The sequence below is a fragment of the Thamnophis elegans genome, chromosome 4 (assembly GCF_009769535.1).
Source record: "Thamnophis elegans isolate rThaEle1 chromosome 4, rThaEle1.pri, whole genome shotgun sequence".
NCBI classification, from domain to species: Eukaryota; Metazoa; Chordata; class Lepidosauria; order Squamata; family Colubridae; genus Thamnophis; species Thamnophis elegans.
The window spans coordinates 85694952-85767040 of record NC_045544.1 but is presented as its reverse complement, the minus strand read 5'-3'; the positions used below and the strand labels follow the sequence as shown (position 1 = coordinate 85767040).

General features: G+C 39.5%; 2 protein-coding genes across 2 annotated transcripts; both read left to right on the top strand.

The window, feature by feature from the left end:
* The first annotated feature begins 25200 nt into the window (after positions 1-25200).
* SRP9 (signal recognition particle 9) lies at positions 25201-31641 on the top strand. The gene is given in 5 exon segments (XM_032216942.1): positions 25201-25338; positions 25340-25369; positions 26161-26229; positions 30998-31026; positions 31028-31641. Coding segments are annotated over 5 exon segments (273 nt in total). The 5' UTR covers positions 25201-25296; the 3' UTR covers positions 31131-31641.
* Positions 31642-35571: 3930 nt separating this feature from the next.
* Positions 35572-70706, top strand: EPHX1 (epoxide hydrolase 1). Its single transcript, XM_032214882.1, is given in 16 exon segments — positions 35572-35750; positions 54778-54859; positions 54861-54960; positions 56705-56799; positions 56801-56883; positions 57839-58010; positions 58012-58070; positions 58925-58962; positions 58964-59018; positions 59021-59054; positions 61575-61662; positions 61664-61777; positions 61779-61788; positions 62965-63073; positions 66125-66250; positions 68053-70706. Coding segments are annotated over 16 exon segments (1413 nt in total). The 5' UTR covers positions 35572-35716; the 3' UTR covers positions 68267-70706.
* Positions 70707-72089: the final 1383 nt, after the last annotated feature.

Genomic DNA, 72089 nt, shown 5'->3' with positions numbered 1-72089 from the left:
GAGAGATGGTTGTCTGGACTTTTTTTTAGCCCTGAGATTGGAAGCCCACTTTAGATTCCGCCCCTAAAAGATCAGGATTTTCATTTTCCATGTTCAAAACCTAGTAGCCCTGTCATCTTTCTTAAACTAATAAAACCAAACTTTAAAACTTCAGTGCAGTCTTAAACTACTGTACCTCTGCAGAGTTGAAAGTCAATGAAGTTAGCAATAGCAATAGCAGTTAGACTTATATACCGCTTCATAGGGCTTTCAGCCCTCTCTAAGCGGTTTACAGAGTCGGCAAATCGCCCCCACAATCTGGGTCCTCATTTCACCCACCTCAGAAGGATGGAAGGCTGAATCAACCTTTGAGCCAGTGAGATTTGAACCGCCGAACTGCAACTAGCAGTCAGCTGAAATGGCTGCAGTACTGCGCTCTAACCACTGCGCCACCTTGGCTCTTGATATGTTCATTAACGGAGATGCAATAATTCCAAAGAAAACTTAATGTTACACAATTTTTCTGTCTTCTAATGCTAGGATTGAACCATACCCTAAGCCAGTGGTCACCAACTGGTGGTCCGTGGACCACTGGTGGTTTGTGAGAAAATTTTGGTGGTCCGCAGAAAAAATATTTGCATTTTTTATATTGCACTAAATCAGGGGTCCTCAAACTATGGCCCCTGGGACGGATATGTGCAATGAACGTTGGTGTTGCTGCAGAGAGTCTCCCCCCTCATGGTCTTTTTGTGTGGGTTGGAGGGGGGCAGGAATTCCAACTTGGCATCTGCTTCGGTCTCCTGGTGTGGGGCTTTGGGTGAGGGCTGGAGGGAAGTGTTGCTGGTGGCGAAGAGCTGGAGGGCCTTGTTCCAGTGGGACTGTATCATGGCCTGTAACTGGCTGACCATCTCAGCTCCCTGAGCCTCCAGGCGCTGGCACCTGGCCTTGCAGGTCTTTCCTCTGCTTGGAAAGCCTATGCTCATAGTCCTCAGTGTGGTGCTTCTACTGAGCTTCCTTCTTGGTTAGATCCAATTTGAACTGAGCTGTTTGTCAACTCTTTCTCGTGGTGGCTGCTTAGCTCCAACAACTGCTTTCTGTTGGGGCCCTAGGGAGCCCAGGTGGGGAGTAGCAGCTGGAAGGGGAGGGGCAAGAAGAGTCTGGCAAGGCACCCCTCAACTTGAGTGACATTGAGTTGGCCATGCCCATCCAGTCACATGACCACCTAGCCATGCCTATCCAGACAGTCATTAGGCAGATCATATTAGTGGTCCGTGGGATTTAAAATTATGAATTTAGTGGTCCCTGAGGTCCAAAAGGTTGGTGACCCCTGCCCTAAGCCATAATGGTTTGTGTAATGTTGACTCATAATGTTTGAACTGGGCATTGGGAATCATAAACCAGAGTTTTAAACTTAGTGTATTGTGCACGACCACCTACAATTACATACTCAACAAATCATAATTACCATATTTTTCAGAGTATAAGACGCACCAGAGTATGAGACGCACCAATGTTTTGAAGAGGCAAATTAAAAAAAAAGTTTTTGCACTCTGCAAACCTCCCAAAAGTGACCTGTTTTTCTCAAAAACGGGGACGGTTTTTTTCCAAAAAAGGCATGAATAGCCTTTAGGGGGCTTGCAGAGTGTTCCTGGGGGGGTGGGAGAGAAAACAATGTCACATTTTTCACTCATTTCTGCCTTTCAGGAGCTCTCTGAAAGCCTTCTACAGGCTCTGCACAGCCATTTTTAAGAAGGGGGTGGGGTTTGGGAAGGCAAAAAACGGCTGCATTCAGTGTATAAGACGCACCCAGATTTTCAGCCTCTTTTCTGAGGGAAAAAGGTGCATCTTATACTCCGAAAAATATGGTAAACTCAGTTGTAATGTATTGCATTGCCCTAACTACAAAGATGGCCTCATTTCAGCAATGTTTTCTCTTTTTAAAAATAAATAAAATTTCAGGAAACTCAAAATATGAGATCACATAAAGGAGAAGGGGATAAAAATTATATGAGAGAAAATAGTCAGAGGTACCATATTCTATACACTTCAAGTGTTATCAGAAAACAACAAAATTGTTGACTCATAATAGGGTATAACGCAAAAGCCAATAGAAAGAATTTATATGAAAGAATAAAACATCACCATCAAATTATAAATATGATTGAAAAACATTAAATGTTTAGCTGCCTAACATTAGATGTCCAGGTTCACAGTGGACCTAAAATATCAAAGCTGCTTAGCTTTTATAATCCATTTAAGACTAGGACTTAAGCCTTAGAATGCTTCTATTCATATCTTTTCTATAGTGGAATTGAAAGACGTACAGCAAAGTTATCATTTACCATAATATCTTCTTCCACCCAGATTCCTGTCTTCAAAACTATGAAATAACACTTTCTTTCCTAAGTCGTGCCTGTGTGTCTGCAAATGAAACTTACATCTGCGACAATCATGATGGGCTCTTAAAATCCCACCTCAAATTAAAAACATGCTTTTGATTTTAGTATGTTGAAATTATATACTAGCTTAAAATCTCACAGAATTCCTTTCCTACCCACCCAGTAATAATGTCTAATCTCCAAATTTCTCTTCCCAAAAACACCATACTGCCTTTCAGCTAGGAGACTGATGATCTCAGATGTATATTATTTAAATCAATATTCCCAGCTATATAATCTCAGACTTTAGTCAGTATATATCAGAATGTGACTATCTGATTTTAAGGGTTTCTTAATATTCCCCAGAAAGTACAGTATCTATAATCCTTTCCATTGGTATTTCATCCAAAAAGCTTATACTTACATTATATTTAGAGGTTATAGTGCTTCTGCCATTCAAATTGTATCCATCCTTACCTAGCACTGTACAGGTTTACAATTTAGGTATTTGAAGCAGTTATGTTGAATAAGACTGACAGACTTTTTTTTCAGATGAGTTTTCCAGCTGCCAGATATTTCTAGCCATGGGAGCTTTACCACAAATGGGAGGAAATACAGCCAAGGAGAACAGTAACCTGTTTACCATACTGACAAAAGCTTCATTGTGGTCGGCATGGGAAAACATGAGCGGTCACATTCTGGTTTTGTAGGAAAGAAGATTTACCCCAGATTTTTAAAGTACATTCAAACAACTTCACTTTGGGAGATGAAGCATGCTCCAATTGCAGTTTCTATTTTCAGTGCTGAAAAAATACTGTAAAAGAATCTGTTTTATATCCAGGCAAACTATTAATCAAAATACGGTAGTCTTTGTCTAGACTAAAATGTGGATGACTTCTTTGGGGCTGAGAGTGTTGTATGAACTTAACCTCTGAAGATAGCTGCCTATCCCCGCTTTACCATCTACAGTATTAAGAAGAGCATCTGGTCATACTATTTTTACCACTAGGTGGCACTTTGTCAAAGGCAAAAAGAAAGTCAGGAGGCAGGTATTTTCAAGGTATAATTGCCACATGTGTAACACACATAAAGATTCATTGTGTCAAGCTTTGATTACACTGTTAGAGTCACTATCTTGACATTTTTACCTTACCCTGAAACCACTCCTGCCAAGAGAACAGAGCTGTCCATGTGGGTGGGATGACACAAAAAAGTGAAAATGGCAGTCATAACGATGTAACTGAAATCCCACTCATGTTGACTTCTGGGGAGGTTTGGAGAACTGTTGCAGAGCTGATGACCATGGCAAAGATCAAGGAACTATTGAAGAGACCAGTTCCCTGGAGTTTCTCTGGATAAAGAAAAGACAGGGGATTACCCCCATGTGCTCTGGACAGCTGCTTTTCAAGAGGAGATTGCAGAACAGCTGATTTGCATGGATTTGAACTCAAAGAGATTAGCCATTTTGCTTGCAACCATAGCAGTCTTTTTAAGGACACTAAGTTCACAAACCTCACTTTCTAATCTCTTACAGAAATTGCCTATTAACCATTTTAAAGCTACTGGAGACCTTCAAAATGACAAGTTTTTAAAAAGCTTCAGCAAATTAATTTCTTCAACTCTGAACAAAAGAAAACTTAATTATAAGCCTAAGAATTAAAGCATATGAAAGAAATAGCAAAAAGCCAACTATTTTTTTAATCTTAGGAAGTTATAAACAAACTAAGGATCCAGATAAATTTGGAATATCGAAAATTTTACAATAAACCTTTTTTATTAATTATAAAGAACAGCTTATAGTGGGGAATAGAACTGTTTTGAGTTTTGGAAAACATAACAGAGATAAGTAATTTCATGATTTAAAAACTGGACACTAGAGATGACTAAAGATTTTAGATAGAGGAAATATTTATAAGCTGTAAAATACTACAAAATGTTCCCTTTCTTGGTTTCAGGCTGTCCTATTTGGACCATTGTTACCATAGGCAGTAGAACTGACTTGTGTATTCTTCTGGTGCTTGACCCAAATGACCAGGACCAGGAAAGCAAGAAGCAAATCTTATCTTTCTCATGGCAGATCTTTGAGGACATGTGGTTTCACCTAATAGATCTTCATCAGTGCTCCTTGGTTGACACTTTTGCATTCCTTCCCTTCTGATGCATCTACTGATAGATCAGTTAGAGAAGGGAACAGTGGTGGTGGGTTGCTAATTTTTTTACTAGTGGTTCAAGTATGCTCCTGCATGCGCACAGAAGCATCAGGGCAGGTGGTGGAGCCTCCCACCACCATTACTACCGGTTTGCTTGATCCAGGCCGAACTGGGAGCAACCCACCTCTGGAAGGGAAGGGACACTTGGTTTACCAATCTTCCTGTCACTTGAGCTAGGAAGGAAAACAGACAGCACTCTGTTTAATTCTACCTGTTTTTTTTTAAAAAAATAGTCCATTGTTTACCACTCCATAAGTGAATTTGTTAAGAAAAAAAAAATAAGCCCAGTCTTTCATCATTCCAGCAGCCCAAATCACTCTCTCCGTCTTTGGCTCCTTTTCCACCCAAACTCATAATTAATCACTGGGGATGCAAACTTACTGCAAGCAGATGGCTGAATGGAGCAGAAGTGAGGGGGAGAGAAGGCAGGCATAGAAAAAAAAAAGCTGAAAGGCTCACCATCTCACTGGTGAAACGAAGATTTTTTTTAAAAAAAATCCATCAGGTTTGGTGATCAAGGTCCCTTTGGAAAGGGGCAGAAAGCCTAGCAACACCCCAGGAGAGAACAAGCATGGAGGACAATGACAATGATTGGGATAAGGGGCTTTTCTACCACAGTAATCAATTTGAGTGGAAATGTTTGGTTTCCAATGAAATGAAGCATTGTAGATGACCAAACAATACCATTTATACGGGCAAAATCATTTAATGTTCAGCAGAAAAAAATGGGTAGAGGTGGCATTGCATGTAGGCTAGGAATGTGGAGAGACAATGTTCCTCTGTTCTTGGAAAATGGTTAATGGCCTGGGATTGCACTGGCACAACCAGATAAAACAAACACGCCTTAAAGCCTTTCCTGTCTTTTCACACAGAAAAGGGAAGGAAAGCTAGAAGATGTGGAAAGCAGGTGGCCATGATCCTCGGGGAAGCTACCACTCTCTCTAAGGGCTCAGCTTTCAGTGAATGTTGCTGCTGCTAACAAGAATGGCAGCAGAAGAGGTGCTACCAGCCACAGTGACAGCAACTATTGTCTTGCTTGCTCATTCCTTCCTTTTGCACTGCTTTTTAGTTATGGCTCCTCTTGCCCACTACATAAATGTATCTAAGCTGCAAAAAAAAAAAAAAAAAAAAAAAAAAAAAAAAACCCACCACTTTTTAGCTTCAAACACAGAAATCTTATGCTGCTTGCTTCCTTCCTGTGGTTATAGGAACATCTGCAGCCCAGGTGTAAAAGCTCATTTGGCGTGATCAGGTATGTTGAAAGCATACATAAGGAGTGGGCAGTAAGAGGGACTAAACATGATCCCTGTGTCTGCAAAACCCAAAGCAGTTGCCTTTATATCACTGGGCTTCATCTATAGTGCAAATATGGCCTTTACTTTAAAAAATTGTATGGTGGAAATAATACATCCTAGCTTTCCCGTATTGTATGGTATCTAGAGGCTCTCCATATTTTCATTGTTCAAATGTGATTCTTCTATCTTATTCCTTGATTTGGTGTTCAGGTAAGTATCATTTTGGAGATTTGGCCTGAAGTTCAGTTGTCGTGATTCCACAAACAATTCCCAATACTACTTCCAGTAATACCTGCTCTTGCTGTTACCAAAAACAGCTCAGCCTTGTCAGGGAAATCAAGGAAACTGTGTTGTCAGCCATTTGTTACTAAAAAAAAATCTATTTGTGGTGAGAATTCATTAAAGGAAATACAGACGGTTTCTAGGCCCCTGCCTCTTAATCTGGCAGCAAAAGCTCTTCGTTTCAACAGCACAGTCCACTAGGGCCTCTTCATGAATACCACCATCAATGGTTTTCTGATTGGGGGTAATCCTAGGATTATACTCCTTGCCAGAATCCTCTAGCAAAGAAGCAAATAAATCTACAGGGAAATAAGTGATTCTCACGATATTTTTCTGATTATGTACAGAATACATAATAAGCTTGATGTAGTACGAATTAAGCTTGTTCTGGGAAAAAGAAATCTTATAGTCTCTTTTAGATTTGAGAATTAACAGTGGCTGTTCCCATGCCTCTAAGTCCAACATGGTTTGTCCTGTTTCCATGTAGGCAAAAGCTTGCTGCCATCTGGTAAAAGTTTGATTTTATCGGGTTGCATGGAGTCTGCTACAACTAATATGCTAATCTGGTGCTATCCAAATGTCCAAGAACATAACTTCCTGCACATCTGGATACCTGCTTTTTTCTGTAGACTACATTTTCATTAATGTCTACAGTTACATTGGTTCATCTTTATCAGCATTTAATTCCCATAATAAAATGAATTTTTCAATCCTGACTGGAACTAGTTTGAAATAAACAACCAGCCATATATCTTTCATTCTCTTTAAAGCTACATAAGCTACTAGCTACCATCAGAATGAAACTGGCAAGTTCTAGAGAGACATAGCATTGGCCTGTTTACGAGGCAAGAATCAATTTGCTTATACAATAGGCTGCCCTCCATGGAAGACCTTACCTATTATTTCACTTTAGGTATTCAAGTCTTTTCCACTCTAGGGCAGACCCCACTTTTTAAGCCAAATGAGGCAACCATCTTAAGCAGTAAATGCAGGGAGATTAAAGAAAACAATGATGCAGCTCTCTCCTTATTTCCCATGCACTGGACTGGAGGCAGTATAGCACATTCTGGGCAGTCTGCTTTGCATCCCTGCCACTCTCAAGCATGATGAATGAAGCTGTTCGATTGCCAGAGCCGAAGTTAGACTCAATGGGTAGACAACTAGTGAAAACAACACTTTTTCAATAAGCTTTCCGTGATTAATCACACTCCCTAATTTTAGGATTCATATTTATTGCAATACACATATTTGGGTGTCACTCTCCCAAACTTGTTGCGTTTTATTTTACTTTTTGTATTTTTAGGGTAGGGATCCTCGTGCTTTTAGAAATGGAAAGATGATTCAGAAATACATTAAATAATACACTTGAGTCAGCATTATTCATATTAAATGCATATTGCATATAGGAATGGCTGTGAGTTTGCAGTGGAAAACAATTTTATGAATGGTTTAGTCATTGTTTTCGAGCTTCCTAGAGAGGGGAACATGTCAGGCATTCAGCAGTAGGCACCCCAGCAAAGTAAATAAACATTCCTTTTTCAGGTGGAGCTTCAAATTAATGTTTTGGCAGAATAGAAAAGGAACAAGGAAAAGGAACATTATGATCAGAAGGAATCTTTCAAAAAAACAAAAAACTTGTGTTCCCGGAAAGCTGTTGATGAGAAGCTGCAGTCTTCAAAGATATGACTGTCTAGTAATCCTTCACACCTCAGCAGGGAGTTTAGGTCATAAAAATTGTGCCCACATATGTTGTGGCAAGCACTAGAAGACTAGCTTTCACTCCAAAACAGATGTAAAAGGGTCAGAAGAAGAGCTGGCATGAACTATGTAGGGAAACAGAAAACAAATGGTTTTGAGAAACAAGAAAAGTTTTTAAGGAAAATGTGCTGGAACTCACAAGAAGACAGCAACTATAGGGTAGACTAGAGATAATAGACTTCTACGCTTTCTAGATCAGCTCCAGTCACCCTGTCCAATAGCAGGGCTGTAAGATGTTGTCTTCAAACTTGGAAGACTGCTCAGAACATTGATATTAAGAAGTTTACAATAGTAAAAAACAGACGTGAATAATATAGACCGGTTATCTCAAGAATTGCTGGAAAATTGCTCCATCGGCCTAAAGCAGCTTATTCCAGCTCCTCCAAGCAGAGGTGGTTTTAATTCAGATAGCAAGACACTGAACCACAAACTAGCCAATCACATGTAAATAGGGCTGTCATGTCTATATCTCAAAACTCCCAGCAACTAGTAAATAAAGCAAAGTTTATTTTATGTTCTATTCCTAAAGGTAATTTTACTAAATCTGGAACCAGAAGCCTTGAAAAGATTGCTTCAGCCTAAAACTCAAAGGAGGTAAAATACCTTTCAGAGGCTGTAATGGAATGTATGGATGACCTGGACGAATGAGTGGAAGAGAAACTGCCTAGGTCTAGGAAACCATCAGACAAAAGAGGCAAGATCCCCCAGTAGTTTAACAGACAGAGAAAGAAACTTAGACCTAATTGCTGTTAATTGCCATGTGACTGGGGTATTATGGGAATTGAAGTCCACCCATCTTAAAGTTGCCAAGTTTAAAAAACACTAGACTAAAAGCTGCAGCTGGTCTTATATAATACAATAGCAGAGTTGGAAGGGACCTTGGAGGTCTTCTAGTCCAACCCTCTGCCTAGGCAGGAAACCCTATACCATTTCAGACAAATGGCTATCCAACATCTTCTTAAAGACTTCCAGTGTTGGGGCATTCACAGCTTCTGGACGCAAGCTGTTTTGGAGGAACATCCCAGAAGTTGGCTCCAATCTAACAGAGAGTGGCACAGGGAAACAACCAATAACTCTATTAAATGGAATAAATAATATTCCTTCTGTCAGACTGAATGGCAATTTTGGAGGAACCTTGGAACCATAATGCAGCACAGCATCTGCTCCAAAGACCCCATTGGTCTTGTTTTTTTAAAAAACACATTTTGATTGAGTTGTTTCTCGTGAGATTTGACACTTCAGACAGAATATTCATTTTTTTCCATCTGATTATAGTGTAATTAAAAATTATAAAGGATTATGGTGACCTGAGATTGTCCGGATTCTGGTAGCCTAGATATATTAGCTCTAGATTCATATGACATGTTACATCTAAAATTAACTGAATAAGCCATGCAAATTTGTCTACTGGGTTTTTTTTTGCAATCCCTTGCAGAAATGTACAGATTGAATAATTTCTTCTAAACTGCACAGTGGCTTTATTAAAACAATAGATTTAACTTGGTTTGCTAAATTAAACTCTTTTCTGGGTTTGCATAATAAGCAAAATTCCCGTCAAGTCTTGCTATTGCATAGATCTATCTACATGGTTATCTTAATATAATCAGAACAGGTTTGCTATTTTATTCAACTTTCCAGATGAGCCTACAGTACTGGACTTCTCAAAATGCCCCATCCGAGTATTAATCAAGGTTGACCCTGCTTAGCTTTCCAGATTAGCCAGGTTTGGCTAGTGTTGTAGAATAACAATTCCCTGATCAATGAGTAAAGGCAAAAGCTAAAACAAAAAATGCATTCAACAATCATTGTCAGATCTGATCCACAGTGGCAGATAGAATGCTTACAGTGCTTTTAATCATACATAACATGATGTGTTCATTTCTCATTGATTTAATGTATGCTTTTTACCTTTTTATGATTAAACTTTACATTTTTGCATTTACAAAGGTACTTTGTTCTCTGTACGATCTTTTAAAATACTGATTGGTCCCTTCTCCCAGACTGTCCTTACATATCCATTGATGTTATGACCTTCATTTCCTTGTCTGTGACCTGTCATTCAGAGGTAATGGAGAAGAACCTTTTTTGTTGTTGTTGTTATGACACAAAATGCTGTTCCTAATTAGGCCCTAAACTCAACAAATGGCTGGATTCACACAGCACAATAACTCTTCCAAGAGGTAATTATAGTTAAGAGTAACCAGCATGTGAAAATAAGCCATTATGCTATTGTGTATAATTATTAAGTGCTTCTGTGAACAAAACCAAGTCAAATACAGGAAAGATTGTAGCCCCTTTTAGCTATTATTAATCTTTGCATTGGTCAGCCCTTTTTTCCAGCCACAGAACATATGAAATGGCTGCTTCTAAATTTGCTGTTTCCTATAAACATCCAGGATACCAGAAAACCAATCCTATTTCTGTAAAGGTCACTGGTGTCTTAGTGGAGTCCTTTGTATCTTTTGAAAAGAAGGTTTTTAAAAAAAACTAATATGGGAAAAAAGGTTTTACTTAGCAATTGGTCAGTAGCTTTTCATCATCGTTTTGTTTAGTTAATTTTCCTGCAGTAACAAGTTCAGAAGAGAATTTTTAAAGGAACAAAATCTGGTAAACAGTTACTGACTTGCAGCAGGATGAGCTGTTCTGTTTATGCAATTATAACTGCGCCTCTATAAAGAGAGCAATTCTATCTTCTGTCAAGAGAGCTCAAAATAAATAAGATTATGCCCAGGTTCTTCTATTTTCGCACAGCTTCAGTTTCCAGATTGCCTCGGCTGCACCCTGTGCTCAAGCAAACTTCAAAGGCTATATGGAGATGCAATCCTATACATGCACTTGCACTTCTCCTAGAAAATAAGTCCCCTTGAACAATGCAACCACAAAACATTCCTTTTTTAGTAAATATAGAAAGAGTTCCACTTGATGAAGTTGATCAGCAACATAATTTACTTCAATATAAGGCATTTAAGGCATTATTTCTATTAATATACAGTAGAACTGTGTCCCACTTCTCCGTTTTAAATGAAGAATTGTAGCGAAAAAAATTAAAATGTAGATATTACACCTTGATTTGTATATTGGTTCAAAAGCTAAACATTAGACAGATTTGTATTAAAATGATAAGAAAACTAACTTTCCTCCCCATTTCTACTAATCGTCCCACTTTCCCCCCAAGAAAAAAATACTAGTGATACTAGATTATTCTAGCTTCACTACACTATAGGTAATACTTGACACAGCTATTCATTTTGTGACCAAAGTTATAATGGCACTGAAAAAAGGGACCTATGACTGGTTCTCACACAACAAACACAACATTCCCGGTCACATGTACAAAATTCAGGTACTTGGTAACCAGCATGTTACTGTATGAAGAATAATACTATATGATACTGTATGAAGAAGAACATATGCAGAAACGGTTGCAGGAATTGGGCATGTCTAGTCTAGAGAAAAGAAGGACTAGAGGAGACATGATAGTAATGTTCCAATATCTAAGAGGCTGCTTAGAAGAAGATGGGGAGACAAACTATTTTCCAAAGCACCAGAAGGCAAGGCATGAAACAATGTATGGAAACTAATCAAGGAGAGAAGCAACCTGGAATTAAGAAGAAACTTCCTAACAATGAGAACAATTACAGTAACTGGTGGGATGACTTACCTTCAGAAGTTGTTCAGTCACTGAAGGTTTTTAAGAAGAGACTAGACAGCCACTTGTCTGGAATGGTATAGGGCTGTGATGGCGAACCTTTGGCACACATGCCAGATGTGGCACGCAGAGCCCTCTCTGCTGGCACGTGTGCTGTTGCCTCAGGTCTCCAGGGAATTTCTTTTGTGAGCTTCTGTTTCCCTGCAAATGATGAAACAGAAGCTCACAAAAGAAAAAGATCTCACCTCTTGCCGCGCTGTCGGTGTTGGGATGCCCCGCCTCCCACCAGCCAGCTGGTTTTCGGGTCTCTGCTGTGCAGATGCACATGTTCGTGGATGTGCACATTCGCGCATGTCTGTGCATCCACACGTTTGCACACACACGCACACCTTTCAGTTTGGGCATGCACATGTGGAGTTTGGGCACTTGGTCTAAAAGGTTCGCCATCACGGGTATAGGGTCTCCTGTTTGAGCAGGGGCTTGGACTAGATGCCTCCAAGGTACCTTCCAATTCTGTTATTCTGTATGTTTGTGTTGGGAGGGAGGTTTAAAAAGTCAAGAGAGTCTCCATGACCACATGACAGAACCCTCACCTCTTTTTGTTTAGTGAAAAGCAAAAAATGTTAAAGGGTGGCTTTCTGTGTTTGCAAATATCATCTTAATTTTTTGATCCTCCTATGGATGCCCTTGCTGCACACTACACTAAAATGTACATGACATTCATATTTCTCATAACCCTGTGGTAATTTTCCTCATCTTGAAATTATTCTGCGTCAAAACACTTGACCACAGAGATTAATTGAAAGGCAAAAAGAAATCTGATTTTTTATTCATGGTTGCAGTTCTATTACAAAAGCTATAGGATTACAATTAGTTACCCATATAGAGACTATAGGATGAGTCTCAATATGAGTAACTAATTGTAATTAATCTAATTGGACATAACAAGATCCTCAGCAGTGTAGTGGCTAGATAAACTTCGTGCCTCTATTAAATTGGATTACTGTTTTATAAAATCCAGCCAGCATGGGCAATAATCCAAAATATTTGCTGAGCCTCAGAATTCTTGTTTCTTAGAGTTTCAGCTTTGCATTGTGCAAAAGCTTATCAAATGACCTTGTTCCTGTTTGCTACTTTTCAGTCAGAGCAACATCTTGAGGTTCGTGTAAGATTAAGATGGGAGGGAATTCACATGTACACTTTAAGCTTCTAGGAGAAGGAGGAGGAAGAGATGGAGGAAGAGATGGAGGAAGAGATGGAGGAGGAGGAGGAGGAGGAGGAGGAGGAGGAGGAGGAGGAGGAGGAGGAGGAGGAGGAGGAGGAGGAGGAGGAGGAGGAGAGAAATATAATGGAGATAAATATTCAATGACTGGATTGGCTCAGCAGTATCTTTAGGATCTTATCACTATTGTCAAAATAATGAAAGTGGTGTAGCAATGTTGTGCTGCAAAATCTACACTTTTGAGTGGATGTTATATGTAGAAAAGGGTGGAACTTGTGTTGTAACACTATTATCACATCTCTATGAACACTCGTGTGCGTCCCCCAGACATCACCGGACTGGCTTTTACTAATAGTGTAATCAGTAGGCAGCAGCAACATAAACATGTGGTAGGAGCAATCATAATACAAATGGCAGGAATTATGCAACACATGCCATGTGCATGATGAGACTATGATGCACATGACATCATTTGTTATGCCCAGCTGCATCTTCCTCCACTGTTTTCTTTTCTCCTTCTCCCATTAACGTCTGGCAAAGAAACGGGTGACTTGCACTTTTTAAAATTTTGTTTCTTGCTAGAGTCCAAAGCTGCTGCTCTGCATAATCCAACTTCTCATTTGCCGACCAATTCTGTAGGTTGCTTTGCTACTTGTTTACACAGCCATATGGTTTGTTCATTTCAGCTAATATGAAACAGAAGCTTCCATTGGGATTCAGATCAGGAACTTCTGGGTTGGCAGTACATCTTCCAAGATGGATAATAGGAGTGGATTTTTTGCTAGTTATATCATAGCAATTGTATAATAATTTTAAAAAAAATCTGGGCAGGGAGAATCTTAGTAGCAATCATGGAACAAAAATCAAATGTCTAGATTTTGTTTTCTTTAAAAATATTTTCATTACTTCTGTCTGAATTTAGGGAATGTAGTATGTCTATAATGGTTTGAGCTCCAGCCTCTTGGTGATATAAACAGCTTTCATGTCAGCTTCAGACAAAGAACTCGTCCTTATGTATGCATGTATGTATATTCCTGCAGTTCTTAATTAGCAAAAAAAACCCTCCACATGCTGATGTATATTGTGCTTTTCTGATGGCTAAGCCCTACTCTATCAAAATGATGGGGCAGGAGGCTGATGCTGTCCTTAGTTCAATGCAAGCCAATTTATGGGCAACAACTGATGGATTTCCGCGGCTGCATCATATCCCTTCCTGCCCATCATCACTTGCCTATGGAGAAAACGATTGTTAATTGCTATCTTTATGTTGAGTGAATGTGGTTGGGTGTCTAAGATGGAAGCTTTCAAGTTACTTCAACACTAAGTCACTTATCTGCTAACTTATCAGTTGGACTTTTTTTTTTTAAAGAGACCTATCATTCTTCAAAAGCAGAGGTGTCAAATTCACATTATCACGGTGGCTTCACACGACGTATCAGGATTTCCCCCCCCTTTGCTAAACCAGGCATGGGTGTGGCCTGAGCATGACACATCTGGCCTGCGGGCCGGGAGTTTGACAGCCCTGTTCTAAAGGATTGGCAACCCTGCTAAACAAGAGCTTGGTGGACAAATGATGGAGAAGAGAAAGAGATGACTGTAGAAAAAATAGAGCTTACTGAACACATCTGGTAATGTTCCCCCCAACACACACACACACACACACACACACACACACACACACACACACACACATCATTTCATTTCCAGGGAAATAGATAGAACTCTTATTAATTTCACTGAAGCAAAATATAACTAAAATTGATAAGTACTTAAGGGAATCCCAAAAGTGCTTTTACCTGGATGACTGAGAATCTCCATAGACCCTTAAGGAAATGGTGGTGGTGACAAGGGATCACTTTGGGTAGAGCACCCAGTATGCTTCTTAAAAATGAAGGCTAGCAAAAGTTTAAAAATTTTAAAAATTTAGAGCCAAATCAGGTTCTTGACCCAAGATGCCTAATCCCCTATAGCTTTTGCAGGAGAGAAATATATCTCTTAATTATAATTAAAGTTAATCTGTAGCTAGCCTCAGTCTTGGGATATAAAAAGAAAGTACATGTCCAACGTACATGTTCTGAATTTTAAATTGGCATTGTATGTTAATTAAAACAGAGCTCACCAAGGTGACCCATATTAGTGGATTTAATTGCTGGGATAGTCCAGCTTTGAAAACCCTTTTAAAATATTTTAAAATATTTAATTGGTAGTTTAAAATATTTAATCTGATATCACAACCATGATTCCTGAATACAAATAACATAAAATTTACAACAACAAAAATAACATTGTCCATATTTCTATCCAAGAACTATCCTGCCATATCCAGATCAAGAAGGATAAAACAGTTCTGGAAAGGGTTTGTTTATTTGTTTGTTGCATTTTTAAATTACTCTTTTACAGAGGCAGAAAACAGTTAACAGGAAGGAGAAAATCCTAAACCTGGCCTGGTATTGTTTTATGAATAGGATTTAAATCTGTCCTGAAGATTAAAAGGACCAATATCCCTAGCTAGCTAGTTTGGGAGATTTGCCTCCTTCTAGGTAAGAGACTCATTGTTCAGGGGGTTATTGCCCTAAATATATAATTCTGGTAAGATTGTGTACACTTTGATACAACAATTAAAATCTTTTGGATTAGAATCAGCAGATTGTGATGCTGTTAAGACCAACTGTACATGATGTCTCTGTTGGGCCAGCACTTAAGGCCAGTTCTTCTTGGTTTGATAAAGCCTATTATCTATCTTGCTGAATGTAATCCTATGTTTGTATATAGGTAGTCCTCGACTTACAACAGTTCATTTAGTGACCATTTGAAGTTACAATAGCATTGAAAAAAGTGACTTAGGACCATTTTTCACACTTATGACCACTATAACATCCACATGGTCATGTGAATAAAATTCAGATGCATGGCAACCGATTCATATTTATGACAGTTGCAATGTCCCAGAGTCAAGTGATCCTGTTTTGCAAGCTTTGACAAGCAAAGATTCACTTAACAACCCTACTACTAATTTAACAACTGCAGTGATTCACTTAACAAATGTGGCAATTTGTAAAATGGGGCAAAACTCACTTAACAAATTTCTCACTTAACAACATAAATTTAGGGTTCACTTGTGGTCCTGTATTGTTTTGCTCTGCTTATTTTTTAGTATAATTTGACTTTAGTTTTGTAGTCTGGTTTGTTACAGCATAAGTGCTACATGCAAACATTTTTAAACCAAGCTGAATCGGGATAGGAAATTACGCCCCCCCCCCCAAAAAAAATAAAAATAGTAAAACATATAGCCACACAAAACTCATTCTCAGCAAAAACAGTGACAAATACGCAACGTGCTAATTTGGGACAGAAGTTACAGTGGTTGGGAAAACAAAAGGAAGTATTTCAAAGTAAGACAAAGAAAGATCAGATTGAGGTTTCAATCTTATTTGGCAGGATTTGTCAACCTTGGCAACTTTAAGATTTGTGGACTTCAACTCTCAAAATTCCCCAGCTAGCCTCTGATAAAATTCAGGCAAGTAATTTGGGGAAAGGAAGTTCAAACCATTCATAGAACTCCAGTATAATAAGATCATAAGTAAATGAAGGCTGAAGTTTTAGTTATTTAATTTATAAGAATTTTTTTAATCCCAACTCCTTTTTTCTGGGATTAAACTGATTCAAGCAATTCAGTGCAAATTTTCCTTCCTTGATCATGCGTTGCTATCATGGGCTTGTCCAACAAGTTTATTTTTCTGGCAAAATCCAAACCTTTCCTAATTTAACTTGACCTTCTGAGCCACTGCTCTATCCGAAGCTTTAGTCTTATTTCTTAAATACAGGGTTAGTGACCTTTCAACATGCAGTTAGATGCTCTTTCAAAAAAGTGATAACCTTCTATATATAAAAAGCAGTGCAAGACACAGCACACAGCAAGATTACAGTATGTAAGGAGAAAAGGGAAAAACTACAGAACTTTGAAACTGGGACACCTAAAAGTAAAATTGAGTTGCAACCACAATGGGCTGTGATGTCAGTAGGTGGTATCCTTTAAAAATGTTTCGAGAAGCATCTTCATGCCCCAGTGAGCAAAATATGAATATCAGCCCAAACCCACTGTGTCTTCTTAGAAGCAAACTTTCAAAGTAGATGTGGTGCATCTTTTAGCACAATAGAAAATCTGCGGATTTATTTAATGTAGTAGAGACTACATGACCACTGCAAGGAATGGAAACATGAAAATAGAAATTGATGATGAAGAAATAGAATTCACTTTCCTAGGTCACAGATCTCTCAAAGTGGTGAATGCAACTCAGAAATAAAATGAGGGATTGCACTAGGTCAAACAGCAGTGATGAACTTGAGGCGAATATGGAAAAGCAAGAACATCAGCCTGGCAACAAATGCAGGTTAGTCTGCTCTATTATGTTCCCCATAGCTACTGTGGTTGTAAAAGTTGGATCTTAAAAAAGCAAGACAGGAAAAAAATCAACTCTGGTGCTGAACAAGGCTCCTGCGCATTCCTTGAACAGCAAAAGGAACCAATCAGCAAGTGTTGAAGCTCACCGGAATGTTGAAACATGTCACCGGAATGAAAAATCACAAAACTACGTCTCACTTATTTTGCCCTTTTGGCCATGTTGTGCAGGGGAATTCATTAGATAAAGAAATTATGTTAGGAAGAGTTAGTGGCAAAAGAAAACCAGGCTGCCAAAAAACACAGTGGCTGGACACCACAAAAGCTTACACCAGCCATAGCATAGATTCTATGCCAGAGAACAACTTAAAGAAGCAGTGGAAGATCTGAAGAAGTAGAGAGATTGGGCCCACATAATCGCCAAGAGTCAAACACGCTGAATGGATAACTTCATCTCCAGAGGCTGAAAAAAACGTATTTCTCATGTCTCAATACCCAAGATAAAGTTTCCGATAAAAAACCTAGAATTTTAAACTTTAGCAGGACATATGTATATGTATATATACATGTATATGTACAGTTGCAAGAAAAGGTATGTGAACCCCTTGGGATTATGTGGAGTTTTGCATGAATTGGTCATAAAATGTGCCCTAAACTTCATCTAAGTCACAACAATAGAAAAACACAGTCTGCTGAAAATAATACTACACAAACATTAGATGTTGCCATGGTTTAATTGCACATAACATGTAAAGATTCACAGTGCAGGGAGGAAAAAGTATGTGAACCCTTGGACTTAATAACCCTCCTTTGGCAGCAATAACCTCAATCAAACATTTCTTGTAGTTGCAGATCAGACCTGCACAATGATCTGGAGTAATTGTGGACCACTCCTCTTTACAAAACTGCTTCAGTGTAGCAATATTCTTGGGATGTCTGTTGTGAATTGCTCTCTTAAGGTCATGCCACAGCATTTCAATCGGATTGAGGTCAGGACTCTGACTGGGTCACTCCAGAGGACGTATTCTGTGCTGTTGAAGCCATTTTTGTGTTGACTTACTTGTATGCTTTGGGTCATTGTCCTGTTGCATCACCCATCCCCTGCGGAGCTTCAGTTGGCAGGCAGATGGCCGTAAGTTTTCCTGCAAAATGTCTTGATAAACTCTGGAATTCATTTTCCCATCAATGACAACAATCCGTCCAGGCCCTGAGGCAGCAAAGCAGCCCCAAACTATGATGCTCCTTCCGCCATGTTTTACAGTGGGGATGAGGTTTTGATGTTGGTATGCTGTGCCTTTTTTTCTCCACACATAGTATTGTGTGTTTTTCCCAAACAACTCAATTTTGGTTTCATCTGTCCACAGTATATTTTGCCAGTAGTGCTGTGGAACATCCAGGTGCACTTTTGCAAACTTCAAACGTGCTGCAATATTTTTTTTTGGACAGCAATGGCTTCCTCCGTGGTGTCCTCCAATGTACTCCATTCTTGTTTAATGTTTTTCCTATTGTAGATGTGTCAACAAAAATGTTAGCATGTGCCAGAGATTTCTGTAGGCCTTTAGGTGACACTCTAGGATTCTTCTTTACCTCATGAAGCATTCTGCACTGTTCTCTTGCAGTCATTTTTACAGGATGACCACACCTAGGGAGAGTAGCAAGAGTGCTAAACTGTCTCCATTTGTAGACAGTCTGTCTTACCGTGGACACATGAACATCAAGGCTTTTGGAGATACTTTTGTAACCCTTTCCAGCTTCATGCAAGTCAACAATTCTTGATCGTAGGTCTTCTGAGAGCTCTTTTCTGCGAGGCATTGTTCACATCAGACAGTGCTTCTTGAAACCAGTAAACCCACAACAGGTGTGTGTTTTTAAAGGGCAGAACAGCTGTCAGCAACACATCCAATATCATCACACTGATTGGAGTCAAGATTGGCTCACTCCTGGCTCCAATTAGCTCTTGGAGACATCATTAGGCTAGGGGCTCACATACTTTTTCCTCCCTGCACTGTGAATGTTTACATGTTATATGCAATTAAACTATGGCAACATCTAATGTTTGTGTAGTATTATTTTCAGCAGACTGTGTTTGTCTATTGTTGTGACTTAGATGAAGTTCAGAACATATTTTATGACCAATTCATGCAAAACTCCATGTAATCCCAAGGGGTTCACATATTTTTTCTTACAACTGTATATGTATATGTATATGTATTCAATATATCAGAGTTCATGAGATGAACAAAAGATGGGATATTCATTTTTTTTTCAACTATTCACACCCAGCCCTGCCCCAACTTTGCCCTCTCTTGTACAGATTCACTGGTGGTCTACAGCTTCTTTAAAATTCCCTCATGGTTCTATTTATCAAATTAATTGCTGAGATTATGATTTTTACTTCTTGGAAAAACAAATAAAATAGTCTTCATGAATATTTCAACCAACATCTGTTTTTTAATGACAAACATATTTATTACTTTCCTGGGGCTTTTATGCCACTCCCATCCAACAGGAATGTAAATCATTTACATTCTCTTTGATAGTAAAAGCATTAAAATACAATAACATTATAAAAATGAAATAATAACATAAAGTGATAACTACCCAAAAATACAACCCCAGCAGTTCCCCTAATGTGCATGTTTTACCGGGAAATAAAAAGGATAAGAAGGACATATATTCTATTGTACCTTCTCCCGGCACTGTAATGGTGAAGTGTGTGACTAGAGAGATCAGAGATCAGGTGGGTTGCTACCTGTTCAGGCAAACCGGTAGTTGAAATTGCGACTGGGTCTCTGAACCGGTAGGGACGGCAGGCTCACCATGCCCCCGAACCGGTTCCCCGGTCGCCGCAACATGGTTTTTTTGTGTTTTTAATCTTCTGCGCATGGTCAGACCTATTTATAGGCAACTGCGCATACGCGCACACGAGCGAAGTGAGCGTGAATGCGCAAATCGTGCACCAACCAGCAATAATACCAGCAGCAACCCACCCCTGGATCAGCCCTTCCTCTGCCACCTCCTTTGTGGGGAGAGAAACTAATGTATTAACCCTTTCAGATAGGCCAAATCAGGAAACAGACAACACAAGGGTTAGACTAGAGGAATGTTACTTTATTTTGTAAAATATATGAACAGAACTGAAAATCTGCTAAACAAGCACAAAATAAAGTTTCTAAAGATTTTCCTCTTCTCTTCCCCTTTCCCAAGACTGAGTTGAAACATTTGTAACACTTCTTGTGCATTTTCTGAATGAAATTTCTTGCTTCGGGTTCCTTTCCTTTTCGGAATATGTGCGCCTAAACTTGCGTAGGAAGATTATTATTTGATACATTAGTATGTGATAGAATTTTGATGTATTTGCATGGTAGACAGGATAGGACATTATATGTGAAAATGCAGTTTTAATAAATTTATATTTTTGAGGAACACCAGATTAGTTGATCAAATGGATAGATTAATTGCTGAAAAGAATATTTTGATAGATTAAGATGTTTAAAATTTTACACTAAATACAAAGTTAATACATTATGTGTAATATAGGTATGTGTATTCATCTTAGAGGGAAATTATATTAATGCCATTTTGGAGAACTCTCTCAGTGTCTTTATTAATGTCCTGGATGAAATGATTGACAGGATGACTATCAAACTTGCAAATAACACAAAACTAGGAGAAGCTAACATGTTGGAAAAGAAAGAGAAGATCCCAAAAGATCTAATTTCAACAGCAGGCTGATACAACAGGATAAAATCTAAGAAATAAATAAATGCTGAATGTAAAATGCTGCATCTGGGAATAAAAAGAAAATCAAAGGTGCAAGGATTGGAGAGACCCGGCTTGGCAATTGTACAAGTAGGTCTTTAACCAGGAAGCAGCGGGAATCCTATGTAGGGCGCATGGGACTGCCAGGGGGAGTGGGGGAGGCCCAACACAAAGCATATACAAGGTCATGGAAATTACTGCAGCAACTTGCGACCTTCCCTGCTGGCTTCCCCTTTGACTTATGGGAAGTCGGCAGAAAAGGTCACAAATGGTGATCAAGTACAACCATCATTTGAAGCTGCTTGCCAAGCACCCAAATCATGATCATATGACAATGGGGGGGGGGGGTGGTATGGCCAGAATTTTGAGAAGCAGCTGCAAGTACCATTCCATTCAGCATCACTGTAACTTCAAGCAGTTGCTGAATGAGTGGTCAGTAAGCAAGGACTACCCACAGGAGGGGTAGACGAGAGGGCAGACCTGGCATGTATTACTGAAACCTGGCTGGGCCCAGAGGGAGGAGTCCCCCTTGTAGAGCTGTGCCCAGAAGGATTTCAGGTGCTGCACCAGCCGAGAGCCTAGGGAAGGGGTGGGGGTGTGGCCATTGTTATCCGGGAGTCGTTAGCTCCTCGTAGGGTCCCTGCTCCGGAGCTTGTCGGGTGTGAGTCTCTGCTGATAAAGTTGGACCTCAAGGGTCAAGTGGGTCTGCTGTTAACGTACCTGCCTCCCAACAGCGTTGCAGCAGCCCTCCCCTCGCTCCTCGAGTCGGTAGCCGAGCTGGCAATTGAGTTCCCTAGGTTGATGGTCCTGGGGGACTTTAATTTGCCGTCGCTCGGTGAAAACTCTGATGGGGTGCAGGAGTTCATGGCTTCCATGACAGCCATGGGCTTGACCCAAGTAATCCGGGGCCCAACCCATTCAGCGGGTCACATGCTCGACCTCGTATTCCTCTCGGAGCAGTGGATTTGTGATCTTGGTCTGAGGGGTAACGACATCATACCCCTGTCGTGGTCAGACCACTGCCTACTGAGGCTTGACTTCCGGAGACCAAACCCCCACTGTAGGGAGGAGGAACCGACCAGGTGGTTCCGCCCCAGGCGACTTATGGAGCCGTTAAGGTTCCAGACGGAGCTTGGGGTCATTCCTGATACTCTCGCCCACAGTCCGGTAGAGACTCTGGTTGCTGCTTGGCACTCGGCAGCATCGGAGGCCCTCGACCGGATTGCGCCACTACGGCCCCTCCGAGGTGGCGGATCCCGGAGACCTCCTTGGTTCACCGAGGAACTCCGGGAGATGAAGCGCCGGAGGAGATGCCTAGAGCACCGATGGAGGTCCGATAAGTCCGAATCGAACCGAGCAATGGTAACCACCAGCACCAAGGAATACACCAGGGCACTTAGGGCAGTGAAAAGATCTTATATAGCCACCTTGGTTGCGTCCGCTGAGTCCCGCCCAGCCGCCCTGTTTAGGATAACCCGCTCCCTACTAAATAAGAGGGAAGCGGGGGAACCCTTGCAGGGCAGAGCTGAGGATTATGCCCAATTCTTAGCGGACAAAATTGCTCGGTTTCGGTCGGACTTGGACTCTATCTCTGCAGTTCCAGCCGAGGCACAAGAGGATGAAGTAGACCACCTCTGGGTTGAGTTTCAGGATGTTGCCCCCGGGGATGTGGACAAGGCCATGAGGGCTGTAAGTGCCTCCACCTGTGTACTGGACCCGTGTCCCTCATGGCTGGTTACTAACAGCAGTGAGGTGACACGAGGCTGGATCCAGGCGGTTGTTACCGCCTCTCTTCGGGAGGGGAACTTCCCCGCCGCGTTAAAAGCGGCGGTGGTGAGACCCCTCCTGAAGAAGCCATCTCTGGATCCAGCTGTTCTTAATAACTATCGCCCAGTCTCCAACCTTCCCTTTCTTGGGAAGGTTGTTGAGAAGGTGGTGGCCTTCCAGCTCCAGCGGTCCTTGGAGGAAGCAAGCTATCTTGACCCCTTCCAGTCAGGCTTCAGACCCGGTTACAGCACAGAAACCGCTTTGGTCGCATTGACCGATGATCTTTGGAGAGCCAGAGATGGAGGACATCCCTCCATCCTGGTTCTCCTTGACCTCTCAGCGGCTTTCGATACCATCGACCATGGTATCCTTCTGCGACGACTGCGGGAGGTGGGAGTGGGAGGCACCGTGTTGCGGTGGTTCTCCTCCTACCTTTCGGACAGGTCGCAGTCGGTGTTAGTGGGGGGGGCAGAGATCGACCCCTAGGCCCCTAACATATGGGGTGCCTCAGGGTTCAGTCTTATCCCCCCTACTATTCAACATCTACATGAAACCGCTGGGAGAGATCATCCGCAGGCACGGGATAAGATACCATCAATATGCGGACGATACCCAGTTGTATCTGTCCGCCCCGTGCCAACTCAATGAAGCGGCAGACGTGATGAACTGAGGCCTTGAGGCCGTTATGGACTGGATGAGGGCTAACAAGCTTGTACTCAACCCAGAAAAGACCGAGTGGCTGTTGTGCTTCCCTCCCAAAGATTCGACCAATATTCCATCACTCAGGCTGGGGGGTCAAATTTTACACCCCTCAGAGAGGGTTCGCAACTTGGGAGTCCTCCTGGATCCACAGCTATCCTTTGACCACCACCTGACGGCTGTGACCAGGGGGGCATTTGCCCAGGTTCGCCTGGTGCGCCAGTTGCGACCCTACCTGAATCGGGAGGCTCTCACAACAGTCACTCGGGCCCTTGTGACCTCTAGGCTGGAATACTGCAATGTGCTCTACATGGGGCTGCCCTTGAAGAGCATCCGGCGACTTCAGCTAGTCCAGAACGCGGCCGCGCGAGTGATTGTGGGTGCACCTCGGTTCACCCACATAACACCTATCCTCCGCGAGCTGCGCTGGCTACCTGTCGATCTCCGGGTACGCTTCAAGGTGCTATTAGTCACCCATAAAGCCCTTCATGGTAGTGGATCTGCGTACTTGAGAGACCGCCTTCTGCCAATTACCTCCCTGCGACCAATTAGATCTCATAGATTGGGCCTCCTCCGAATTCCATCTGCCAGCCAGTGCCGGCTGGCAACTACAAGGAGGAGGGCCTTTTCAGTAGTAGCTCCGACCCTTTGGAACGAGCTCCCCGTGGAGATTCGTACTCTCACCACCGTCCAGGCCTTCCGCATAGCCCTTAAGACCTGGCTAGCCCGTCAGGCCTGGGGACAAAGATAGCCGCCCCTCCCGAATGATGAATGAATGTTGCCTATTATTTTTACTTATGTGTGTCTACGTTATTGTTTGTATTCCCCTTCCTGATTTTATGTGAGCCGCCCTGAGTCCCCTCAGGGAAAAGGGCGGCCTATAAATGTTAATAAACTCAAACTCAAACTCACATAACAGAAAAAGATCTGGATGTTCCAATCAATCACAGACTGAATATAAGCCAACAATGTGATGTAGCTTCTAAAAAAGGCAAATGCTATTTGGGGATGTATTAGCAAGAAATGATAGTAAGTAGAAAGTAGGAAGTAATTATCCCACTCTTTTTTGCCTTGGTGAGAACCCACTTGGAATATCATATTTGGTAATAATAATAATGAAGGGGGGGGAGGAGGAGGAGGAGGAGGAGGAGGAAGAAGAGGGAGAAGGAGAAGGAGAGGAAGAGGAAGAGGAAGAGGAAGAGGAAGAAGAAGAAGAAGAAGAAGAAGAAGAAGAAGAAGAAGAAGAAGAAGAAGAAGAAGAAGAAGAAGAACCTGGAGCCAATTTAGAGGATTTACTCTGCAGAAGAGAAAACTGAGCAGAGATACGATAGCACTCTTCAATATTTAGCGTTATTTTAAATTACAGCATTCCTTCCTTTCCTTTGAACTAAAAAACGCATGATGGATTAAGAGCAGCAAAGCTACCTAACGTGGAAATGCATTTCGAAATATTGACATGCTAAAAGCAAGAAGAGAAACCTTCGCTTTCTTACATTTACCTTCTTCTGATTGGCCAGAGCTGCCAGCCGTGATCGCCTGGACTTCTCTGTCACATCGGCCCTTGAGACTCAGATCTGCGGCAGCTATTCACGCCCCCCACGTGGGGGCGCTGTCCTCTGCTCCGCGACCGCTTAAGCTCCGGAAGACGGCGCTCCTCTTGCCTCTGTAACAGGCAATAATTGTAGAATTTCTCTGTCCCGCTCGTACGGCAGGAAGAGGCGGAGATTGAGGGGAGGGAGCCACGTTTGAATAACAAGCCTCCCTATTAGTGGTAACTCTTGAGCTTACCCAATAGGAGAATCCCTTGCTTGAATGTGGGTCGTCTAAAAGCGCCATCTTACTTCTGTTCAGAGTGCTGAGCTGTACGTTCCCGGTCCGAGTGAGAGGGACCCAGCTATGCCACTTTATCAGACCTGGGAAGAGTTCACTCGCGCAGCGGGAGAAACTCTACTTGTCCGACCCTATGAAGGTACTTGGGCATGGAGGTGATTTGAAGCGTGGAGGGTCGGTGGAGGAGAAGTCGGCGAGAATTCGCTCAAAAATTGAGCAGAAGGAAGAGGGGTTACTGGGTGTTCGAGTCTCTGGACTTGCATGGGTTAGGGGATGGCGGTATTTATTATCATTTTAGTCACTAAAACAGTTTTCCAACTCTGGTGGTGCCGAAGTAGTAATAATTATGTTGGCAACCATAGAAAAGCTATAATCTCGCTCAGAGTAGAAAGGCATTAACCAAAAGTTTTGATTTATTTGTTTTATTTATTTATTTATTTATTTATTATTGTCATGAATTTATTTGTGACAGTTGAATGTATTGCAAATCTACGGATCTCACTTTATCATGTTTCCTGGCTGGAGTAAATTTGGAAATAACTCTTCTGGTAGCGTTATAGTAAATAGGTTTCAGTGATAGGAAGTCTTCCAAACTTCTAGTGTTTGGGGTATTTGAATATCAATATTTCACTATTGAATTAACATACCTTCTTTGGTAGTGGCTGTTGCAATGAGTTGTACAAAACCTGGACGATCAGCTCCTGTATGCTTAAGCAGGATTGTGTAAAGGAGATACATTGGTTTTGTTCATTTCAAGTGTGCCTTGGTTGGGAGCTCTCATCAGATGAAAAAGGGCTAAAGGTTGAAATGCTGTGTGTAACTGCATTAAGGCAGTTTTGTAAATAACTAGATTTTTTTTAACTTGTGAAAGTGTATCTATATTGATGCTATTTTATTTTTTTAATAAAATGATTTTTCGTGTCATTTCAGGTCCGAGTTGTACTCAAGTACCGACATTGTGATGGGAATCTGTGTATTAAAGTAACAGATGATGTTGTTGTAAGTAAAACTTAGGTGATGTGATTTACAATTTTAAATTCTCAAAGTCCAAACCATATTTTCAATATTGTTTTAGCAGGAAAATTGGTTGATGTATTAGCTGATTTACTTAATACTTCTCAAAGAAGCAGTTGTGTAAACCTAGAGGCATTCAAATCATTTTTATAAGATGTGGTGTTTTTAGAGTTAATGCTTTGGCATTTTTAAATTCTAAAACAGTACCTCAGAATAAATATGAATTTTTAGAATCCTAATGTCCAGAGTTATGTATGGTGGGCAGCCATACAAATCTTTTAAATAAGTACATAAATAAAAAAGCTTTTACCTACTGTTTTAATAAAAGGCTCTGTCTTAGGCCCAGTACTGTTCAACAGCTTCATAAACCGATTTAGATGAGGAGGTAGAAGGGAAACTCATCAAATTTGCAGACAACACCAAGCTAGTGAGAATAGCCAACACCCCAGAAGACATTAGCTGGATTTTCACAGACTTGAATACTGGGCCCTATCCAACAAAATGAAATTCAGTGGTGAGAAAAGTAAGATTCTACACTTAAGCAATAAAAGCCAAATGTCGGGTATCAAATAGGTGGTAACTGGCTCAACGGTAGTAACTCTGAGAGGAATTTTGCAGTCCTAGTGAACAATTTCTTAAATATGAACCAGCAGTGTGCTTCAGCCAACAAAAAGGCTAACATATAAAAAGATGTTGAGATTCTAGAAAGAGTCCAGAGAAGCGCAACAAAGATGAATAGGAAATTGGAGTCTAAAATATGACGAACAGTTGCGGGAATTGGGTATGTCCAGTTTAATTAAAAAGGACTAGGAGTGACATAGCAGTATCCCAATATTAAGAGGCTGCCATAAAAAAGAGGGAGTTAATCTAATTCCCCAAAGCACTTGAAGACACAACAAGAAGCAGTGGATGGAAATTAATCAAGGAGAAAGCTTATTTGCTTTAGAAATAAGGAGAAATTTCCTAACAGAACAATCAGTCAGTGGAATGACTTGCCTTCAGAAGCGGTGGGTGCTCCATTGCTGGAGGTTTTTAAGAAGAGATTGAACATTAGAGTTGTCTGAAATGATATAGGTTCTCCGGCTTGAGAAGTGGTTGGACTAGAGCAGTGATGGCTAACCTTTTTGTCGAGGCGTGCCAAAACGTGGGGAGCCTGGGGGGATCACACACATGCGGACCCACATCCATAATGCAATGCCCTCCCCTGCACATGCACGTACAACCCAACCTCTCGTTGCATGTGTGCTTGCCTCACTGAAGCCTCCGGACTTCCAGGAGGTGTGTTGGGTCGTTTATTGCCCTCTTGAAGCCTGGGGAGGGTGAAAAACAGCCCAACACGCAAGCCAGAAGTTGTGGGACGGATTTCTGGGTTGCCCTTTGAGCCATTTTCTCCCTCCAAAGCCTCTGGAGGGCGAAAAATGGCCAAAAATCAAGGCCAAAAATCAGCTTGCCAGCGTGCACATGCACACAAGAGCTGACAGAGCAACATCTTGCATGCTCTCAGAAATGGCTCCACATGCAACCTGTGGCAGTTCTGTTACTTGTTAAGGAAGTGCAACCTTTGTATATATTTTATATATATATATTTAAACTCTTGGGAGCGTTAGTTTTTTAGATATCCTGATTAGAAGTAGCTGATTCTGCTTTAACTTTGCACTAAAGAACGATTTTAATTAGATAGTCCTCAACTTACGACTGCAACTGAGCCCAACATTTCTGTTGCTAAGTTAAACATTAAGTTTTGCCCCATTTTATGACCTTTCTTGCCATAGTAGTTAAGTGAACCACTGCAGTTAAAATAGTAACACAGTTGTTAAGTGAATCTATCTTTCCCAGTGATTTTGCTTGTCAGAAGTTCGCAAAAGGGATCACATAACTAAAAAAAATAATTTGGTCAATTGCACTTTCTTTTTATATATTTTGTCCTCATAATCGCTGCTTCTCCTTTGTTAGGTCTTTCTGTCATAACAGCTTAATTTGCATTCTAAAACTACATTGTAACAGCTGTTTTATGTCCTCATGATTATGAGGATAAAGAGCAAAGTATGTGTTTAGACTTTTAAAAACCATTTTGCCATCAAATCAATGTTATCTCTGGGTGATCACATGGATAGACCTCTCTTCTAATCTGACTCCAACCTGGCCCTTCAGGTCTCCTAACAGTGCACCTATTGCTGTAGTAATCAAGGGCACTCACCTTGCTCTTGGTTATCTTCCCCCCCCCCCTTTTTTTTCTTTCTCAATGTTACGGACATCTGAATAGAGTACAGTCTGCAGAATGTATCCAAAATATGATTACTTGAACCATGTGTTCAAATGTCATTTGTGCCTTGTGCCATAAGAATTATGATCATGGCATCTGAATATCTTTTTCAAGATTTTCATAACCACCGTACCAAATTCTCTGTTGACAGCTGGTCCTTTTATTGTTGATGATTGATTCTGAAATGCATTAGTTATCCACCAGATCACTGTCTTTGTTGTCAATTCTGATTGTTCTCTCTGTTATCATTTGTTTGGTCTTTATATTTATTTGTAGGGCCATTTTTTCATTGTCATCATTGACTTGCACTACTAGAACTTTGAGATCACTTACCTCTATCAGACTAATGACATCAGCATGAGTGTAGTGCAGGTTGTGATATTTCTTCTTATAATTTTAAATGCTCATCTTCTTCCAGTCCAGCCTTACTCAATATATTTTCCACATGTAGGTTGAATAAATAAGGGAGAATATATAGTCTTGTCTCATTCCTTTGCAACTGTAAAATAAGTTTTTATTATGTTCTGTGTAGACTGTAGCTTTCCAACCTTTGTCATATGGGCTTTGTACGAAGAAGTTGAGATGTTTTGGGATTCTCATTTTCCTAAGGACATTCCATAACGTGCTTGACATAATGAAGGCCTTTCTATAATCAGTAAAGCATATATTGACTTCTTTTTGGTATTATTGGCTTTTTCAATTAACCAGGATGCCTCAGAAATTATTACCTATTCTTCCTGTCTATTTTTTTTCTAAAACCAGCTTCATCATTCCACATTTCCAGGGCTATAATCTTCAGAGAAAGTTAGTTTGCTAACATGTGATAATTTCCACATTCTGTTAAGTCTTCTTTAATTGTGGTATGTAGACTAAGCTCCAATAGGGTTGACCACACTGTCAGTCTCCAGATTTGTTGGTATAGTGAATTAGAACTGATTGTCTTCTGTTACTTATTACATTTGTGTAGATATTCCATCAATATCTGCAGCCTTCTCAATTAGTAATGACCAGTGTGCTCATCTAATTGCATTTGATTGTACTAAGAATTCGTGTGAATTCTTCTTAAGGAGTATCTTCGTCTCTTGGTTGTCTCAAATATGTACAGAATTTCAGTGCTGTATAGAGTAGTCCCCAATTGACAGTTGTAACTTGAGCTTGGCAATTAGAGTTATAAATTGTGACTGTCATAAAGTAGGTCACTACGTGATTCTACAATTTTTTTCACGGTGGCTGTTATAGAAACTGCAGTCATTAAGCAAATGCTACAATTGTCATTGTTTGCTATGGACCAGTTTTGGCTGGAAACAGGAAGTAAATACTGGTTTCCAGCAAAACCGTCGTAAATCGTAATCATATGACCACTGGGCATTGCAAACGTCAGTAAATATGGACTGCTTGCTGAATGCTCAAAATGTGATCGGGTGGGAAGGGGAGATGATGTTGGAACTGTATCATAAATAGCTTTTGAGAGGAGATCCATTGAAACTTCAAATGGTTTTTAAGTGATCAGTTGTAAATCAAGGACTTCCTGTATTCCTTCTGTATATGTTTGACTTCTTTGAGTCTGTTATTACGCATCTATTGATAGCCTTGAGCAGATCAGTGTGAGATTGGAATCTCCTGAGTTTGAGGAACTTTTGGAAGACTTTCTTGTTTATCACATTACTATCTTTATAGATGTCATTTGTAGTATGGTTTCTGTTTTTTTTAAAACAAACAGTTCTCTGAAATTATTTGTTAAATATGTTCTTAAGATCTTTGATATTCTTGGCTTTAACTTCAGTTCTTGGCAATTTCTCTTATCTATTGTGATATCCATTTTGATTTCTTCTGTTTCTTGGTTCTTGGTAATTTCTTTTCATATTAACTTATTTATTTCATTTTGCTTATCATATTAAGATCCATTTCCATCACAGAGGGATTCTGGGCAGTATACAATAAGATTTAATTCCACAGTTCCTCTTGAGGTTCAGAGTTTTAAAATGATTCATGGATGTTCTCCTTGAAATGGTGGATATGTTTTTAAGACCATAATATAGAAAGTGGTTGGCTTTATTCATCTGGCATTTTGGATGCAATCAAACCTGAGAGCTATCACACAGCACTGGATCATCAATCACTTATTATTATCTATCCAGGTGGTTTTTATTTTTGACAAATACAGGAGTGTTTTTATCATTGCTTTTTCCAGCATAGTATTGAAATGGTGCTTTTGCTAAACTGTTCTTATACTTCCAGCATCTTCCTACATTGCTGTAACTGTTGCCCTAAAAGGTGCCTCTTTTGGGAGGGGTGGTGGTGGAAGTTCTTAATGTCACAGATGACCCTGCTGGAAAATGTAATTTTGACATAATCCTGGCATTCTTTGTGTATCCCTCCCAGAAACATTCCCCCACTGCCACACTGAAGCAGCATAGCAGGCGTGTGTGTGTGAAATTATGTTCAGAGAAATCCTGATGAGTCTTTTCCCTATGCTTTTTTTTCTTTCAGTGTCTACTCTATAGGACAGATCAGGCTCAGATGTAAAGAAAATGAGAAATTCCACAGTCAATTAATGCGACTGATGGTAGCCAAAGAATCCCGCAGTGTTGCCATGGAACAGACTGAATATGTGGAAATATAATGAATGTTCCAGTCACGTATCACGGGAGGAATGTATCTATTGGATTTGGGCATATTTGGAATGGACACACGATGGCATCAGTGGACTATTAAAATTGAGTTTTGTAAGGATTTGGGGGCTCCACTTCAGAGTGGCTTGGTAGACTATATGCTTTCATTGAAAGCTTCTATTTATTTTTCTTTCAATTTGAGTGAGGAAATATATATATGTTCTTTTCTGGAATTCTTAAAGGTTAAAGTATACTCAGCCAGATTTATAACTTCCTTTCTTAAATCTTTAGGACATCGCCTAAAGATTCTCTGATGGGTTGAAGAATACTGTTATATAGACGGGGGTGGGGGGTGGGGTTGTGGAATTTTATGTTCTGTTAAATTAGCGATGCATAATCTTTATATATTGATGTATTATTTAGTTGGCAAATAACATCTGATAAATGTTCTACTGGAAAAACAAGGATGCTTGTGAATCAATTCATGTGTCTAGATTTAAAGATTCAGAACTGATTCTTGCTTCATAACCATATAAACTGAAAAAGATGTTCTAATTGTTAACGACGAATGCTAAAAACAGCTATTTCTGTACTGTATTTAAGATTGCTGCAAAGCCACCTTCGGTGAGATGGGCAGCATACAAGTTTGATGAATAAATATTCAAACTGGCATTGATTTTGAATGATAGAAAGGAGTAAAGATGTGCAGAACATTTGATCTTGAACTGTTCCAGATGTGAATTTCAGGAGTCATCACGCTTCTAGTACAAAACTGAAACTTGCAGTGTTTGAACACCTGTTTCACACTTGAATGAGACATTTGCAAAATATCATGTTAAAATGGTTTGAAACCAATGTTTACTTGTAGCAACACCTGAGGCATATGAATAAAATTGTAGTAGAACTTTTTAAATAACTGCTACTGAAACCAGCCTTAAAGTGTCTTATAATTTCTTTTCATATAAAGTTCTCACTTTCAAATGTTAAATTAAGTAGTGATAGAACGCTTCACAATCACCTGCAGTATAAAATGGTAGGCATAGCATGCCAATAATAAAATAAAATTCATTTTAGATTGTTTTTTCTGAAACTAGGAAATGTTCACTAAGAAATAATGCTCAATGTTTATAGAATTATCAGCTTCTCTAGGGAATTGCAATGATCAGAGATGTGTAAAGCAGATTGTTTCCAGGGATGAAATGTTTTAGGAAATCTGGAATTTTTTAAAATCTGAATTATATCAATCCAGCCTTCTTGTGGTCATCGGACTTGCATGTGTGCTACAACCCAGAAGCTTAGCTTTTCCAGAGTACGGCCCTGAGGAGCGCGCAGGCGCACACGTGCAGCATTTCCATGCAACCTTTTTGGGACACGGTGCAGAAAAAGTTTGCCATCAGGGATCTATGGTGTCCCAGTATTTTATTTCTCTGTGACTTCCAATTGCAAACAAAACCTACAACACAAGTGCAGTACCAACCTCTTCCTACTCAGGATCCCAAAAACTAATGCTGAGAGAATTGCTGCTTTCAGTACACAGAAGGAAGTTATATAAAGATACCAAAACGAACGCTTCTCATAACTATACCAGACATGTCAAGCACACCCACAGCTGGATCCCCCCTGCGCAGGCCATGCCTATCCCAGCCCTGTAAGGGCAAAAAAAATCCCAATATGTCACAATAAGGCCTGCAATGCAATCAGGTTTGAAACCCCTGCTTCATACCATTTGTTAATTACTTGAAGACTATCATTGTATGGGGCAGGGCTTAGTTTATTATATGAAGGTTGATCATGTTATAAGAAACTATTTCTCCCTCTACTTGAGCTAGTTGGCTGTGAAATCAATTTTGTAATTTCAGGACATGTAAGTAAGTGAGCCCCTGTGGTGTTTTCTTTAATAGATGCTGTTACAATCTTATGAAGAAATATAATCTAGAAAAGCACTCTTCATACTTGAACTAATAAACTGCCCTTTAGAAAACTAATTAAAATTGGAAAATGAACAGGGGTATATTAGTTTCAATTACCTTTTCCACTTGGAAAAAAAATCTCATAGCTTCACTAGCTATTAAAAGTATTTCTTTACCATATTTTTCGGAGTATAAGACACACCTTAGATTTTGGGGAGGAAATAAAAAATTCTGCCTACCAGCATCCATGGTATTCATAGCATCCTATCAGTGTGTGAGAAAGTTGAGGGCTGTTTGGAAACACAGTATTTGCTGTGTGAGCAACAAAGAAGGAGACAGCAAGGAGCCAGGGCATGCCTTGTTCTGTATTACTGTAAAGGTGCATGCTGTGCTGATATCTAAAAGTTAAAGTGAAACTTCTCTGTTGAACTACCATATTGGAAAACCTGCTTTTGATATTGTATGTTTACTTAATGTGTTCTATATAAAGAGAAGTTATTGAATCCTGCTTAATCAATTACTTGTGTGTGCTTTCTGAATGTGATTGCTGCTGCAAACTCTGACACATCCTTGCAGCAAATAGCAAACAACCATGTCAGATTCAGCACTTATTGCAGCCTGATTCAGGGTGAGCATCTTATTGGTGGGTGGATCGGCCTCCCAGAATACCCCCAATCTGCTATTCCAGGCTGCAGGGATTGCCACAGACCATCGCCTCCTGTGCCCCGTGTTTTTTGGCTACATTCGGTGTATAAGACACACCCAAATTTTCACCCTCTTTTAGGAAGGGAGTAGCGTGTCTTATACTCTGAAAAATATGGTAGTTTGTTTTAGTGTTTAGATACTGCACTAATTTTAAAAACTTCAGTAAGTGGAACCTGCAGTATGTAATGCTTGTAATCGGTATCACCCATGCTATCTCCCAGAACACTCAATTCACCTTTACTTCCTCCCTTGCCTGTCAGTCGGCATTCCGTGCCGGCTCAGGATGCTTAAAAAATCCTGGAGTGTTCTTAAGAGCAATGTTCCTCAACTTTAAGGTAAGTGGACATCACTTCCAATGCTGGCTGGAGAATTCTGGGAATTGAAGTTCACTTGTCTTACAGTTGCTAAGGTTGAAAAGCACTGCCTCTAGCCTAGAGTGTTCCCAACAACAACAAGAAGAAGAAAAGTTACTTTCTAGCTGGGAATTTCCAGGATTGGTTTCCACACACACATTCTACACAAGCCTCAATCCTTTTTATGGATTTTGGCACCCAAATTGACCACTTTTGCTGAAATTCAATGTATCTAGAAAGCAACAAATTTGAGAAAACCTGATGAGAATAGTCTTCTGACAACTCTGGATGACCATGAAATCAGTTTATTTGTTGATGAATACTCATTTCATGTGATTACTTCTGCTAACAAATACAATTTTGGGGGAAAAAATCTGCCAGCTTTTCCAAAAAGCAGACACACTTCTATAGAGATATGGTATGAGAATACTAATATATCTAATTTCCTTCCTTACTGAAGTAATGGTAAGTCACACTTCTGGAAAACATCTCCCATTCCATCCCCCCCATCTTGCATAATATAAAGTATATTATTCATAGTTTTCCAATGTAATTTATAAGTCAAGTTTGGAATATTGGAAACATGCAAATGTCATTCTTCACTTTTCTTTATGACTTAAGGCCCAATGCTGAATGAGTATTTATAAGATTTAACGAAACAAACGCAAGATCCATTTTAGATCTCTTGTTTTGCCTCTTCCCAGTCCTTGCATTTTTTTATCCTTCTTTTTTTCCATCTTTCATCAGAACTGCCCAAGATATTTGGCTGCCTGCGGTAAAGGATAAAATGGTACTAATTTATGATACTAATTTCCTGCTTCACGTACAGATGTGTGAACCGGACAGTCGTTCTGAAAGTACTGCGCCATAATATAGGGAGCCGCAGTCCAAAGCCTTCCACCTCAGGGAGGTTTAGGGGAAACGAATACAAGTGAAGACCTGGGCTGCCCTCTATAACGCGGACCGAAGCAGGGGTTTCTTTAAGAACTACATTTCCCAGGTTTCCTTAGGTTTAAGTTTCGATTCCCCGCCTTGACCGCGCCGGGCTTGGGTGGAGATGCTGGAGGTGGGCGGGGAGTTCTGACCTGTTTTTGGAAAGATGACGGGTCGATGTGATTGCGGGTTTTAGACTTTGTAATGAAAATGTAAACCTTCCATATATTGTGCATTCTCTCTTCTGTGTGATTCCTTCCTCACTGACAACATTCACACCGCTCGTCAACCGCTAAGCAGCCCGCAGGGAAATCTTTTCGATCGTGGAAATGAGCTTCATATCTTGCTCAGGCAAGGGGGTCGGGGGGGGGTGTAAACTGGGGCATACGGGTGGGATAGTCCCTCTCCGCTAGCGTTTCCTAACGCGGTACTCTAACTGGGAGAAAACCAAGCGTGGCATAGGTATCTGAGCCGTGCCACGATCCGGTCTGAAAAGATTATCTTTTTCCTCCCGATACGTGTTTCTGCATCTACACGATTTTGTGTTTCAGTTTATGTTCTCGAGTCCTACAGCATACTCTATTGTATGCAATTTGTAAAGTAACGACAGCAGAACCTAGGGGTTGAAACGTCGCAGCCTCCTCTACGATCATTGAGATTTAAGATTCGCTTAAGAATTTCAGGGTGCGGAGACGAATGCTTTTTAAAAAACAAAACAGCAAAACAAGATGTAGGTTCCAAATTTTTTTCAAAAAGGGACCCTCACTTATAACTGCATGATTTCAGCGGGGGGAAAACCTTTGGTTTTTACTTGGACTCAAATAAGAAAATGGATTTTGAGTTTACTTCCCATATTCCATGATATAACTAGACTTGGATGACAGCATCTTCTTCCAAAGACAACTTGATTCGGACAATCAAAACCTGAGAACAGAGAATAGAACAGATCAATCTGGATTACAACCTTCATTAGACATCTATATTTTCTGGGACCTGCTAAGGCTCTGGTGGCACCTGAGTACAATTAATTTTGGCACTTTTGCTTTCGTGTATTTTCCGTAAGACTTTTAGGCTGAGCTTTTGCATTTTTTTATTCTTGGACTTGGCTGATGGCAACCTCCTCTCCATGAGTTTCTGAAACTACTGTCCTAAAATGACTTGTATGGGATAGGAATTAAGAGTGTCAGTTTAAGCCTGAGAGATTCAGAGGCCATGAAATTCATTGAGAAACTGTTGGTGTTCATTACTTTTCAACCTAACTTGCCTTGTAAATTTGCTTGGAAAATGAAATGGGAATGGGCACCTACTGCTTTAGTTGTTCAGAGATGGGCCAGAGATCAAGCGCAACAACAAGAAGGATCATCAAAGCTTGTGACTCCAGGTGGCAATGGGAGGCTTAGCAACTCCTAGAAAATAAAGATGTCTATCTGGTTGAAGGTTGTAATCCAGATTGATCTGTTCCATCCTGTGTTCTCAGGTTTTGATATCTGAGTCAAGTGTCTCTGGAATAAGATGCAGGGGTTCAGTTTCCATAGAAACTGACAACAGTCCCTTGTCTGCAACTGTAAGACATTTAGAGAAAATGAAAGGAAATATTTGAAATAACGTTTTGGCTGTTATTTGGGATCATATATGTTATTGAATAATTTATTTCTGTTGCAAAAATGATTTATATTATATGCAATACTGGTTACTCTCTCAATACAAACATTAAAGTAAACAAATCAATAATTATCAAAATATAAAAATGCAATTTGAAAAAATTATCCTATCTTTATCATATTAATAAATAATTCAAGGTGATGAACATACCTAATACTCGTACCTCTTCCTATTTTTCCCACAACAACAACCCTTTGGGCAAGTTGGGCTGAAAAAAAAGTGACTGGCCCAAGGTCACCCAATGGCTTTCATGCCTAAGGCAGGAAATAGAACTCATAGTCTCCTGGTTTCTAGCTGGGTACATTAATCACTAGACTAAAACTGGCTCCAAATATTTATTCAGCTAAAAATCTAAAATCATATATATGGGTAAATTATCTACACAAGGACATACACTCTTAACCTTGTAAACTGCCCTGAAACTTTTATGAAAATCTGTATCGTACTTTGCATAAATAAATGCAGCTTATACAGAATATATATATATGCAGTTTGGCATTGTTTGAAAGACACAAAGAAAACTTTAATTCTGTGAATCCTTTTTTAATTTTTATTTTATTTTAATTGAACAAAAATACATTACATCTGTAGAAAGCGTGTTGATTGGTTACAGATAATTTTCATGCATTTCTTCCACAGTCATTACTTATAGTTCATATTAGATTATACAGTTAAAGTCAAAAATCTTTGTATATCTTACTTTCAATGTACCACAATTCTCATTGACTACAATTATTTGAACATGCTTTTACCTCATATTATTCACTCAATGCCACATAATGGCATTCATAGCTATTCAAAAAATCCTCAATACATTACACCTTTATAACATTTTTAAAGTAAAAGTCAATAAAGTTTCTAAGCTTTCTCCCCCTTTTTTCCAACTCACTGACTAAAATTTATATCCAAGTTACTTTAGCCAATACCATAGAATGTATATATGTTAAACAATGTCCATTAACATTTCCTTGTTGTTATTATAATTGGCCCTAAAAATCATTTACTATTTATGCCCCATCTCTCCTCTCATCAGGGACCCCACCCCAAAAAACCCCAAACCTTACACCTTATAACAAGATCTAAATGAAATTTGTTAATAAAATTTATAGGTCTTTTTCCAAGTCACAATTTACAATTTATATCCAAATTTCTTTTACTAAATTGTCAATACATGTATATATCATTACGCTGTATCCATTATCATTTCATTATTATTATTATATTTATAGTTAATTAATTGTGAGTAAACATTTAATAGCAATCTAAAACAATCTATGAGTTACAAAATTCCTATTATTATCACCATAATAAAAAAAACTATTTTTTTATTATCAACTTTCATTGTCAGTCTGTATCTTTCAAGTAACAAAACAGTCTTATCTCTCTTGCCAATTGTGGAGTCAGTCTTCTTTTTATCTCCTTTATAAGGTTTTTATAGGCTTCTCTCTGCACTTTGTTCCTTGAAGGGTCTCTCAGATAATCTACTTGCCCACCAGTTGCTACTAAAGTTAACTGTCTTTGTCAATCTTGCTTCTGAAAAAATTTCTCTTCTTATGTCTATCATCCTTAGTATTTTTTCTCTTCTGTGTCCTGGGGTAGAGCTCCAATTCATCGAATTCCCTTTTCCATATTTCCTTCTTTCCATTTTCACCGACATTTGCTCCATTAATAAATTCATCTATTCTCTTATCTTTATCTTCTATATCTTCATTCTCCCCTTTAATTTTTGGGGCTCCAACCGCATCATCTTTGCTGTGAGGAAGACTAGTCTTTCAACTTCTTCTCAATTCTCCCATAGCCTTCCAATAGATTTTGAATTCCAGCCAAGATATTTGGAATTTTAAGGTTTCCTCATCTGACTATTGATCCATGTTTCCAAAAAAGAAAGAGGAAAGGAAAAAACCTAATAGCCACTGCCATTCTCGCCTTCCAGGCCTCTTTTATTTTTTATTTTAGGTTGACTTGAACACAAGTTCTTTTATGCTTCTTCAAAGGGGAAGGGTTCTATTCCTCCTTTTTTCTTCTTCTTTCTTTCTTCTTTCTTCTTTCTTTCTTCTTTCTCTTTCTTTCTTTCTTGCTCTCTCTCTCTCTCACTCTCTCTCTTTCTTCTTTCTTTCCTTGCCAAAATAATTATCAGAAAACAGTTGTGTCCTTGGTTCTTTATCAGTTTCTGTAAACAAGTTGCAAACTCTTCAGCTGCAAAGTTAGTGGAGTCAATAAAAAAGATACATTGTTTCAAAAACTCTGAGTGCCAGGTTAATTTTCCCCTTCTGTAGGAAACAAAGTTCTTTAAATTTCTTTTAGTGTGGTTTAATAACAAGTAGTAGGAAGAATTGTTAAAATAAAAAGGAAGGTTTTAATCCAGAAGTCAAAAAATAAAGCAACAAGAAGCAGAATGAAAACAATCCATCTGTTCACTTTAAGAGGAGAGATGTAGAATGTTACGAGCATTCAAACCACAAAAAATAGTTAGAAGACAAAGGAAAAAAAACTTTCCACAGCGATCCCATTAGGATATTTTCGCCGCTCAGTTCTTTGTTTACGGATCTAACTTGGCTTTAAAGAAACATTTCTTGGGCAATCTTTAGCAAAATAGAAAAAATACCTCACCAGATGGACTCACTTTCTCTTTTCATTCCTTCCGGAACGTCCCCGATTTCATCAGCCTAGGGGCTGCCTGTTTACCGCGGGCTTGATGCACTTCCCTTGGGTCTATCAGGGATTTTGCGATATCCCTGAGACAGCAAGGCTTTGTCTTCCTGATCACTGTCTCTACGGGACGGTTTAGGTCTCAAAGGACTCCCCAGTGGCAAAAGTATCAATGGTGGTCTCAGAGTATCGAGACAGCATGTTGTACATCGCGACGTGGCTCCTCCCTCTCCAATGCTGTGAATTCTTATCTTGGAGTAATCTCCAATGAATATATAGGGAGTTATCTAAATAGGACATTATAAGATTGCTTTGCATCTGAAATTTAAAGCAATGATAAGGTTCCACGTGTTTTTTAGGAAGAAAACTGAAATGTAACTCAAACCTTCAGAAATGGGCTTCTGAAGCCAAGATCGTAGCTAAGATTATCTGTATCATTATCTTCTAGCAGAAGTTTTAATTCTGTGTTTGACTGGACTTGCAACTGCTGTTCTTTCATTATTGGTTCAGTGTCCATGTATATTTCTCCAAAGTGAATATATGACCATGTGTCATTTGTCACCATTACATATCAAGAAGCACCAATCCAACTTGCATGAAAGTTGGAAGCTGTCCATCAATTTCTTCTGATTCTGTTACACAACCCTTGATTTCAATAGTAATTCTGTTGACATCATCAAGGCATGATGTGTGGAAATTACTTTCCCTTTCCCAAGACTGTTGAGTAATTAAATAGTTGTGGGTTTTCTCCCATTTCTTTCTGCCTCAAGTGCTACCTATGAGGACACACAAGAGGCCTAAGCTAAATATATTTTATGTATAACATTCAGGGAATGATAGGGTGCATTCAAAGACTGAAACAGAATATGTGAATAGCATTGAGTTTGTTTTTTCTATTGTGCTGTCTTAAATTAAAGAGTTTTTTGTTCTTGGATTCAGCTGATGGCAATGGCAATGGCAACCTAGCTTTTCTCCTCCATGTGTTTTTGTACCTACTGTCTAAAGATGACTTTCTCAATCTTGGCAACTTAGGATGTCGGACTTCAAGTTTCAGAATTCCAGTCCTGACATCTTAAGCATATCGAAGTTGAGTAACATGATAAAATAATGTGGTTTCTCACATTTCTTTCTGCCTCAAATGCTATTATGCTGATATCAGTTATACTAATTGATTATATCAATTATTTTGATATCACCCTAACCAATTGCAACACAGTGATAACATCACATTGAATTGTGAGAAACAGATAATAGAAGATCCACTTGATCTCATTGATACCTCATTTTGGGCTTGGTCAATCTGGAATAGCATCCCCTGTGGTTCGATGTAAGCATAGTACACAAAATTGTCTGCTATAACGTCTTGCCTGTCATGACTCAGCTTCAACCACAATAATACACATGCAAACAATTGATGCAAACTCAAGGTAAACTGCTTCAAACTCGATTGCAGAAAATATGACTTCAGCAACAGAGTGGTCAACACCTGAATGGTCTACTGGTATCCTTTCTTACAGCCTCAATCCTCACAGCTTTAAACTCAAACTGTCTACTGTGGACATCACCATATTCTTAAGAGGTCCATAAAGGGGACGTGCATAAGCGCACCAACATGCCTACCATCCTTTTCTACTGTCCCCATTTCCTTTATTCATGTTTTATGTTCATACCTATATTTGTTATCTTGTACAGTTTGACAATTAAATAAATATAGGAGTATAGCAGAATTATTTTTTTTCATGAGCTATGTACCTGTGGCACGTGTGCCATAGGTTGCCATCACGCTCCTATATTAAGTCTTTGCATGCCTGACACAAATATCCCCAGTGTGTGCTTTCATTTACTTTCTGGTTAACATCCATACGAAGAATGCAAATGGATTTTCTCAGAACTGGCTAAAGACTGTCCTTCCCCATTTATCCACATCACCTAACACCATATACCACTTTCTAGGTTTCAGTATTTCCTTCCACATTGCCTATCTTTTCCAGAGGACCTTGAACCCAGGGGTATTGAATTCTACTTTTTAGTCAAAGGAAATAATGGGAAGTGGGCACTCCTTGACTTCACATAGTATTTTATAATATTTTAATTAATCTCCACAGGAACAAGTGTCTGGAACCTCTGCAAAAAGTAAGATTGGCCTACAATTAAAAGGTACAATCTTAAAAATATGATTTTACCTAAAATAAAATCTTAAAAGTAAGATTTTACTTAAAAGCCAGTGTAGTCCTAAGCTTCATTAACAGAGGAATAAAACCAAGATCACATGAAATGTTAGTACTATTTTATAATGCCTTGGTAAGACCCCCACTTGCGTTCCAGTTTTGGGTCATGATATAAAAAAGATGTTGAGACTCTAGAAAAAGAATGCAGAGAAGAGCCACAAAGATGATTAGGCAACCGAAGGCTAAAACATATGAGGAACGGTTGCAGGAACTAGGTATGTCTAGTTTAATGAAAGAAGGACTAGGGTGACATGATAGCAGTGTTACAATATCTCAGGGGTTGCCACAAAAAAGAGGGAGTCAAACTATTCTCCAAGGCATCTGAAGGCAGCAAAAGAAGAGGGAATGGGTAGAAACTAATCAAGGAGAGAACCAACCTAGAACTAAGAAGTAATTTCCTGACAATTGAAACAATTAATCAGTAGAACGACTTGCCTCCAGAAGCTGTGGGTGCTGATTGGACAAGCATTTGTCTGAAATATTATAGGATTTCCTGTTTGAGCAAGGGGTTGGACTAGAAGACCTCCAAAGTCCTTCCAACTCCATTATTCTGATAAGATGGATGCTGAACTTGAAGTGTATTGCAAGCCCAACAGGTTGGCTATCCCTGAGCTACAGTCCCTGCCTCTTTTTCATGTTATGAGAACACACAGGAAACTTACATCAAGTCCAACAAGCTGAGTATTTCTCTTGTCTACTGAATTTGTCCAACCTAGCAACTTTCAGAGTGCCGACACAACAATTTCGACTATTACACTGCTATAATATCTGGAGTGTTCCTGACCAGATAGAAAATGTGATTTTCCAAATGTGTTTTGCACAAGCCATAAAACAGATGAACTCAATTGTTTCTGTTGCTTCCTTGGGACTTAGAACAGGCTGCTGATATCTTCAAGAGTCCTCACCTTTGTTTCTAAAGTCTGCAATCTGCATTCATCAGTGAGTTTACGAGAAGAAGAAGATCAGAGTCGTGGACATCCTCATGACTGGGATTTTGGGTTTCATGGCAGTACTTTTATGTGTGTAATGTTCCAAAAGATGATTCCAAGAACACAGTTCTGCTTTATTGGAAGAGGTCATCCAATCGTGGCTTGCACAGGAATAAAACACTGAAATAAGTCGAGGTGGCACAGTGGTTAGAGTGCAGTACTGCAGCTATCAGGCAGCTGACTGACAGCTGTGTTTCGGCAGTTCAAATCTCACCAGGCTCAAGGTTGACTCAGCCTTCCATCCTTCCGAGGTGGGTAAAATGTGGACCCAGATTGTTGGGGGCCATATGCTGACTCTGTAAACTGCTTACAGAGGGCTGTAAAGCACTGTAAATCGGTATATAAGTCTAAGTGCTAAGTGCTAATAAACAAGGACATATATACGATTTTGCAGCTACTAAGATTGTTGGATGAGCAGGCACAAAAACAGCCAAGGAAATGATTGAAGCCTGGAAACGGGCCCCTTGTGAATCAACAGGAGTGCTGCTTTAACCCCAGCTTATCAAGTACTTATGAGGCAGGGGCTTGGCAGCACAAGGAAATAACAGCCAAGGATTTAATAGCCAGCCATCAACATACCAATTTTCATCTAAAAAGCTACATGCAACCGGCAACATATATACTACACACAGAACAGCCTAAAGCATACAGAAGTTCTCTGAGGATGGGCTCCAGCAAGCGTCTGAAAGCTTGGAAAACAAATCTCTAGTCCCGATGACCGACCCAGATTAGCTCTTGCAACTTTATCCTGGGAGATATATATTCGCCTTCATTCATGAATAAACATGGGTCCTTTTGTGACCCAATACAGGTAATCCTTGACCTATTACCACAATTGGGGCCAGAATTTTCATTGCTAAGCAAAAGGGCTGTTAAGTGAATTGTGCCTGATTTTATGACCTTTTTGGTTGTTAGGCATAGTCACTGCAGTGCAGTTGGTAAGTAAATCACATTGTTGTTAAGTAAATCCAATTTCCCACATTGACACTGCTTGTTGGAAGCCAGTTGTGAAGGTTGCACATGGTGATCGCATGACTCTAGGACACTGCAACCATCATAAATAGGTGCCAGTTCCCAAGTGCCCCATATTTTGATCACGTGACTGTGGGAATGTTGCTATGCTTGTATATGTGAGGAATAGTCATAAATCACTTTTTTTCTTGCTGTTATAACTTTGAACAACTGCTAACAAATGGTTGTATGTCAAGATTTGCGTATACAAATAGGCTCCATTTCACTAATAGCGGAAGCAACAGAATTAAAAGCACCATTTAAAGCATGATGATCGACTCAATAAAACAGAAGCACATAAAAAAATATCCTTCATCCCACATCTTCAGCAGCCCCTCTATATAAATGGCCTGTCTTAACACAGATAGTCCTCAAGTTACAACCACAATTGAGCCCAAAATTTATGTTGCTAAGTGAGAAACTTGTTATGTGAATTTTTCCCCATTTTATGACTTTTCTTGGCACATTTGTTAAGTGAATCATTACAGTTGTTAAATAGTAACATGGTTGTAAGTGAATCTGGCTTCCCCATTGAATCTGCTTGTCAGGAAAGTTGCAAAGATGATCACATGATTCCGGGGACTGTGTACAACAATTGGCATACATTAAAATGAAATTGCGTTGCATACACTCTCCAATATACACTACATAAGCATGACGATAGGTAGGTAGGTAGGTAGGTAGGTAGGTAGGTAGGTAGATACTGTGTTTTCCCAAAAATAAGACAGGGTCTTATTTTCTTCCCCCCCCCAAAATAAGCACTTGGCCTTATTTTCAGGGAGGTCTTATTATTTTTGAGGTGCAAGAGGAAGCAAGCATGGTCATCTCGTGGCTGATGCTGTTGTTGCAATGTTTTTTGGGAGGGCTTATTTTCAGGGGAGGGTTTATTTTAGTGCATGCACGCAAAAGGGCGACTTGGGCTTATTATCCAGGGAAGTCTTATTTTCAGGGAAACAGGGTATTAAAGGCAGGCATTTTACCAAGATCAAAAAGTCCTTGGTTCAAAGAGCAGTGCTGTGTATGGAATGGAAAAAGTTAGTCTTAACACCTCTTCTCAGTCTAATCCAACTTCATGAGTTCTTATTGGAACATAATTATGGAAGAAACTATGTACTTCACTCTGTAGACAAAAGGCAAATAAATAGTCTTGTAATGGATTGCATGAGCTAAATTACTAGAACTGAAATCTCATTTAAATCAATGTGCAAAACTAATCTGAATTTGTTAATTCATTAAATGGAACATTTCATTCAAATCCATGACTTGAATTGCAACCCTTCCTTCCTTCCTCCCTCCCTCCCTCCCTCTCTCCCCTTTTTAATTTAATTTTATGATTGAATAAATCCTTAAGAGCAATTCAAGCAAAAATGCTAGCTTTCAGAAAGCTCAGAACATGTTATTGGACATACCCAATTACTTCAGTGAACAGGCTCCTACATGCCGCTGTAATTCTTCTCATCATTTTGTTGTAACAATTGACACACGAAGTGTAACAGGTTATTAAGAGTTGGCATTTTCCAGCATTGGCTGCCTATGACATATAGCAAGGAGGCTTTTAAAAGAGTTTCGATATTGCATGAGTTCAATGAAGAGGAAAACGACAAAGAGGTAGGTCTGGTCTTCAGCTCATTTGTTCTCTGGTTTTCTAATATATTGTTTGTTTATGTGATTACTATGTGCAGTGTTAGCTTACATAGGATTGTTTTGATAGAAACAAGACATTAAAAAAGAAGAAAATAATTTGGTTTCCACTTTTCTAGCTTCCACTTCTAGGTGCAACTAATTTTGTCTTTTCATTTTTCTCCTTTCTTGGGAAGACGGGTTCTGTTATGAATGTCTTGAATAGCAGCATTGTAAAAAGGAGGGAGGAATCAATCCATAAAATGCTGTAGATAAGATTCCAACACTGGGAAGGCTTAAGAGACACTAATTTCTCAAGGAGAAATGCTGGTTAGGCTTCTGGAGTTCCTATTGACAGTTGCCTTCTAAAACCAGAATGTGAGATCTGAGCGCAAAAAGGAGGAAGATAATATTTTGAGAAAGAAAGTAGAATCAGCTGAAAATTGCAATTTGATGAGTTGGAGAAGGAGAAGGAAAAGGGGTCAAGAGAGTTTAACTGTTGAGATATGTAAGAATAAGGGATTTTATTTGTATGAAGATGGGAACACAGGGATAATTTCCTATGGGACTAAAAAACAAGCTCTTTTAAAAATGGGAATGGAACAGTCCAAGAGGACATTATGCCACGAGCAAAGTTAATAAAGTTTTCAAGGTTAGGTTTTAAGAAATGATCCACAATACATTAGATCAGAGATAAAATTCAGCAGATTCTGACAGGTTCTGGAGAACTGATAGCCAAAAAGTTGAGTAGTTCAGAGAACTGGCAAATACCACCTCTGGCTGGCCCCAGAGTGGCGTATCCTTCTCCCAGGAGTGAGGAGGGAATGGGGATTTCGCAGTATCCTTCCCCTGCCATGCCCACCAAATCACACCCACAGAACTGGTAGTAAAAAAAAATTGAATTTACCGTATATACTCGAGTATAAGCCGACCCAAATATAAGCCGAGGGCACCTAATTTTACCCCAAAAAGCTGGAAAAGTTATTGACTTGAGTATAAGCCTAGGGTGGGAAATGCAGCAGCTACCAGTAAATTTCAAAAATAAAAATAGATACCAAAATGTTTTGAATAAATAAATATTATTTATTTATAAATAAATAACTAGCTCTGTAAGTGGAAAAGAGGGTCAATAAAAACAATATGGTATCAACAATAACTTTAAATGTACACAAACCTTAGCTCATTCAGCAACCAAGCTAAAACATAAGAGTTAAAATCCTTCAAAACTGGATTCCTCCTCATCATCTGTATGTCCAAACAGAGCTTCAGCATTAGCTAGTGTGAGGTTATCAGCATTAGACATTGTCATCATCACTGAGTTCGCAGTCATCACCATTCAGAGCTGTCGTTCTCATACAAAGCGCTGTCTTCACTGCCATCCATAGCATTACTAATGCCACATTCTGAAGGCGTGTCGCACCATGTCCTCCGGAATCTCTTCCCATGCATCACGAACCCACTTTGCTATCAATTCTATGTCGGGCTTCATCAGATTTCCACCTTTGTCAGTCGGGCTTGACCAGATGACATCCCTTCATGCCACATCTTTCTCACACGGTCTTTAAAAGGTTTATTTAAAACACATCTAGCAGTTGCAATACAGATGTAAGCCCACCTGGAATAACGGCCAAAGTAACTTGAGAAGATTTTTCCATTTTTTTTTATGTCATCAGATGTGTGGGCTCTGAACATATCCCAAACTAGCAATGATGGTTTTTTCTTTAAGGCTGCTCCTGGTCGTTCTTTCCAAATTTCTTCCAAGCCATTTCTTTTGTTCGTCTTTCATCATCCAGCCCTTTAATATGTGCGCGCACTGTAATTCGTGGTGGGAATTTGACCTTTTTAGGCAAGGTCTTTCTTTTAAAATAATGACAGGCCGCAGCTTAGTTCCATTAGCCAAACATGACAGAACAACTGTGAAATGGTTTTTTTTTCATTTCCTGTGGTTCTGAGAAAAATAGTTTTGTCTCCCAAACTTGCCACAGTTCTGTTGCTTGGAAGATCAAAGGTCATAGGTGTTTCATCCATATTCCAATATCTCCCAGGTCATAGTTATGGATCCTTCTTTGTTTTATGATGAATGAATGGAATGACATCACTTTTTCATCAAGGTCTTTTTGGCAACTTCTGTGAAATCTTTGTTCTTGCCGCAAACATAGGGAAAACCTATTCATGAAGCGGGTACACCATCCTGCTGACGCAACAAATTTTTCAATGCCTGGTGCTTTAAATTTGTCATCTTGTGCCATTTGAAGGGCACGTAAGCGAATTCCCATGCGTGTTACACAGTAACCATTTTGACGACACTCCATAACCCATTCATACAATTCAGTCTCTAGAGCCCCATATGAAGTTGTTAAACCACGTTGAGCTTTTTTTGACTTTGGAATCTTTTCCAAGTCAGCTTTCTTTTTCCGCCATTCCCTCACTTGTTTTTCATCAACACAAAATTCCCTACTTGCAATACTGTTATTGCTTTCTTCTGCTCTTTGACACAACCTTAAGTTTGAAACCAGCTTCGAATGACCTGCGTTTTTGTTTTGGTCGAGGATTACCGGTAGAAGTACTGGGATCCATTTCTAACAGGATAAAAAAAAAAAAAGACTTGTTCGGGTACCGTATCTTTTGAGGCCTAATGCAGGCTGATATTATAGAAAGTGATGACATGACTGTTTGCATAGAGCAGCCTGATTGGAACCCCCAAGGAATTTGTCTTAGGTGTACATAAATAAATAAAATAAAATACATTCATCAAGAATCATAAGCTACAACACAGTGATAGTCTCTCTCTCTCTCTCATCTCTCTCTCTCTCTCTCTCTCTCTCACACACACACCACACACACACACACACACACACACACACACAATACACACACACTCCTCTCTGGATTCAATGGGGTTAGGAAATCTCCCACCCTCATACACTCCTTCTTTCTTTCTCTCTTCCCTCCTCTGGATTCAATGGGATTTTTAGAAAATCCCCACTCCTGTGCACACACTTCTTCTTTCTTTCTTTCTTCCCTCCTCTGGATTCAATGGGGTTTAGGAAATCTCCCACCCTCATTACACTCCTTCTTTCTTTCTTTCTTCCCTCCTCTGGATTCAATGGGGTTTTTAGAAAATCCCCACTCCTGTGCACACACTTCTTCTTTCTTTCTTTCTTCCCTCCTCTGGATTCAATGGGGTTTTTAGAAAATCCCCACTCCTGTGCACACACTCCTTCTTTCTTTCTCTCTTCCCTCCTCTGGATTCAATGGGATTTTTAGAAAATCCCCACTCCTGTGCACACACTTCTTTCTTTCTTTCTTTCTTTCTTCCCTCCTCTGGATTCAATGGGGTTTTTAGAAAATCCCCACTCCTGTGCACACACTCCTTTCTTTCTTTCTCTCTTCCCTCCTCTGGATTCAATGGGATTTTTAGAAAATCCCCACTCCTGTGCACACACTTCTTCTTTCTTTCTCTCTTCCCTCCTCTGGATTCAATGGGATTTTTAAAAATCCCCACTCCTGTGCACACACTTCTTCTTTCTTTCTCTCTTCCCTCCTCTGGATTCAATGGGATTTTTAAAAAATCCCCACTCCTGTGCACACACTTCTTCTTTCTTTCTTTCTTTCTTTCTTTCTTTCTTTCTTTCTTTCTTTCTTTCTTTCTTTCTTTCTTTCTTTCTTTCTTTCTTCCCTCCTCTGGATTCAATGGGGTTTTTAGAAAATCCCCCACTCCTGTGCACACACTCCTTCTTTCTTTCTCTCTTCCCTCCTCTGGATTGAATGGGATTTTTAGAAAATCCCCACTCCTGTGCACACACTCCCTCTTTCTTTCTCTCTTCTTATAGCTAAATTTGATACCATAAAAATTAAATAGGATTAAAATCTGTGGTTTATAATTTACCAGTTGTGTCCACCCCACTCCTTTCACCAGCGTTAGCCCGCTGCACCAAGGGGGGCACGTAAGAGGAAGGGGAAAATACAAGAGTGCACGCGGCAACCTTGACGTCTAAGTGGGCAAGTTCACAGCATGCGCGCCCGCACGTCTGAGACAGGGCATAAAAAGCGGAAAAAAAAGGCTGATTGGACCAGCTCTGTTTGGGGCGCAGGCGTGGCGCGGCAGCAGTTTTTCAGGCTGCTCCCAGATGGGAAGGGAGGGGGATTGTAAACCCCTTCTACACCCTGGCTCCTCCTCTTCCAGAGTTCAGGCTCTCTTTCTTTCTTTCTTTTTTTCTTTCTTTGAAAGAGAAGCCCAAATTAGCCAAAGGGGGGAAAGCGAGCGAGCAAGGGACCCCAGGAAACTAGACTCGCTTGGCTGGACTACGTACGCTCCTTGGCTTAGTTGCTTTCCGCGCGCCTGTTAATATATCATGGAAACAAACCGCAGCAGTTTTCCCCAAGGGCAATGCCGAAGAGCAGAGCCCGGAGAGAAACCAAGGAAGTCACGGAGGGCATTTGCCACTTTCTCTAGAAGGTGATACGAGCTTCCCTTTCGAATGGGAAGGGACGGGGGGTTGGCTGGGCTCTTCCCAGCAGGAAGGGGGTTGTTTGAAACATTGGGACCGGGGGAGGGGTTGGTTTTGTTTTGTTTTGAAAGGAAATCTCAACCTGTTACAATCGTCCTTCCCAAATGAGCCGAGGAGGACAGCGGCGAAAAGTTTTCTCCAACATTTAGGGGAAAGTCGCGAGCAGCATTGCCCTCACAACTGAGGGGTAATAACGCCTTTCCACTGGGGATCGTGGCCACCTTCAGAAACTGAGCGCAGTTTTGCGCCCGGTATTCTTGGAAGAGGTCCCGTTGGAGCCAGAGGGGTTTTTATACGAAGAAAGGAACTGCAAACAGTAACGTGATGGCCCCAAGGAAAGGAGAGGCTGAGCCACGGGAACGAAAAGAAAAAGGGAGGGGGAAAAAAACCCGCCCTCTTCCCCTTCCAGGTTTTCTTAAAAAGCAGGCAGCGCTCCTTGGCCGCAGGGCTTCACAGGGACCTTTCCCCCTCCCACTGCTTCGCTCGCTCGCTCGCTTTCCCCCCTTTGGCTAATTTGGGCTTCTCTTTCAAAGAAAGAAAGAAAGAGAGCCCGAACTCTGGAGGAAAGAAAAGGAGCCAGGGTGTGGAAGGGGTTTACAATCCCCCTCCCTTCCCATCTGGGAGCAGCCTGAAAAAACTGCTGGGAGGTATGCGGTTCCTAGGTCAGCGGCCCCAAGGAAAGGAGAGGCTGAGCCACAGGAACGAAAAGAAAAGGGAGGGGGAAAAAACCCGCCCTCTTCCCCTTCCAGGTTTTCTTAAAAAGCAGGCAGCGCTCCTTGGCCGCAGGGCTTCACAGGGACCTTTCCCCCTCCCACTGCTTCGCTCGCCGCTCGCTTTCCCCCCTTTGGCTAATTTGGGCTTCTCTTTCAAAGAAAGAAAGAAAGAGAGCCCGAACTCTGGAGGAAAGAAAGGAGCCAGGGTGTGGAAGGGGTTTACAATCCCCCTTCCCATCTGGGAGCAGCCTGAAAAAACTGCTGGGAGGTATGCGGTTCCTAGGTCAGCGGCGCGTGGGATCAAACTAGGAAGAAACTGGAGGTGGGGGGGAGCAGTTCGAGAGACTATGGAGAATATGGACTTCAGAGGCGGACCAGAAAGAGGGTCCCGACAAAGATCCGAGAATGAATTCGGCAGTGTTTATGGATCAGGGTCAGCCCCACCAGCTGGCGACAGGAGAGCAGAGAGAAGCGGACGGAGCAGAAGCAGCCCCAGGGCTCCGCTGCCGCTCCCCGCATTTTCTGGACAGGGATCCCTTGGAGAGGGGATTCCTTCCTGCGAGACCCCGTCCACAAAATGCAAGGAGCGGCAGCGGAGCCCCGGGGCTGCTTCTGCTGCGTCCGCTGGACTGTGGGCTTGGAAGGGGGCGGGAAGAGCGGCGGGCCTGGCGGTGGCCGGCGGTGGCAGGCTGGTTCACCTCCTCCTCCTCCAACAGGCAACAGCACTGCCGGATCCAGTTGTAGACTCGAGTATAAGCCGAGGCGGCTTTTTTCAGCCAAAAAGTGGGCTGAAAACTCGGCTTATACTCGAGTATATACGGTACCACTGCATTGGATATATTTTCTCCTTTAATGTTTTTTCTGGTTGGGTGGGGGGAACAGTGTATCAGAGAAAGCAAACACCAAACATAACATACATGCTCCCGTTAAACCCCAAAATACACTAAGGCAGAAGCTTGACCACCCCAAGGAAAAAACACTCAGACACAAACTAAGCAATGTGATATATGCAGTACATGCAGTGAGGCATGCAGATCTATGCATTGGAGAAACAAAACAACCACTTCATGAACACATGTCACAACATAGGAGGAGAAACCCGTCAAGACAAGATTCAACAGTCCATCTGCATTTGAAAAGCAAAGGTCACTCTTATTATAAAAAAGCAAAAAATTGTAATTTGATATTAATGCCTTATTTTACTCTAACAGAGTTCGAAGTCAATGTTTCTTTTTCTTTTTTCTTATCCTTCTCACTTCTCTTCCCGGAATTCCTCCCCACCATTTTCCTATTTACTTCTGTATTTTATATCTTATTTTATTTTATAATTCAATGCAAAAACAAAGGTCACTCTTTTGAAGACAGCAAAGTTTCACGTTCTGGACTCAGAGAGGACTTCTAGAATGAAAGGTCAGAGAGGTCATCTACCTAAAAATTGAACAGCCTTCTCAACAGAGGGGAAGGAATAGAATACTACTTATCTTCTGTTTATAAGACAGTCCTTTCAGCAGTTCCAAGAAGGTTCCATACACATGTGCACTCTTCAAGTGACCTTGAGGGCACAGATGAGCCTTCAAGTGGCTTCAATGACTCTCAGAGAGAGTGCTAATGACCAGAGGACTGCAAGGAATATAAATCCTTTCATTCTCCACATTCAGTCAGCACTGAAGAAGCTTCTTGGATAAGATGTAAAACATTTTCAAGGAAAAACAAAGTCCAGCTGCCTTTTGAAAAAGCACCTTTGGGACAAACATGATGTGGATGACTGAGAATCTACAGACACACAACAAACGTTGTCCTTTGCATCCAGGTGGAAGACTCAATGGCACCACATTTATTGGAAGAAAAACAGCAACTTGGCAGAAAGAATTGCTTAGAGCTCCTTGGGTCAGCCCAATTCCCAAATAACCAGGGATGGGCACTCCAGATTTCTCTGGAAGAGAGGGTTTATACTTGGTGATTTCCATGTGGAAAATGGAATTACTTTCCTTTTTATTGATGTATTATTCATAATAGTTGATCCAATCTGGGACCAGATCTGTTATATTTCCTGCAGTGAAAAGCAAAAGCAAGTTGAAGTTCCTTTTTCATTAACCTTTCTGCTTGAGTTCTTAAATTTGTTAGCACTGACTTTTCTTAAGCTGTCTAAAGTGCAAAGCTGGCCATATTTTGGACCATGAGTACAAAAAAGAGTAAAAACAAAAGTTGGTATTCTTTAAAACAGTAAAAATGCAGCATTGTGATTTTATTTTCTTTTTTTTAGATTATCACATAACAACAGTGCAAAAACAAACCACTCTGTTTATTCTGTGAAACAATTCTGGGAAGACTAACTCAAGAGAGCCTGTACACCAAAATACCTTTTGAATAATAACTTCCTTAAAGAATATATGTTTGAAATTTGAAATGCTAATAATTCATAATTCCTAAGATAGTAGTGATTATTTAAATACAAAATTCTTTAAAATATATTTTAAAAATCTCAGAACAATTAATATTAAGAAATCATTATTTGTATATATATTAAAGGTGATTGTGGAATATGTTTACACAATCGCAGAACGTTCCAGTGTTTTCTTGGATTGCTATTGCAATGCATCATATTTGTTGCCATTTCTAATCCTCCCTGTTTATTTCCCACACTGTTCTAATGTACAAACACCTGAAGTTTTCAGTATTACCATCTCCTGGCATCTCTGTTATAGTGTCTTGCCAAACTCTCATTTTTTATGATTTTTTTCATCACTGCAGTTTGTTCAAAATATCTGTGAACAAATATATTTATGTTTTTGTGTGCCCAGTAATCAGTAATCGGTACAGATTTTAAGGCAGCCTGTACTCTGTTTTAATGTACGAAAAATCACCAACTAATTTTTCTCTGTTTTCTATTCAACAATAAGGAACAAAAAGGGTGTCTTAATGTTTTTCTAAGCTGTTGTATCCATATCACTGTTTTAAATACTAAAGCTTCAAAAGAGGAGTGTGGGTGTGCGTGTGCGCATATTGAATAAACTTTCTCTGGTTATTCATTATGTTGTTGACCATATTCTTATCATGGTTTTCACTTGGCCAGTGCATAGTATAACTGCTGTGATGATTATTACAGATATTGCCCAGAAAGCAGATTGGTAAAGCTATTCCCTTTGAACTCCTCTATCAAGAATCTGTGTGGGTAGATGTGGTGTGAGTTCTGTGATTTATAATTATGTGATTTCTGTTAGATATTAACTTTATATTTCAGTTCAGTCCTTTTTTGTATTTGTTTTTTGTATTTCATTTGTCTATTTACAACTTGTTTTTATTCACAATTTTGAAACATCTAACAGAAATAAAGTTACAGTAATAAAGCAACTGATAATATGCAGCATCTTACATGAAAACAAAATAGTTTTAATGTTGTTTGTATTTATGAAACACCCAAAAAACCAGAAACAATGGCAAACAATAACAGAGAAGTCCAGTGTCCTATTTAAATTAAACACGGGTAAATAAGATTATTTCATTTTATTTGCAATATTTTATTTACAATATTTTATTTATCATACCAAACATCTGTATGATTCCCTTGATTCACAAGACTGGTACTTTAAGCAGTATTAGGTTTTTAGCACAAATTCTATAGTGCTGCCATTGAAAGATCTGACTTTCTCCCATAACAAATTATTTCTTATAAAATGGTGTGTAACTTGAAATACAAAAAGGCTTTGTCTTGCTTGATGAATTCTGACTTATCTGTGTTAGTATTAAGTCTCATCATTCACAGTATACATGGGATTAAATTGATAAAGACTGTGATAAATAAATAATTCCTAGTTAATTATGAGTGTTCCTACCCTTACCAGCAATTCAAATGGCTACATGCACTATACATGTCTATATATAAGGCAGAGAGCTAGTTTGGTCTAATTGTTAAGGCGCCAGACAAAAGCCAGGAGACTATGAGTTCTAATCTGCCTTAGTCATGAAAGCCAGCTGGGTGACTGGGCTAATCACTGTCTCTTAGCCCAATTCATCTCATAGGGCTGTTGTTATGGGAGGAAAAAGGAGGGGGGGGAAATATTAGATATATTTGCCTCTTTGAGTTGTTTGTACAAATAATAAAGGTGGGATATAAATAAAATAAACAAATAATGTACTAATATACTATGGATAATTGCAATATATTCCAAAATCTTAGTTGATTGTTCCTTGCATAGAGGATATGTTTCAATCCATTTCAGATAATCCTGTAATATTACTGAGCTTCATGTTCAGATTAAAATTATATAAGCCTTGTTCTTAAAACTGGAAAAAATAATATTTGCTCCTTTCTGGGGAAAAAAGTCAGTCTTTTCTCTGATGAAAATGTTCTTTAATCTGATTACGGCTCTGTAGTCAAGATGTTGCTTGAAATGATACTGGCTGCTGTTTTGGGGACCATTATCTACTTGTTCCTGACTAAGAAAAAAAGGAAGATCTACTATGGGAGATGGATGGTGGGCTGCAGGACAGAAGCCTGACTCTGAAGATACAATGATACGTCCTTTTAAAGTGGTCACCTCAGAGGAAGAGATCAAGGTAAGATACTCTTTCATATTGAAGTACAGTAGAACATGGGGGCTAGTTGTACTGATCTGCTTTCTGAGAGATAATGCAGTAGCACGTCTACTCAAATACTTGTTAGAATTGCAGGCAAAACATTAAAGTACTTGTAAAGTACTTCAGATAAACCTCACTATTACCTCTTGACTTTAATTTGAATAACTGATATAAGAAGCATAGAAAGTTGCTTTCTTCACAGAGAAAGAAATGAGACTATGCAAGATCCTGTTTAATAGCAATAGTGCCCATGTTTCCATGAAAATAAGACCCTGTTTTATTTGTTTTTTTGCCATCAAAAAAAAGGCACCAGGTTTTATTTTCAAGGGGTTGGGATGTCATCCACTGACTAACCTCACTGTGTGCGTACCCCCACGTACCCCGCCTCTTTTTTCGCTATCAGAAGCCTCAGGAACTTCTTCATTTGGCAAGGCCAACAAGGCTTTCCTGAAGGCCTCTGCAGCTGATAACAGAGCTCCAGATCCATCCAGAGCTCTCTTATTAACCACAGAGACCTTCAGGAAGGGAGTAAATGAAGAATGGGGACAATATCAATCAGAAGCTAGATACAGTATGTTTGATTTGGTTGGTTTATGGCCCATATCTCATTAGGAATAGTCTCAGTGTAGGATTTTATAATATATTTATTATCATTGTACCTCAGTTTTTATCCAGCAGCTGAGAGTAACTTACATGGAGATCTTTTTTTTTTCATTTTGTCCCCACCTTAATGATGGTATATGCAAGGTGGCTTTATGTTAAGGCCAAGTAGACACTGGCTGATGACACCAAAGGGCGCTAACACCATCCCTTCTTCTGAAAATGAAGGCTATTGTAAAAATGTTAAATGTTCACACCAGCAGGAGGCAGTGCCAGCAGTCAGTGTGGGCTCAGACACCATACAACTTGAGCCAGCAGTGGTGTAGAAAAGTAGGGCTGCCACAGCTGAAGTAAAACTACCGAAAGTTTGTCATTTTATTCATTCAGTCTCCAGGCCAAGAGGGATTTAGCAATAGCAATAACAATAGCAGTTAGACTTATATACCTCTTCATAGGGCTTTCAGCCCTCTCTAAGCGGTTTACAGAGTCAGCATATCGCCCCCCACAGTCTGGGTCCTCATTTCACCACCTCGGAAGGATGGAAGGTTGAGTCAACCTTGAGCCGGTGAGATTAGAACCGCTGAACTGCAGATAACAGTCAGCTGAAGTGGCCTGCAGTACTGCACCCTAACCACTGCGCCACCTCGGCTCTCTTTCTTGATTACATACCCAATATGAAAGATTATAATCTCTAGCTAGGTTACAGCAGCCTTGTGAAGATTTGTATCTCGTTTGTGGCTCACTGTGTTCCTTTTCCACGTTTTATTATAGCAATAACAGTAGACTTATATACCGCTTCATAGGGCTTTCAGCCCTCTCTAAGCGGTTTACAGAGTCAGCATATTGCCCCAACAACAATCCGGGTCCTCATTTTACCCACCTCGGAAGGATGGAAGGCTGAGTCAACCCTGAGCCGGTGAGATTTGAACCGCTGAACTGCTGATCTAGCAGTCAGCCTGCAGTGCTGCATTTAACCACTGCGCCACCTTGGCTCTATATATAGCTTGCAATACGTGATATATTTACTTAACTTCATTGCAGTCATTAAGAGGACATTACATGGTATCCCAATTAGCTTTTTACATTTTATCTCTTTTCCTGTACACACTTGCTTGCGTTCTAGGATTTACATCAAAGACTTGACAAAGCAAGATTTGTAGAGCATTAGAGGACAGTTGTTTTCATTATGGGTTTTAATGCAATTTACCTTAAGAAAATTGTCTTATTGGAGAAATGAGTTCAACTGGGAGAAACAAGTGGAAATTCTCAACCAATTCCCACAATTCAAAACAAAGATTGAAGGTTTGCCACTAATAATTACTATAGTATGTCTGATCTGAGTATTTAAGCCATTTGTGTTCTTAGCATTTGTGCCTGGACTTTGCCATACCTTATTTGCAGTCAGTGCACTCTGGTACTTCTTTTAGTCTCCTCCTCTTGTTCTCTGAATTGTCAACATTCCCCCTCTGTGTTATCTTTCCTTCTCTGTACCAAGGACATGGAGAGAACAAGATGTATAGTAACCTGGATAACCATGGATATCAGCAGTCCTTGAAAAAGGACATAATCAGCTGTAAATGTTGTAATGCTCATCAGCAAACTAAGTGTGGCCAACTGGCTATCTGAAACAATGGCCTGGATTTATTTGTGGTGAATGGGGCCTATCAGTTTGCCTCTTTGCAGATTGGGAGGATTGAGAACTTCTCTCTGAGCTTCCTGGCAACTCTTACATCCCTTTTTGGATGGTGGGGAAGTGAACTGAACTTGGCTTAAGGCACTAGTATTTTGCCTAGTCATAGCCATGCTAATCAGGCAGTTTCGGTGTTGTTTCTCTTGCACAGAGGGATACTTTCAATTACATGGCTCTTTTCCTGCATATAAGTTCAGATAAAACATTTTTCTTCAGAATATCCCCAATAAACATACACAAGGAAGATATGTTTATTTAATGTTTTTTACATACACTGAAGTGGATATCCTCAACTCCCCCTTTTTGCTGGATTTGGTAAATTGAGATTACTTTTAAAATAAGGCAAAAGAAACTCAAACCAAATTTTTTGCTCTCCAGCAACCTTTGAGAGCAAGAGGCCATTGCTTCAGGCTGCAATCAATTTCATTTTGAGAATACAGATACTAATTTTGAAATCCACAGGGCCACAATCCAGGACCCTATTGACTCTCAGAAACTTATATTATGTTGACCTATTCTATTTAGTTATTTTTCTGAAGATTCTGTGTCTATATTTTCTTCCTGTAGGAATCAATGTCCATTTTCTTCATATAAAACCTCCGCACTTGTCTGAAGGGCAGTCTGCTAAGCCTTTATTGATGATCCATGGTTGGCCTGGCTCAGTGTATGAACTGTACAAAATTATCCCTCTTTTGACTGACCCTACAAACCATGGCCTGAATGGTGACCATGTTTTGAAATGATTTGCCCTTCATCCCTGGCTTTGGCTTTTCAGAGGTCCTCACAAACAAGGTATCTGGTTGGGGTGTGTGTGTGTGTAAAAATAAAGGCCCAAGGTATAGATCGTCTTTGATTATGACACAAGTGAGCCCAAAATTTCTGTTACTACGTGAGACATTTGTTTAAATGAGTTTTGCCTCATTTTACGACCTTTCTTGCCATAGTTGTTAAGTGAATCACAGCACTTGTTAAATTAATAACACAATGTTAAGTGAATCTGAATTCCCATGACTGTGCTTTTCAGAAAGTCACAAACAGTGCTCACATGACCTCAGGACACTGCAATTGTGATGAGTCAGTTGCCAAGCGTCTGAATTTTGATCATGTGACCATGGGGCTGCTGTAATGGTTGTAAATGTTGAAAAGCAGTCATAAGTCACTTTTTTCAGTGATGTAACTTCAACCAGTCATTAAAGAATGTTGTAAATCGAGGATTACCTGTATTCTAGTCAGCCTTTGTAGTGTCTGAGTGGGATTTGAACAACATGTCTCTTGTCCATATCCAAGATGCTGTGAATTGCACCACCCTTATTCAATACAGGCCCACCAATCACATGTAACAGCCCCCCTCCTGAGTTCAATGAACATCCTGTGTTGTTATCTGCATGTTATTAAAAAAAGAGGAGGGGGTCTATTTGGGCAAGTCTTTAGACAACTCTTCCAGAGTTTATTGAGACTTCTGGCAAGATTAACATAGAGAATGATTTTCTAGTGAAATACTGTATTGGTAATTGTGATTTCATTGTTTTGGTAAAATATTTGCTGGGGAAATGTTAACAGTCTTAAATATGAATAAAAGAACAATTGCAAGAACTGCTTATATCTGAATTTATAAAAAAATAACTTACTTTTTTCCCCCCTTTCTCCCCCTAGGCTTTAATATTATGTGTGCTGACCGTGTCTTCTATAAGTTTAATGCTCAAATTGGGCTTTCATAAATTCTACATTCAGGGAGGCGACTATGGGTCTGATATGCACAATTTCTGGCTCAGATTGCTCCGCGGTGAGACTTTTATCTTTCTAATGGTTAAATTCAAATCAGATTATCTAAGCAGTGCTTAAAGATGAAGTATCTTTATTCTGCTTAGACTATTGAGTAGCCCTGTATCAATCTACTGTAGACGAATTCATTTTACAGAGCCCCCCCTGGAAAAAAAAACAATTACATTTTTAGTTATCAAGAGATTTCAACTTATTTTTCTTATTAAAATGAATGTGAAAAAAGAGCCTTATCAGAACAAATTTGGATCATGAAATGTAAAAGCCATGTTTCTTGGATTATTACTACAGAAGTAGGACTGGATTGATTATTGGAATCTTCACAAGTTACACTTTATATCTTACTGAATATGTTTATGGAAAGTTTTCTCCTGTTTTCTTTTCTAATTAACAGCTGCTGTTAAAATTATTCTTAATCTTATTCTTTATATTATTTCAATCTAAATGGTATTTGATCTTTCAGTACTATACTCATGCTGCACTATAATGGTTATATTCAGAGGCCACATTCACAAGCAATCAATTTTCTTCCTCCCAAAGGTAATTCGGAATAAAAAAAGCTAACCCTCTCAATACATAGTACAGCTTCTCCTCAACTAATGACCATAATGGAGCTGGCTATTATAGTCAAGTCATGATGGTCATTAAGTGAAGCATCCACCTGATCACCTCACTTATGACTCGACCTTCCTTGCTCTTCCCAGTGTGGTTTTTTAAACATGCAGGTCATTAAGCAGAGCACAAGGTGCTTCAGGGACCCGGGGAAGTTCCTGGGAGGTTTAGTGCAACTTCTTGCCCCAAGCCTCCAAAGACCTCCCACACTTCCTAAGATAGCCTGTGCTCTGCTTCCCATCACTTGTTTGGGCCCTGCACCTTCCTCCTCACCCCACATCACCCATTGTGCACTAGCTTTTGAAGACTTCTGGAGGTTAGGAAAGGAGAGCTGGACCACTCTGTTCCTTGGTCACATGGTGCAATCCCAGAAGTGGCTGCCATTTTCATGGCAGCTTCATTGAATTATGGGCACTCCAAAAATAGCAGCTGCTTCTGGGATCATGTCATATAGCCCAGGAATAGAGGGACTAGCTCTGCTCCTTAAAGTGAGCTTCAAGAAGCTCTGGAACTCTGCAAACCACTGTGGATTTTTCCAGAGCTCATGTTAGGGAACACAGAGTAGGCCTCTTCATTCCTGGGCTGCTATTTTCAAAACAACCCACAATTCAATGATAAGTGAATGGTCATAAGTCAAGGATTATCTGTATGTTAAAAAAACACCAAAGAAATATTAGTTCCTTTATTGTCTTTGCTTTCTTTGGACCATGGATGGATGTCTACTGGCATTGTATTTTTATTATTCCTTAAGCCAGGGGTGGGTTCCGGCAGTCACTATTGCAGTTTGCTTGTATGCACGCTTCTCGCACATGCTTGATGTGCACTGCCTGCACATGATGCGCACTGCACATGCATGCACAGGGCAATTAAAATGTTCTACGCATGCGCAGAACTGGAAAACAAGATGAACTAGTTTGAAGAACTAGTTTGGGGTGTGTGGCAGGCCTGGGTCGCTGCCATCAAACTGCCGGTTTGGCTGAACTGGTCCGAACCAGTAGGAACCCACCACTGCCTTAAGCTGACTTCTGAAAACTTAACTGTCAGTGATTGTATAAATACAAGAATACACAGAGGATAGAATTTGTCAGATTTGCACTGGAGGGATGTGGTCAATAATGAGAACAGAAACCAAATACCCAGGGGGCTTCTTACCTCATCCCCATCTTAACACTCTAGCATACAGCTAGCAGCCCAAGAGGTCCTGCACAGTAGCAATAGCAATAGCAATAGCAGTGGACTTATATACCGCTTCATAGGCCTTTCAGGCCTCTCTAAGCGGTTTACAGAGAGTCAGCATATGACCCCAACACTCGGGTCCTCATTTTACCCACCTCGGAAGGATGGAAGGCTGAGTCAACCCTGAGCCGGTGAGATTTGAACCGCTGAACTGCTGATCTAGCAGTAGCCTGCAGTGCTGCATTTAACCACTGCGCCACCTTGGTAAGAGAGCCTCTTTTCTCTGGGATATATTTTGATTTAAAGGAAGGAGTTGTCCATAGAGGCAGTGACCTATCAATGGATGTGGTCTGGGAAAAGAATTACTGAGAACAATAATGACCTGCCAAAAAACAAAACATCTGATTTCTTAAACTGAACTAGTCTTTCCAAGTTATCATCTCAAGCTTTTGAATTGCAGAGACCATCTTCTTCAGCCAGTGGACATGCTATGTAGAGTTGCTAGATATGTAACTTATCCATCTGGATGTACCACTCTAAAGCAGGATGGCTGAGAGTCACATGACCATGTCCCCAAAACTTCTGTTGCAGAAAGATTTATTTTACATCTGTAATATCCTAAAGAATCAAATGTGTCATTTTTACTGTGGACTAATAAGACATAAATATACAAATTTGAACAAATCACCAATGTTATTGTTAAAGTGCCTGACTTCTTTCTAAACAATTGTTTTAGCCACGTGAAAGGCATTTCACTTAAATGTAGTATTCCGACCACTATCAGCTTCAAGCAGAAACTCTCCATTCTACTGGGACAATATTTCCCCAAGACTATTTGGCTTCCAGGCAGAAGATATTAAACAGATCTTTCCTTTCAAAAAAATGATCTCTAAACTTATTCTGGAGTCTGGCTATATGCACCTTCAAGCTACAAAGCCAGGACACTGTAGGTAAGAGAAGCTTTTGCTTTGAGCATTTCATGTGCTTGTTTTTGCAGATAAGTATTTGTAGAATCAGGAAATGCATCTTTGGGGTTTTTTTTTAGTTACAGTTAGGTGTGGTAAGAAGCATCTAATCTAGCCGACCTTGGCTGAACCAAAAAGCTAAACCGGGTCAAAGCTAGTTAGAAGGTAAATGAAATCTCAGGTGTGTAGTTTAGACTGAGGCAAATTCAAATGCATTGTTGGGTCTGCTACATGAGTGTTTTTGACCTTCTCTGTAGATGAATCGTTCTAAGGACTTCACAAGGGGCTAGGGAACCTCCAGTAGTCACTGAACTCTGTGGACACTATTGGGGTTTCCAGTAGTTAGTAAGCCATGAGTTGTGTAACCTGTACTAGTATATATGAGTAAAAGTACTGCCATCTATCCAATAGAAGCATTCTTTGAAACATGAGAACACAATGAGCTTTTCTTTACGGTAGTAGTTCTGCCTTCAAGGGAAAACTGGTGGGCCGACAAGGCAAGAGCAAGTCTTAACTTAGCCCTCATAGTTAATATGATACAAGTGGGTTGCAAGAAACATTCTTAAACTTCTGGTTTTCCCTTTATTAAAACATTGGATTAAATGGTGAACTGCTAGCGTTGGTAACAGTATGCAGTGTCTTAATTCTTTTGAAGTGTTTAATACATGCTGTTTCTCCATAATGTTCCTTGTCATGAATCTGTTTATTAAATGTCATCTGGGGACATAATTGTTATGTATCCATCAGCCTCCCAAGTAGATTAAATAAGAAACACGACAAGATGATTTTATTTCTAATTCTGCTTAAGTAATGAAATCAGTGATAAATAAGAGTCAGTGAGAAATGTGTACTTTCAGACTTGTAAGATTCTGTTAATGTAAGACTACATTAACAGAATTACACGTCTGAAAGTACAAATCTCACTGTCTCTTTTTACCACATAATAAGTTAGAGCAGATCCTTTCCAAGTTCCTTTTCTACCAGTTATAGGCTTCTCACTCTTTTACACAGTTGTAGACTTCTCACTCTTTTATCTAATAGTTCCCTGGGCAGCAATGGAGCAATTCCCTCCCCCCCACTTCAAAAGAAAACATTCCATTATAAAAGTAGCATCTGAAAGTTATCTAAATTGAAACTCGCCACTTTCTCTTTTTTTCCTAGGCTGTGGCTTGTATGACTCTCCTGTGGGATTGGCTGCATACATCTTGGAGAAGTTTTCTACATGGACTGATCGCAGTTTTAAAAAACTAGAAGATGGCGGATTAGAAAAGTAGGTGTTATTTACCACCCCATCCCGAGCATAATTAGCTGACTTTAATTGTCCCAAATTATATTGTATCTATTTGTTTTATGCTGTTCTGTGATATGTTCCTATGCTTAAACACTGATGGGTTAGGAGCTCCGCAATGCTCTTCAGAGGACTAATCATGCAATGAGTTCTGCTGATGATTGTAATTTTATTGAACTAAAAAAAAAACTTATATAGAACAGCTCCCCCATGTTCCAACTTAATTCTTAGTTCAATGTGATTCTTACAGTGTGCAAAACCTATTTTTCATTTATGGGGCATCTTTCCTGAGGCATAAGTTGTGGAGTCAGGGATATCTATAAGATATCTATTCTTTATCACTGTTGTACTTGACTAATTTTTAAAATATGGTTAATTATAAATAATGAATGAATAGGAGCATTGCTTCAGCAGCTTCCAAGTTGATGCCCCATGAAATTCAATAAGAGACATTGATTGTGTTGAGACTAATATCGATTGCTCATCCCTACTATAAAGCTGTTTACAAATTGTGCACTTGCTTGCAAATTGCAGAGCTAATACATTATGGCATTGTGAGAGAGACAGATGAAGCTTTGGTTTAGCAATAGATCTGTACATTGCACAAAGTCCTCGTGGAATTCTCTCTGCTAAAATCTTCTTGAAAAGGAGAAGGACTATGATAATTTAAAAATATTTTAAACATAATTTTAACAAAATAAGGTAATTGAGATACTACAATCCGTGATATATCAAATTATAGGTCCATATAATCCAGTGCGCCATTTTATTCTGGTCAACTACATGCTCACAGAAAGGGAATGAGTCCATTAGTTCCCTCTGACCTGCATTCTACAACATCTAATTTTAGGATTCAGTTTTATTCATTTAAAGCCGAGTTCCCCAACCTTTCTCGCTTTGTGGACCAGTGGAGGGGGGGAGGGAAAGAGGAAGATGGTTCTAGGTGAGTGGTGGTCAAGGGTAGACACAGCTTGGTTTGCATGAGAGATGGTGCAATGGAGCACACGCACATCCTCACCCACTACTCTCACAAATGAGGATGTGCGCATATGCTCACCCTCCACTTCTATAGCCCAGTTCCAAATGGCTCAAGGCCTGGTAGTGGGATGTGTTGGGGACCCTTGATTTAAAGTAAAGAGATCTGCTGATGATAGGGTTGAAAGCTATACAAAAAAATCATGAAAAAATAATGTTTGCTCCTAGGATGTAGATTATGTTCCCTGATCCTAAAGATGTCAAATTAATTTTGGGTGCCAACAATTGGTTTTATGACAACTTCTTATTAATGTGTTATTATTGTTGCTAGAACCCACCCAGATATTATGACTCTGTTTTTAAAATCTTATGATTTCCTTCCACATGAATTGATTTGAATGAAGTGAAATCAAATAATTTCATTTCAGTCAAACCTTGATTTAAAAAAATTGTTTGGAATGGTATCAGCTTGTAGCTTGCCTTGAAAGCAATGGTACACTGGGCAATGAGGTTTATTAGGTGTTTCTTAACAGTGAGTTCACTTCAGAAATATTTGATACATTTTCCTTGCATTGAATGACAGATGCAGCATTAATAGGCAGTAATTGCTCGTGTTTTTACCATCTTCTTAGCTAATATATTATTAATTGCATATGGTGAGATTCAGTTCATGAATAATAAATATCACAAACTACTCATTTACTCTTACCATTCTGGAGAGAAAACAGTAGTAATTAAAATGATGTTGCAAATCACAGCCAAAAGAATAATGTGTTGTCAAAGTCACTGTAAGTGACATTTCTGCCCTCTCTCATTTTCTTTATACTAAACGTTATGGACATCTACATCTGAAATAAATCACTGGGATTTATTCCCAGTTAGGTTTGCATTGCAGCCACTTCAGGGCTCCATAGATGCATTGGAATACAATAGCTAGTTGCCAGTTAGTGGTCTTAAGTATGGATGATGGGAGCTGTATTCCTGCCCATCTAGAGGAAGCTAAGTTAAGATATATTTTGTTGGCATGTAAGATCAAGTAGGAAATTGGAATACGAAGTTGTCAGAGAATAAACAGGTGGGAGAAGGCATTCCAGCTACAGGCTAAGCCATATAACAATTTTACTCAATCAGGGAAGATAATTTTTTAAAATTACAGTTGAATGAAGTGATGAAATTTGCAAGCAAGATAAATGTAACACCTAGGTGGGAAGCTGAAGAAGTCTTCTCCATTGAACACAACTGCTAGGCTAATGTAAAAGGCAACAAGCCCCAAATAGATTCCAGAAACATAAAAGCAGCCTTAGGATATTTAGAAATAGAAGTCCTCCGCATGTTTCATTTTCAAATTGAAAATGTCATTTCCAATATAGGGGTGCTCCAGTAATTTTGGGCTTCATCTCCATTAGTATATTGGCCTGAAATTATGGGAGCTGAAATCTAACACCTCTTTTCTGTTGGCATATTATGTTTATTAGTTTATAATATAAAATACAAAAATACAAAGAAAATAGTAGGGAAAAGGGAAGTAGGCAGGGGAAAGGAAAGGGAAAAGTGTGGGGCAAAGGGAAACAAGAAAGAAAAGGTGTTGACTTCTGACTCCCTTTGGTGCAGTAAAATAAGATAATAGCACAAAACCTCATTTTTTTAACTTTGCATAATATAACTAGCCATTTCTATAACAACAAACCTATTAATCAGTAAATCCCAAAATCAAAATTTTAGGATTCAGTTTTATTCATTTAATTTTTTTCCACATCAAGCACAAGTCCAAGCAGAAACAAAAATAATTGTATTTTTTTCTTTGATCAAAGAAGTCAATTTGGCCATCTCTGCTAAATCTAACAACAGTTGAGGAAGAGTGCAATGGCTAGTGGTGCTTTGGATGCCAGGAGGGGAAGAGGATTATCAATTGTGCTGCCTGAAAAGGCTGGCAAAACCCAATAGGAGCCCTTTATTATGAGTCAGTCAGAAGGCAACTGGCCTACATTCCTTGTGAGCTGCACTAGCTACAGTTTGTAAAAAGAGATTAATTGCAATACATCAATTGTACTTTTTCAGGAAGTTCACTCTGGATGACCTTCTCACAAATGTGATGATCTATTGGACTTCAGGTTGTGTGGTTTCTTCAATGCGCTTCTACAAAGAACTTTTGGGGAAGGGTATTGGCGTAGAAAAACATGACACGTAAGTGATTGCCATATTTCTATTTTGGAGTTCTTGCTCTAGAATGGTCTGTATCTCTAGGATGGTCCGTGTTATACCTCTGTCTGCAAGCTGTATTGGCTGTCAGTTTGCCTCTAGGTGTAATTCAGTAATTGTTGTTCTCTTCTTTGTCTGTTATGGAGTAGCTTCTGCTGGATCTTTTTTTGGATTTGATGTAGACCCAAATGGGATAGCGATGGGTTCTGAGGGCCTCCTTGATGTGTTTTAGGGTTTTTCCCCCCCATTTTTGCTGGTAGGCAAACTTTCAGCCTGGTGGTATAAGGTTCTCTCTTCAATCCCATTTTGTGCTCCAGTAAGTGGTGAGTCTTAGCAGGAGGTCCTCCATAACAGACAAAGAAGAGAAAAACCAATGAAGCAATGTTATCATTCCATATTTTGCAGGAATTTCTGAAAAACCCAGGAGTATTTTCAATCAACACAATACACACACACACACACACACACACACACACTTTAAACCCCAAAATACACTAAGGCAGAAGCTTGGCCATCCAAAAGATAAAACTCCCAGACATAAACTGAGCGATGTGATATATGCAATACAGTTCAGTGAGACATGTAGAGATCTATACATTGGAGAAACAAAACAAATACTTCATAAAAGAACAAACCCATCAGGACAAGATTCAGCATTCCATCTGCATTTGAAAGATAAATGTCATTCTTTTGAAGACAGTGAAGTTCACATTCTTGACCAGCAGTTTGAAAGAGGGGTCAAAGAGGCCATCAACATTAAAACTTAATAACCTTCTCTCAACAGAAGGGACAGGATACAACACCAGCTATCTTCTGTTTACAATACAGTCCTTTCAGCAGTTCCAAGGAGGTTCCATACTCATTCGCACTATTCAGGTGACCTTCAGGACACAGATAAACCTCCAAGTGGCCTCAATGACTCTCAGCGAGGATGCTAATAATCAGATGATTGCAATGAATATAAATCTTTCCATCCTCCACCATTCAGTCAGAACTGAAAAGGCTGCTTGGATGAGAAGCAAAATATCTTCAAGGAAAAACGAAGTCCAATTGTCTTTTGAAAAAGCACCTTTGGGACAACCATGATCTGAATGACTGAGAATTTCCATAGACACACTTGTAACTAATGCAGGAGTAGTGTTACATGTGCCATGTAACTGGCACCATTTACTACCTGTGCAGCCAAATTCTGCAACAGTTGGAGCTTCAATATGGTCTTCAAGGGCAGCCCCATGTAAAGCATATCATAGTAGTCTAACCTGGAGGCTACAAGGGTGTGAGTTACTGTGCAAAGGCCCTTCTAGCTATGGCCACCACTTGCTCCTTGAGCCAGAGCAACAAGTCCAGAAGGAGCCCAAGATTGTATACCAAGTCTGCAATCCCATCCAGGACCAGAGGTAAAAGAACCTTGTCTTGGGTGTGTGTGTGCATGTCCAAATACAGCCACTCTGTTATCTCATTCAGTTCCCAACAGTCTTCAGACACTAAATAAATAATAAATACAGATTCAATAAATAATAATAACAAACTCCGAATTCCATTTTACAGTATAATCAGGACTGAGACCCAATAATATCTAGAGGACTTCAGTTTGATCACTTCCTACCTACTCTTAACTCTGAGGCACATATTTCCTGGAAATAAATCCTACTGATTTATGTTCAATTGTCTTTGTGTAGGCAGGATTATGTTTTGTGCCTCTTTACCTTTTGCTTGTGGCTCAAAAAAGGAATATTGTTGGGAGAAGAGCATGCCTTTCATTATGCAATTATATCATTGCTTTGCAGGTTCCCTGTGGAAGTTCCCACAGGAATTGCTGTATTTCCCAAAGAAATGATGTACATTCCTCGTTCATGGGCTCAAAAGAAATATCTTAACATCATTTCATTCAACTTCATGCCTCAAGGAGGTCATTTTGCAGCTTTTGAGGAACCAAAGCTCCTTGCAGCAGACATCATACAGTTTGTAGATAAAGTAGAAAAAGCCGCCTTTGTCCAATGAAGAAGAAGAAAGGTTTTGATGGGGTGATGGGAATAGTTTTACCTTCAGTGCAGGATTATTGAGATTAAATATGGGAAAATGTGATTTGGGTTAAACTATTACCAATTGTTCTTAGATACTTTGTAGCTCTGTTTTTTCTTATGCAAGTTGATGAAAATCAGATCGTCCATTCAAGCTGAACCCATGATGAGCTAGTACAATGCTATGACTGAATGACTGAACTGCTAATGAAGACTTTGCCTTATTTTTTTTTGCATCATTATTGTACATCACCCATCTAAATGGGCTAGTTAAATAGTAAGAGGACAAATCCTTGCTAACAATCTAGAAACAGACACAAAAGAGAAAGCAGAACAAGTGAAAGGAAATCTCATTTGTATGAGCTCACTGAGTAGCTCTTCCGTAGTCACTCTTCCCTCTTTTTTTAAACTCTTGAAACAGAGGGATGATAACACTGGCCTGGATATGCAAAATACAGCATTCCAGGAGCACATATTTCAGCATGAGCAGGGGTATCAAGAGGGTGTCAAAAAATATCAAGGTGGCAGGCATGACTATACAGTCAAAATCCCATTGCTTTTTAATGCATGAGTGATGCACGTTAAGGGTCAAGTCTTTGACTGTGCAGTCACACCTGCCATTATGACTTTTTTGAGCTCTCATTGGATGCCCCTCCTCTAAGCCACACTTATGGCCTGCCTGCACTGTGCTCTCAAAAGGTAGGCAGGGGCTGAGCAAAGTTGTTGAACTTAAAACTTTATGTAGATAAATAAAATACAGTTAATATAATTATTTCTCTTGTAATTCCTAATAATTTCTCTTGTCACATTAATAAATCATAATTTAGCTGGATCTGTTAAAAGGAATTGCATGATGTACATCCTTGCTTTGCATAAAACACTAAGAACAATTAAGGTTGTTAAACCAATTGTCTGATACTTTTGTCAGTTATTTAAAGTGCCTCCCAGCTGATAAACGGAAGGCATGAAAGACTGATGAAATAACTCTCATATCCTCAGCTTTGATTTAATTATTCTGTGCTTTGTCAAAAATTATATGAACTGAAAGCCAACAAGATACGTTTGTGCATTTTTAAAGGCATATAAAATCAATCTTATGATCCACAGTTTCACTTCTGGCCCCAGAATAAATTATTCAAATGAATGTAAATTGTGTTTACTGACTTCGGGGGATAAATTACATCTCTCTGAAACAATTCTGACCTCCAAGAGAAGGTTTTCAATGGTTATTTTAAAAAATACATGATGGAAGAGGGCAATGACAAACCACTTTTTCACTGTTATCCAAAAAATTGAAGCCTGATATCACCAGGAGTTGAGGTTTTTTTTTTTTTTTAAAGTCAAAGATAGAGGCAGTGAAGAATGAGCTTAGTAGAGAATGGAGGAACTAAAAGGGTGATTGTAAGGATGGAGTAGTGGAATTGTATAATACTCAAAGCTTTAAAAATATTTTTCAGTCTCAAACCATATCTTCTAGAATTTCTGTCGTGCTTCTGACAGAGATCAAATGCTACCAAAGTATTTCTGATTTTATGTTAATTGATGAGTGCTGCTCACTGTTCACACATGTATCTTTTTGTTTAGAATTCAATTATTTTACGGAGCACCTCTGACTTAGGCTATTTAGTCATCAAATGCAGCCGATATAGCCTTTTGCTGACTGACTTGGATCTCATTTATTTTTCACTAGTCAGGAGCATTGCCCAATTACAATTCCACTCAGAAAGCTCCCCAGTAGGAAAGTGTATCTTACTAGCACCTTCACACATTTCCAAAAGTTCTTCAAACAATAAAACAGATTTGATGATAATATGGGGAATTGAAGGATGAGGGAAGAATCAGTGCAGGCCATTGTGTTATTACAGTTAGAGTGTATATTGAAATATACTAGCTAAAACAAAGAAATGGCAGAAGAAGCTATCAGTCTCCAAATCAGTTTGTTAGCTTCCTGAATATATTTGTTCCTTTCTCACAGTAAAAAGAAAGAAAACTTCTGCCATTTAAATCCATATTTAAAATTCACTCTAAAGATTGGAAAAAATTAAGACAATATTTGCCTTCAAATTTATACTCCACAGCCCACTATCATATAGAATATTTTCTACAGTTATGCTTTAAAAATAAATGCCAATGTTTTGACTAATGAGCAGATTTTGCAAATGTAATAGTTGCATTCCTTCATAAAATATGTAGTTAATTGAGTAAGTCCAATTGAAAATTTCAGAAAATAGTGTATGTCTACTTTTTAAAATAGAAAATGAATCTCATAAACATTTTTATAAAGCGAGAGGGTCCCTTAAAAATCTTAAATATTTCAGGAAGGATTGTGCGAATTTGATCTTCATGAATTTTATTGCAACATTCTGTACAATTGTATTTCTTTTAAAACTATTTCAATAAATCATCAAGAATTAACTATGGACAACAATTCATAGATGGCATATTCAATTAAAATTAAATTATATTAATTGTCATTTTTTAAAGATAGTTTTTGTGGGAGGGGTAAACAAATTGGTCCATATTACCAACTTTAGTGGCAAAGCTGCAGAGGACAATGGTTGTCCCTATTTGGAAATATAAAGTTAGCTTTACACTGGAAATATAAACTTATTTTTTCACTAAATATCACTAAAGTGATATTAAAAAATGAGCAAAAACCTGTTTTCTGTGGGTAGAAAAATTAACACAATAAAATAATGATCTTTCAATGCAGGTTAAATATAGCAAAATATTATTGCAATAATAATAATGTTTTCCATATGATTAATGCTGGATGTTTAAATGTTATTTTGAATCAACAAAAATAATGAGTAAGTTCTTTGTATTTCAAAGACCACATATACATTCATGTATATCTATTCCTAACTATTATATTTTCGTAGTTTGTAGTTTTGTGTTCTTATTCTTTTTGATTTCCAAATTCTGAATTTTGTTTTCTAAAAATGAAATTTCTTTCATTCCATTTTGTGCCACACATTTGTGATGATAAAATGGGGGAAAGAGGGTTTGAATGATTGTGTGCAATTGTGTACAGTGTTCAAGCCTGATATGACTTCTTCAAATCGTATGCAAGAAGTCCTTCCGTTCAAAAGCTCAAGAGAGATCAAAGTGAATTTCTACAGATCCTGGCTCTTGATGAGATAGAAAGAGAGATTATTTGATTTAGAATTTTTAATGGGATGATCAAGTAAACTGTAACGATGCCAGAAAAGACATGCAAAAATAACAGTTAACCTGGTGTTGACTTAAAGAAGCTTTTAATTGAAAATTCTGACAGCCAAAGATCCTAACTAGCACTTTTGTGCATTTCATTTCAATTGCATCTGTGTATGTGTTCATGAAGCAGACTAAACAAAAAGACAGGTGTTAAAATAGAGAGGAGAAACTTCCCCTGGGTTAGCTCATTCTGCTGCACCTGCCACCTGCCACCTCCTCTTCACGATTCAAAAGGCTTTTGTCCTAGAAGAATGAGAATGAAATATTCCAAGTAGCAGCATCTGGTGTGCCATAGTTAAGTAGTGTTGAGGATTATCCAACAGATTTGGGGATGTTAAGGTGTCAGGTTTCTATTTTCATCTTCAATGTTTTATATTTCTGATCTTGGTTATAAGATCTTTTGAGTAACAGCCAAACAGTCAAAGAAAGATTTTGACTTATATTATTTTCAGAGGTTAATATTTCTGTTGTTCCAGTCACTGTTATAAATATAAGATTTTAGTATAATCATCCTGGATCACAGAATAATGTGGTTGTTGGAGGTGCTTTTTGATGAATGAGTTTTATATGTAAATAAGTGTAAATAA